The 72,089-nt window shown below is 45.1% G+C and overlaps 1 protein-coding gene across 2 annotated transcripts; it reads right to left on the bottom strand.

The window, feature by feature from the left end:
* Positions 1-32,840: 32,840 nt before the first annotated feature.
* On the bottom strand, positions 32,841-50,417 carry UBL7 (ubiquitin like 7). 2 transcript variants are annotated; one of them, XM_077472776.1, is made up of 11 exons: positions 50,261-50,417; positions 47,828-48,032; positions 46,009-46,128; positions 45,817-45,899; positions 42,925-43,009; positions 42,234-42,291; positions 34,975-35,105; positions 34,754-34,803; positions 34,487-34,654; positions 34,187-34,309; positions 32,841-33,144 (listed from the first exon to the last, which is right to left on the bottom strand). In XM_077472776.1, exons 2-11 carry the CDS (start codon positions 48,006-48,008, stop codon positions 33,007-33,009), a joined length of 1,137 nt encoding a protein of 378 aa, XP_077328902.1. In that variant the 5' UTR covers positions 48,009-48,032; positions 50,261-50,417; the 3' UTR covers positions 32,841-33,006. The 2 variants fall into 2 exon arrangements, with proteins under 2 accessions (XP_077328902.1, XP_077328903.1); XM_077472777.1 differs by lacking the exon at positions 50,261-50,417 and adding an exon at positions 48,277-48,472.
* Between the last annotated feature and the right edge of the window lie 21,672 nt (positions 50,418-72,089).

The raw sequence follows: 72,089 nt of genomic DNA, 5'->3' as shown, positions 1-72,089 counted from the left end.
TTGTCAGGAGTCCAGAAACTCATTGACCTTTTATGCACACACACTAATTACAAGCAAACAGATCACAGATGAGGATGGTTACCTTTAATAGCCATTAAAACCCCTTTGTGTCAACTTGTGTGCATGTTATCAGGCCAAAATCACCAGGGTATGTAAACTTTTGATAATAAATGGCTTCAGCCAAACACTTACCATGAGTGAAAGAAAAGTTTTTGTGTTATCATTCATATTCTCTGAAAAATAGCCAAGAAATCATAAATATTGCCAGGGTGTGTAAACTTATGAGCACAACTATATATATAAAGATACCAATAAGGTATATTGATAAACCCTAGTGGTGGGGGAGGGGGGAAGCAGTATAAACCACAGTGGCCAGCAGGGAGCAGCTGTTCAAACTATGTGACTAGTCGAAATGCTTGCAACTGTTAGTAAGTGGAAAATCAACAACTTTTCAATATGCTGGCTACCATAAAGATAGGTTTATCTACCCTTTTTTAACACATGAGCTAATGGATAAAAGTGGCCCTGTGTGACAGAGTCATTTTAACCACTTGACCACTGGGCACTTAAACCCCCTTTCTAACCAGACCAATTTTCAGCTTTCGGTGCTCTCACACTTTGAATGATAATTACTCAGTCATGCAACAAATAGAGCTTTCTTTTGATGGTATTTAATCACTGCTGGGTTTTTTATTTTTTGCGCTATTAATCAAAAAAGACTGAAAATTCGGTAAAAAAAAAAATCTTTGTTTCTTTTAATTGTTATTGCAGAGTATTGGCAGATTATTGCAGTGTTGCAGAGTATTGTACAGTGTTGCAGAGTATTGCACAATGTTGCAGAGTATTGCACAGTGTTGCAGAGTATTGGCAGAGTATTGCACAATATGGGCAGAGTACTGAAGATTATTGGCACTGAGCAGCGCTGTGGGCACTACACAACCAGCCCACAGTGCGGCTGCCATCTCTCCCCCTCTCACTGTACCGATCGGTACAGAGAGGGGAGGGAGGAACCGGCATCATGACGTGACACCGGTTTGTTTACAAAGTGATCGCTCCTTCATTTGATGGAGCGATCACGTGGTAAACGGCCAATATCAGCGGTCATGGGTGTGCTCGGGAGAGCAACATTCTGGGAGGACGGGACGTCCACCCAGAATAAGCCGTCTTTTGGCTATGGCCCGGTCGGCATGTGGCTTAAACACTGCCAAGTCTTTCTGTGATTAAAAAGTGAGGTAAAATAAAATGTAATGTGGGCGAAACTACATTACCGTACGGCGGGCACACGGCCCCCTAGGTGGCCGCAACAATTGGATTTGTTTCAGAACCGATCAGTCTCCAGGCCCAGGCCAATGATTTCTGGCCTGGACCTGCTGATCAGTTCTGACTAATTAAATACTTCCCTCTCTGGAATTCTTTTCCATTCCAGGGAGAGGAGAGAGGACATCCAAACATGAGTTACACCAACACTACACTGACACAGTACATGTAGGCAGACATTTCACCCCCTGATCACCCCCCCCCCCCCCAAGTTAACCCCTCCACTCCCTGTCACTGTGTCACCCAGCGCAGTGTTCATAATTTTCTTTGATCACTATACTGGTGTCATTTGTGACACTAATCAGGGTTAGTGTACTTAGTAGTAGGCCCAGATAGGTCTAGGCACCCCCCTAATAAAGGTTTAACCCCTTGATCACCTCCTGTGACCAGTGATCACCGTATTAGTGTCACGGTTGACGCTGGTTAGTTAGTTATTTTTTATAGCATCAGGGCACCCGACGTACATTACCTAATAAAAGTATTAACCCTCTGATCACCCGGCGGGTGATATCAGTTAGGGTCTGCGTCACCTCAGGCAGCGTCAGATTAGTGCCAGTAGCGCTATCACCCACGCACGCACCATACACCTCCCTTAGTAGTACAGTGTCTGAACGGATCGAAATCTTTGATCTGACCAGAACTATATATTAGTGTCTCCGGTACTTTAGGTTTCCGAAAAATGCAGCGTTAGTGGGATCAGCCCAAATACCTGCTAGCACCTGCATTTAGCCCCTCCGCCCAAGTGCAGTATCAACCGATCACTGTCACTTACAAAACACTAAACACATACCTGCAGCATTCGCAGTCAGGCCTGATCCCTGCGAACACTAACATTTTTTTTTGTAGTGTTTGAAGAAATTGCTGACAGTCAGGTGCTCTTTTTTCCTCTGAGTCTCAATAGTTGTACTAGTAATTTTAGAGGCCAAAATGTCCAATCAAAGGTACACTAGTGAAGAGGCCTACACGTTTCTGAGCATGACAGATGAGAGTGAAGAGGAACTCACCCATCTGTCAGATTCAGGCTCAGAATATGAACCTGTAGACAGCAGCTTTGACGAGTATTGGTCCCTGACAAGGCCAGGCGTACCTGACCCCATTCTTCTGCTGGTGTTGAGGTGCAGAGAGCCAGTACATCCTTCTGGTGAACTGGTGAGATGGCTAGCACAACTAGTATCCTGCAGAAACCAAGAAGACAAAGACAGGCCAATCGAGCCCATAGTGCCCTTCCTGCTGCATTTGCCAATCTGAATTGGGAGCCCACCATTTCTGCAGCACCCGTACTTCCCCGATTCACTGGCCAACCCGAAAGTCAGGTGGAAACAGTTGATTTTATGTCACTTGATTTTTATTTGCTGTTTTTCACGGGAGATCTCTATTGATCTCTTGTGCACCAAAGCAATTTGTATGCTGGTCAATTCATTGCCGCTAATCCCCAGTTGACCCTTGCCACAGATTGGAGACCTATTACGGTCTCCGAATTTAAGACCTTCCTGGGCCTATCCCTCCTCATGGGCATAATTTAAAAAAGTGAGTTGCGGTCATATTGTTTCACTGACCCAATTCATCGTATGCCCATTTTCTCAGTCTCCATGACCAGGACACGATACGAGCAGATCTTGCGGTTCATGCACTTCAACAACAATGAACTCTGTCGTCCTCGAGGAGACCCTGGATACGGTCGGCTCTAAATTCGGCCCCTCGTAAACCACTTCAACCAACGTTTGCAGACTTGTTTACTTCAAGTTGTCTGCATTGATGAGTTCCTGATTACATTTTCTGGCCGCTTGTCATTCAAACAGTACCTTCCCAGCAAGCGTGCCAGATACGGGATCAAGATATATAAGCTCTGTGACAGGGCCACAGACTCTATAAATGTAGTTTTATGGTTTACAAGGAAAGAGATAGTCACGTAGAGCCGACAAACTGCCCTGACTACATAGGGAGCGCTGGAAAGATTGTGTGGGACTTGGTGTCACCCTTATTCGGAAAGGGGTAAAACTTGTACATGGACAATTATTAAACAAGCGTGCCACTTTTTAGTCACTTTTTTGATCAACAGATTTGAGCATGTGGCACCGTGTGATCTAATCGCCAGGGCTTTCCCCAGCAGCTTGTAGATTCCTGTCTTAGGCTGGGGGAGAGAGCCTGCTTCAAGTGTAATAATTTGCTCGCTATGAAGTGGAGGGATAATAAGAATGTTTTCCTTCTTACCTCCCTTCATGCAGACACGACGTTCCAAATTACAATGGAGATTGGTGTTGTGGAGAAACCCCTCTGTATCCACGAATATAACCTTAATATGGTAACCTCAACGACCAGTTGTTGGCACCGTACCTAATTGCCTGTAAGGCCAGACGCTGGTACAAAAAAGTGTCTGTTTATTTATTTCAATTGGCTTTGCTGAACGCACATGTGCTATACAGAGCTTCAGGACAGACTGGATCCTACCTTCCTAATTCCAGGAGGAGATCGTCAGAGCCCTTCTGTTTCCAGACGATGCTCCACCTCACCTTCCCAATCCAAATGCAGTAAGCCGGCTGCATGAGAGGCATTTTCCTTATGTCCTCCCGAGTACCCCTACCCATCGACCCCCCAAAAGAAAATGTTGTGTCTGTAGAAAGCACGCTGTCCTGACAATCCTGGTCTTTGCATTGGTGAATGTTTTGAGCGCTACCATACACTAGTTGAGTTTTAGCATGGGGTAGAGCATTGCACAGACTAGGCACACTTTCACAGGGCCTCCCGAGATGCCATCGCATTTTGAGAGACCCAAACCTGGAACCGTTACAACTGTTACAGTTACAAAAAAAAGTAAAAAAAATAAAAGTAAAAAAAAAAAATACACAAAAAAATTAAATAAAAATAACAAAAATAGTTGTTGTTTTATTGTTCTCTCTCTCTCTCTCTCTCTCCTCTCTATTGTTCTGCTCTTTTTTACTGTATTCTATTCTGCAATGTTTTATTGTTATTATATTTTATCATGTTTGCTTTTCAGGTATGTCATTTTCTTTAAACTTTACTGTTTACTGTGTTTTACTGTTTACCATTTCTTTGTTTTCTGGTAGGCCATTCAGCTACAGCACAGATTTATTTATCTTGCGAGCAAAAGCGCTTGCTCCCCGATAGATAAAGCCATGACTCCAGCGCTATAGGAGGTGATTTCCCCACCACAGTTAAAAAAAAGAGCATATATGCTAAAGCATGGGGGCAGTAGGGGTGGAGGAGCGATTTGCTCCTACCTTTTGGGGCGGATGCCCCCATGCTTCGGCATATATAAATGGTGCATGTATGGCCATCATTAGAAGTTGGTGGATGAAGGGAGGTATTGTAATGGTGGGCATACCCACCGATCAATCTCTTTTTTTCGTTCAACCCACAGGCTGCATGAAAAAAAAGATTACAATATATGCCCAACAAGGACCAGCAATGTACTAATATGTTGCTGGACTTTGAGGGGTTATACCAGAATCATGCCTGCAGGTTTAGGTATCATTCTTTTCAGCCAGCGGTCAGCTTTCATGTAAAAGCAATCCTAGTGGCTAATTAGCTTCTAGACTGCTTTTACAAGCAGTGGGATGGAATGCCCCCCCCCCCCCCAACCGTCTTCCATGGTTTTCTCTGGCTCTCCTGTCCCAACAGGGAACCTGAGAATGCAGCTGGCGGTTCTGCCAGCTGACCATAGAGCTGATCGGAGACCAGAATGGCTCCAATCATCTCTATGGCCTAAGAAACTGGAAGCTAGGAGCATTTCATGACTTAGATTTCGCCGGATGTAAACAGCACCATTGGGAAATTGAGAAAGCATTTTATCACACCGATCTTGGTGTGGTCAGATGCTTTGAGGGCAGAGGAGAGATGTAGGGTCTAATAGACCCCAATTTTTTCAAAAAAGAGTACCTGTCACTACCTATTGCTATCATAGGGGATATTTACATTCCCTGAGATAACAATAAAAATTATAAAAAAAATAAAAATGAAAGGAACTGTTTAAAAATAAGATAAAATTTTGATGCCAGACCATGACAAACTTTTTTTTTTGCACAAAGTTGTCACTAAATGCGATTTTGCTCAAATATGCCATGGGCATATGTGAAATGACACCCAAAATACATTCTGTTGCTCCTCCTGAGTATGGGGATATCGCATGTGTGAGACTTTTTGGGAGCCTGGTCGCGTACGGGACCCCGAAAACCTTAGGCTTTCTAAGGGTGTAAAATTTTGATTTCACTCCTCACTGCCTATCACAGTTTTGGAGGCCATGGAATGCCAAAATGACCCCATTTTAGAAAGTACACACCCCAAGATATTTGCTGAGAGGTATAGTGAGTATTTAGCAGCTTTTTGTCACAAAGTTTAGAAAATTGAAAAAAGAGAAAAAAAACATTTTCTTTTCTTTCTTCATGTTGAAAAGCAAATAAGAGCTGGAAAATACTCACCATGCCTCTCAGCAAATAGCTTGGGGTGTCTACCTTCCAAAATTGGGTCATGGGGGGGGGGGGTGTTGCCATCTTGGCATTTTATGGCCTTCGAAACTGTGATAGGTAGCGAGGAGGGAAATCAGAAAGTTACGCCCTTGGAAATCCTGAAGGTGGTGCTTGGTTTTTGGGGCCCCGTACGTGGCTAGGCTCCAAAAAAGTCCCACAAATGTGCTTGTACTCAGAAGAAGCAGCAACATGTATTTTGGGGTGAAATTCCACATATAACCATGGCATGTGTGAGCAATTCCTTTAGTGACAACTGCGTGAATTCCAGAAAGTGTACCCTAGTTTGTAGACACTATAACTTTTGTGCAAACCAATAAATTGCCTTTTTTTTTTTACCAAAGACATGTGGCTGAATACATTTTGGCCTAAATGTATGACTACAATTGAGTTTATTGGATTTTTCTTATAATAAAAAGTAGAAAATATTTATTTTTTTTCAAAATTTTTGGTCTTTTTCCGTTTATATCGCAAAAAAAAATAAAAAATCACAGAGGCAATCAAATACCATCAAAAGAAAGTTCTGTTTGTGGGGAAAAAAAGGACGCAAATTTTGTTTGGGTACAACATTGCATGACCGCGCAATTACCAGTTAAAGCAGTGTAGTGCCAAATTGTAAAAAGTCCTCTGGTCTTTAACCAGCCAAATGGTCCGGGGCTGAAGTGGTTAACAAAGTAGGGTTGGACCTCAATGACCAGTTGTTGGCACCGTACCTAATTGCTGGTAAGGCCAGACGCTGGTATAAAAAAGTGTCTGTATATTTATTCCAACTTCCTAATCCAAATGCAGTGAGCCGGCCGCATGAAAAAGCCTTTTCCATATGTGGAATATAAGGCGGACATAGGCGTGACACCCACTTTTATTGTCCCTCCTGTCCTGACCAACCTGGTGAATGTTTTGAATGCTACCACACACTAGTGGAGTATTAGCGTAGAGTACAGCATTGCACAGTCCTGGGGCACACTTCCACAGGGTCTCCAAAGATGAGATGGCCATCATATTTTGAGAGACCCTAATCTGGAACGTTTACAGTTTATATAAAAGTGCAAATAAAAAAATAAAAAACACAAAAAATATAAAAAAGCCAAAAATAGTTTTGGTTTTATTTTTCTTCTCTCTAATGTTTGCTCTCTATTGTCCATTGTTCTATATCTATTGTTCTCTCTCTATTATTGTATTTTAGAACTGTAATGTTTTATTTTTACTGTATTTGCTTTGCAGGTATGGTTAGTCTCACTGTTATACCGTAATGTTACTTTGTTTTATTGTTAACCATCATTTGCTTAGCAGGTACGCCATTAAGCTGCAGCACGGGTTTATTTATTCTGACAGCAAAAGCGTTGGCACCCACAATACGTAAAGCCGTGACACCAGCACTGTAGGAGGTGATTTCACCACCACAGTTAAAAAAAGAGCATATATGCCAAAGCATGGGGGCAGGGGTGGAGGAGCGATTTGCTTCTAACATTAGGGGTAGATTGCCCCCATGCTTCGGCATATATTTTTTTAGGCACAGATTGTGTTAAAAAATCAAGTTGTTTTATTGAGTTAATGTATTATCGTTACCATTGTTTGCTTTTCAAGTACGGCATTCAGCTGCAGCACTGATTTATTTATCTTGACAGCAACATTGTTTGCTCTCACGATATGAAAATCAGTGACTCCACCTCTGTAGGAGGTGATTTCACCAAAACAGTTAAAAAAAAATGGTGCATGTATGCCCATCATTAGAAGTGGGTGGATGAAGGGCGGTATTCTAATGCTGGGCATACCTACCGATCAATCTCTTTTTTTTGTTCAGCCCACAGGCTTCATGAAAAAAAGAACATTACAATATATGCCCAACAAGGTACTGGTATGTTGCTGGACTTTGAGTGGTTATACCATGATGCCTGCAGGTTTAGGTATCGTCTTGGTATTGTTCTTTTCAGCCAGCGGTCAGCTTTCATGTAAAAGCAATCCTAGTGGCTAATTAGCCTCTAGACTGCTTTTACAAGCAGTGCGAGGGAACACCCCCCCACCATCCTCCATGGTTTTCTTGGGCTCTCCTAACAGGGAACCCGAGAATGCAGCTGGTGGTTCTGCCAGCTGACCATAGAGCTGAACGGAGACCAGAACAGCTCCAATCATCTCTATGGCCTAGGAAACTGGAAGCTACAAGCATTTCATGACTTGAAATTGTGATTTTACTCCTCACTACCTATCACAGTTACAGAGGCACTGAAATGTCCAGATAGCATAAAAAAAAACCAAATTACCCAATTTTGGAAAGAATACACCCCAAGGTATTTGCCAGGAGGCATGGTGAGTATTTTTCAGCTCTCATTTGTTTTTGAAAGTGAAGAAAGAAAAGTTTTGACAAAAAGCGAGATCTGCAAAATACTGAACATGCCTATCAGCAAATAACTGTGCTATCTGGGCATTTCATTGCCTCTGAAACTGTGATAGGCAGTGAGGAGTGAAATCAAAAAAACTTGTGGCAAAATATACAATATTCCATGGACTCAATATGCCACTCAGCAAATAGCTTGAAGTGTCTTCTTTCCAAAATGCAGTCATTGGGGGGGTTATGCTATCTTGACATTTCATGGCCTCCGAAACAGTGGACTTTAGAGCAGTGGAAAAAAAACAGGATTTTTAAAACAGCTTGCCTGTAAAATCATTTTCTTTGATGTACATCAGGGGACACAGAGCCATAGTAGTTACTATGTGGGTTATAGGGCCACTGATAGGTGATGGACACTGGCACAACCTAAGGCAATAAGTGTACTCCCTATATAACCCCTCCCACTACTGGGAGTCCTCAGTTTTGTAACCAAGCAATACAAGTGTATACCAAGAAGGGAGGGACCTCTGTATCCCCTGATGTATATCAAAGAAAAGGATTTTACAGGCAAGCTGTTTTAAAAATCCTGTTTTCTTCTCTTATATCAGGGGACACAAAGCCATAGTAGTTACTATGTGGGATGTACCATAGCAATGGCAACTGAAGGGAGGGAGACACAACAAAAAACAAGAGGCCAGAGGACTCATACTGCAGCCTGCAGTATACTGAGTCCAAAGGTAATATCCTCATGACCTTTAATATTTGATAAAATCTGATAATTGTATGAACCGAAGACCAAGTCATGGCCTTACAGATCTGAGTCATAGAGGCCTGATGATGCAACACCCAAGAAGCACTAATCACCCTGGATGAGTGTGCTCTAACATAAGAAGGAGGGAAGAATTTTCTTCTTTAAGCTGAAGCTTAAACAATCACTTGACAAATCCATTTGGAAAATAGTGGATTTTGACACTGCCTGTCCACATTTTGGACCTTCTGGCAATACAAACAAAACATGTGTTTTGCGAACCTGAGCGGTCGCCTTTAAATTAACTCTGATCGCTCTTACTACAACAAGGGAATGTAGTGCCTTCTCTTCCCTAGATTGAGGCTTTGGGAGAAAGAAGGAAGAATAATATTTTGGTTTAAATGAAAACCTGTTACCACTTTTGATACGAATTCAGGATGAGGACATAAAACCACCTCATCCTTATGCATGATCAAATATGGCTCTTTACAAGACTGAGCCGCTAGTTCTGATACTCTTCTAGCAGAAGAAATGGCAACCAGAAAGATTATCTTTCTTGTCAAAAAGAACTAAGGGAATTTCTCGTAAAGGCTCAAATGGCTGATTCTGCAAAGCCGATAAGACCAATTTTAAATATAAGGATTTAGAGGTGCCTTGATAGGGGGATTAATCTGTGTTACTCCCTCAATAAGCTACCCACCAAGAGTGAGGCCATTGAAAAAGAAAAACACTGACAAGGCTGGGATCTGGCTTTTGATAGAAGTCAAGGCCAGCTTTATTTCAGATCCCATATGCAGGAAATCAGGGATCCTGCCTATGACATACTTCCTGGGGTGCCAACCCCTGAATCCACACCAAAAAACATATGCCTTCCAGACTCTATAGTAAATGATTCTGGAAGCCGGATTCCTGGCATTAATCAAAGTAGACACTACCGAAGGAGATTACCCATGATCTTTTATAAAGTGGGATTCAAACCTGTTAAATTTTTCGTCTGTAAGGTATGATGAAATAACGGACCTTGTGCAAGAAGGTCTAGCTATAATGGCAGAGTCTGAAGTACTCCTACTGCCATCTTTATGATCTCGGTAGATCTTGATCTTCTGGGACCCACTGGGGCCACCAGAATCACCTCCTTTCATTCCTGCTTAATCCTGCGGAGAAGGCGCGGAAGTAGCAGAACTGGAGGAAATGCATAGATCAATGAAAACTGATCCCGTGGGAAGACTAATGCGTCTGTTCCGCCTGTTAGCAGATTCCTTGTGCTTGACACAAAGTTCTCGACTTTGTTGTTGAATCTGGACACGAATAGGTCCATGACCGGAATACTCCATCTCTGACATATCACTAGGAAGGTGTCGGGGTGAAGAGACCATTCTCCTGGAAATAATTGTTGGCGACTCAAGTAGTCTGCCTGCCAATTCTCTATTTCTTCAATAGGCAAGGAATGTTGTGTTCTGTCCAAGCTGGAACATTATTCACCTCTTTTTGGCCTGTACGACTTCTCATGCCTCCCTGGTGATTGATGTAAGCCCCTGCCATGGTCTTGTCGAACTGAAACCTGACAGGACAGTCCCGTAGTCTGACCGTCCCAGATTCTAGGGCCAGACGTACTGCCCGAATCTTCCAAAATGTTGATAGGCAAGGTCCTCTAACCTGGACCATCTCCCCTGGAAAGAGTCTTCTTCCGGGGCTGCTCCCCAGCCTAGAAGGCTGGCATCTGTTGTTAACACTTTCCAGGATACAGGTAGAAAAGATTTTCCCTTTTGCTGGATAACAACCACCAATTTAGGCTCTGACTTATGTCGGGAACCAAGCGTATTGGAAAAAAACAAGGCCTGAATCTTTTTATTCCAGACTGACAGGATGGTGTGTTGAAGCAGTTTTTGAGTAAAAACTGTGCGTAAGGGACGGCCTCGAAGAAGGCCGCCATTTCCCCAATCTCATGCACAGCCGAATTAAGGATTTTTCTTTGTTTTGATAAGTTAAATTAGTCCTACAATGGAACTGATTCTTGTCTGGGGTAAGAATACCTTCTTCTGTACAGTATCTATAACCAGCCCCAAGTACTTCCTAGGTTGAGTATCCAACCCAGAGATTCCAGGTAGTTACAGCTGTGATCAGACTCTGATTTAGACCTGAGACTGAATGATCTATTAAAAGTAGATCTTCTAAATAGGCTAAGACCGTTATGCCTTGAGCCCTTAATCTGGCTAAAGAAGGTGCCAGAATCTTTCAGAACACCCGTGGTGCTGTGGCTAAACCGAATGGCAGGGCCACAACTGAAATGATGATTTTATATTTTAAAGCGCAGACATTTCTGGTGAGCTGAGAAAATTTGGCACATGGAGATAAGCATTATTGATATCGATTAAAGCCAAAAACTCCCCTCCTTGCAGGATGGACACAACCAATCGGATTGTGCGAAAGGATTGGACGTTTAAGTGCCGATTCAGATCTTTGAGATCTAGAATGGGTCTTACCTCTCCGTTTGGTTCTGGAACCGTAAAAGGTTTGAACCAAACCCTGTGCCCTGATCCACTAAGGGAACCTCTGATATCACCAACTGGCATAATAGATGATCCAGAGGCCAGAAAGAGAAACGACCTTTTCTCTGGATACTTGGGAACATTTTTCCTTAGAAAAAACAAGGAGATGGAAACTCTCGGAACTCTAATCATAACCTAGAGAAAAAAAAACTGCAGAAGCCACCCATCTGTTTTGACATTGTTCCTGCCAGATCTTGAGAATTGCAGGAGCCTTCCCCCCACCTGAACGAGCGGGGGCTCTCCTTCACGAGGAGGCTTTAGCATTCTGCTTTGTGGGCTTTTGGAAATGGATTTAGTTTATAGTGAAAACCATAGACCCCTTTAGAGAAGTTCCTGGTTCCATTACCACTCATAACCTGAAGCATAAAGCAGAGGCACTACCAGCAAAAGAATGTACACTGCCAGGCTATAGTTCAGCGCCATTAGCTGCTATTAATCCTACAAAGTAAAGTATAATGTGTCAAAGGGAAATGCCCGTGTCACTAACCTGAACAAGCCATCCTCCTGCTCTGTCCCTCCAGCACTTAAATCAACTTCCTGCACATGTGGCCGGTGTCTGACGCCGTTAGCCACACCCCCCCACGTGAATTACGGCGCCCCCCCCTTTCCTTTCAAAGGAAAGTGCTTTCCGCGCGAGCGGCGTCCTGTGGAACATGCAGACATGGCGGGGGGGGGGGGGTAAATCCTCCGCTGAGTGGCTGCGGTCTGTCTCTTTTTTATATTTTGGTATCCTATACCTGAAGGGGAAAAAAACAATATTGGGGACACAGGAGGAGAACCAGACCCCCCTCCTTACCGGAGGATCTGTTGTGGCTGGAGGAGAGGAGAGATGAAGGCTTCTGTGCTGTTTCCAGCATCAGGTGGTGAGTGCTCAATACAGCCCCCATACACATAGGTATGACAACATTATACATAGAAGGAGAAATTCCTGAGAAAATCTCCCTTACCATTTCCTTGCAGCAAGGTTTATCTGAGATAAAAACCCAATCTTCATCCTTCAGGGTGGGCTCTGAGACCTTTTAGGAAACCCTCAGGAACAGGGGAACCTCAGGTTACCCACAATCCTGGACCTGCGGCAGCACCCTGCCAATAAAAACTTTATGGCCTTACTACCAAAAAGTACTAGATTCCAGGGTCCAGCTCTCTAAAGAGAAGCGTTCACAAGAAAAACCTTGTTTCTTCAGACAGGAGGCCTGGGTACCATCCATTTAGCCCATGAAAGGAAATGTGAACGGATCCGATCAGCATGGCTAGCCCCAGCAAGGAAGCTACCAGTGGAGCTCACCACAGAACATCTCTACTTGTGACTAACACCTTAGACACTGGAGAAAAAACTGAGGACTCCCAGTAGTGGGAGAGGTTATATAGGGAGTACACTTCTTGCCTTAAGGTGTGCCAGTGTCCATCATCTATCAGTGGCCCTATAACCCACATAGTAACTAATATGGCTTTGTGTCCCCTGATGCAAGAAAAGAAACAGGATTTTTTAAAACAGCTTACCTGTAAAATCATTTTCTTTGAAGTACATCAGGGGACACAGAGCCACAGTAGTTACTATGTGGGTTATAGGTCATCTTCAGGTGATGGACACTGGCATGCCCTAAGACAAAAAGTGCATTCCCTATATAATCCCTCCCACTACTGGGAGTACCTCAGTTTTGTAGCCAAGCAATATATGTGTATATGTGTATACCAAAGAAGGGAGCAACCTTCTGATGTACTTTAAAGAAAAGGATTTTACAGGTAAGCTGTTTTTAAAAATCCTGTTTTCTTTATAAACACCAGGGGACACAGATCCATAGTAGTTACTATGTGGAATGTCCCATAACAATGGCAACTGAAGGGAGGGAGACACAATAAAAAAAGGTAGGGCATTAAGAGACTAGAGGACTTATACTGCAGCCTGCAGTACACTGAGCTCAAAGGCAATATCCTCATGACCTTTTACATCGATTTGACAGAATCTGGTAAATGTTTTGGACTGAAGACCGAGTTGCGGCCTTGCAGATCTGAGCCATGGAGGCTTGATGATGCACCGCCCAAGAGGCACTAACAGCCCTGGTGGAGTGTGCTTTAACATGAAAAGGAGGAATTTTCTTCTTTAGACCATAAGCTTGAACAATCACCTGATGAATCCATTTGGAAATAGTAGATTTTGATGGTGCCTGTCCTCTTTTATGACCTTCTGGCAGTACAAGCAAAGCATTTGTTTTGCAACTCTGAGCAGTCTCCTTTAAGTAGACCTTTACTGCTCTCTCTACATCAAGGGAATGTAGTGACAACTCTTCCCTAGATCGAGGCTCTGGGAAAAAGGAAGGCAGAACAATATCCTGGTTTAAATGAAAACCTGTCACTACCTTTGATAGGAATTCAGGATGAGGCTGCAATACCACCTTATCCTTATGCATGATCAAATATGGCTCTTTACAAGACAGAGCCGCCAATTCCGCTACCCTTCCGGCAAAGGATATGGCAACCAAAAAGATTATTTTTCTCGTCAAAAGAACCAAGGGAGTATCCCGTATAGGCTCAAAAGCCTGTTTCTGTAACGCTGACAAGACTAAATTCAAATCCCAAGGATTCAGGGGTGCCCTGACAGGAGGATTAATCCGTGTTACTCCCTGAATAAAGCTACGCACCAGAGAGTGAGAAGCAAGAGGCCTTTTAAAGAATACTGATAAAGCCGAGACCTGGTGCTTGATAGTACTCAAGGCCAGCTTCATTTGCAATCCCATTTGCAGGAATTCAAGCATCCTACCTATGACATACTTCCTGGGGTGCCAACCCCTGGATCCACACTAGGAGACATGTGCCTTCCAGACTCTATAGTTTATGACTCTGGAGGCTGGCTTTCTAGCATTAACCAAAGTAGACACTACTGAAGGAGATAACCCACGGTCCTTTAGAATGTGAGTTTCAATAGCCAAACCATTACATTTAATGTTTGTAAGGTAGGATGGAATACTGGACCTTGTGCGAGAAGATCTGGCCACAACGGCAGGGTCCAAGGGTCCCCTTCTGCCATCTTTATGATCTTGGCAAACCAAGATCTTCCGGGCCATGCTGGAGCCATCAGAATCACCTCTTTCCCCTCCTGCTCGATATTGCGAAGAAAGCAGAACCGGAGGAAACACATAGATCAGTGAAAACTGATCCCATGGAAAGACCAAGGCATCTGTTGCGCATGCCAGTGGATCTCTCGTCCTTGTCACAAAGTTGTTGACCTTGTTGTTGAATCTGGATGCGAACAGATCCACACCCGGAACACCCCATCTTTGACATAATGACAGAAAAATGTCGGGGTGAAGGGACCACTCTACGGGAAACAATTGGTGACTCAAATAGTCCGCCTGCTGATTTTCTATCCTTGGAATGAAAATCGCAGATAGGCAACCAATGTTGCTTTCTGCTCAAGATAGAACATGATTCACCTCTTTTGGGGCTGCACGACTTCTCGTGCCCCCTTGGTGATCGATGTAGGCCACAGTGGTGGCATTGTCGGATTGAATCCTGACAGGACAATTCCGTAGTCTGAGCGTCCAGGCCTCTAGGGTCAAACGTACTGCCTGAATTTCTAGAATATTGATGGACAAGGTCCTTTCTGACTTGTATGTCTCCCACTGGACAGAGGCTTCTTCCAGGAATGCTCCCCAGTCTAGAAGGCTGGTATCCATTGTTATCACTTTCCAGGATACTGGTAGAAAGGATTTCCCCTGTTGAAGGTTGCTGGATATCAACCACCAATTGAGGTTTTGATGCACCTCGGGGGATAAGCGTATTGGAAATTCCAAAGCCTGGACTTTCTTGTTCCAGGTCAACAGAATGGTGTTTTCCAGCAGTCTTGAATGAAACTGCGCAGCCGAATGGAAGGATTTCTCTTTGTTTTGACAAGTCTAATCAGTTCCTTTATGGAGCTGATTCTTGACTGGGGTGAGAATACTTTCTTTTGAACGGTATCTATGATCAGCCCCAAGTACTGTAATCTCTTTGATGGCTTTAAGGAGAATTTTTCTAGGTTGAGAATCCAGCCTAGGAATTCTAGGTAGCTTACGGCTAAGATTAAACTTTGGTTTAGACACGTGACTAAAAGCAGATCATCTAGGTAGGCTAGAATTGTTATACCCTGCGCCCTTAACCTGGCTAAAGGAGGCACCAGGATCTTTGTGAACACTCACGGTGCTGTGGCTAGACTGAAACGGCAGAGCCACAAACTGACAATGACGATTTTCTACCTCGAAGCGTAGAAACTTCTGATGAGCGGGAAATATTGGCATGTAGAGACAGGCATCTTTGATATTGATTGATGCCAAAAATTCCCTTCTTGTAGAATGGAGACAACCGATCGCATTGACTCCATGCGAAAGGAACGGATATTCAAGCGCCGGTTCAGATCCTTGAGATCTAGAATGGGTCTTACCTCCCGTTTGGTTTTGGTACCATGAAGAGGTTTGAATAAAACCTTGAACCCTGCTCTTCTGTGGGAACCTCTGATATCACCTTCTGGGGCAAGAGATGATCCAGAGCTAGAAAGAAAGACTTCCTTTTCCCTGGATCTCTGGTTTGATTTTAAAAAACGGGGAGGGAATTCTCGGAACTCTAGTTTGTAACCTAGAGAAATTGAGGAAGCCACCCATCTGTCTTGACAATGTTCCTGTCAGATCTTTGGAAATTGTAGAAGCCTACCCCCCACCCGAGCGAGGGCGCCCCTTCATAAGGAGGCTTTAGTATTTTGCAAGTCCTCTTTTGGCCCTGGGACTGCCCCTGAGGTCTTACTATTGAGCTCGACGGTGGAGGCTGTTGAGACTGCCTGGAGGCAGATGCTCCTGGCACCGGAGAAGACGCACGTTTAAAGGAAAAATGTTGAAGATTCTTCTTTACTGGTAAAAGAGAACTTTTCCCATTAGAAATCCTTTGGATATACTTATCTAAATCGTCTCCAATCAACCGTTCACCGTGAAATGGGAAACTGGCCAAGAGCTTTTTACACAGCGCTTTGGCTGACCAATTTTTCAACCATAGGACTCTGCGCGTATGTACCAGCCCTAGCATAAGCCATGAAACTTGAATAATAGAGTCTTTCATAGCATCCACCTTAAAACATAGTGCTTGTGATATGTCGGCCCACTGCTGGGCCTACTGATCAGGGATAACCTTGAGTATCTCCACAAACCGGTACTTTATGGACTGAGATACTCTAATCGCCACAAGAGCCAGCTGCACCACTGAACTTGCAAGAGCAATGATGTAATTAAAAAAAAATTCCAACTTTTTATCTGTTGGATCCTTCAACATTTGTGCATTTTCTAGAGGACAAGTGAGGTTTTTATTTACCAAGGAAATCGCAGCATCAATTGCTGGAACCCTCCATTTCTTATAGAATTCCTCCTCCATAGGATAAAATATAGAAAACTTTTTTGGAGGAAAAAAATACTTATCTGGGTGTTCCTATTCAGAATACATCAGCTTTTTTAGCCATGAATGGATAGGAAAGGCATTCCCAGATTGGGGAGGCTTTAGTGATCCCAAACCAGAGGTGGGCTCATAAATAGACTGCTCTACAGGCAGCAAAAAAGTTGAGCGAACCAATTTAGTAAGAGAGTGTATCAACAGTCTTTCTTGAGAGACTGCTCCCTCCATATTAGGATCCTCAGAAGAAGAGACATCAGCGTCTTCCTGATCCTTTGAAGGAACTTCATGATCCCCTGCCCCTTGCTCCTCAGCATGAGAGTCCTGAGCACTGGATGGGGATCTACTATGCTTGGACCCACTATGGAGAGCGACCATAGCATCAATCTTCTGTTCCAAACTTGAAATGGTAGAAGAAAAAACCTCCTAAGTGATATATATATATATATATATATATATATATATATATAGGGGCTAAAGTGTCCAGCGCTGCTGCAACACCAGTCCCCCCTGATGGCTCACTCTGACTGGCCGCATCACTCTCAGAGGAGGATGACATTTTCTTGGACATGGATTTAGGTTGTCGTAAAACAATCGATCCTCTAGAACCCTTTGAGGTGTTCCTTGTCCCCCTTCCACTCATAGCCTGATGCACAAAGCAGAGGCACTACCAGAAGGAATGCATATACTGCTAGGGCTATAGCCCAGCAAAATTTCTGCTATTAATGCCCAGCCTAAGCAGCAGTAACAATGTGTCAAGGGAAGTGCCTGTGTCACAAAACCAGATAATGCCGCCTCTTTGCTCTTATGTCCCTACACAGCCTGCAGTAGCACACAGTGCTTTTAAAAACTTGTCTCCACGTGCACTTGGCCTCGGAGAATGTCAACACCATTAAGCTCCACCCCCTATTTCAAAAAGAAGGGTTTTCTTGAGCGAGCGGCGGACTACAGGTCCTCCCAGACCTAGAGAGAGCATGGTGGTGGGAGATTACAAGCCACCGAGCGGCCGCTGATCGCATTTCCCTTTTTTTTCTAAACAAAAAAGAATCCTGAGCGTTTTTACCCCACGAGGGGGGGAAAATATCAGCCTAGTTGGGCAATAGGCGGGGAGACAAACCCCCCCTTTAGGCTTACCGGAGGATCTGTTGCTCAGCTGGAGGAGGAGGGGGAAGTATTCGGCGCCTGACACATCGCTGCTTCCAGCATGAGGCAGTGAGTGCTCAATACAACCCCCAGTGGTGACACATAGGCATGACAACATTATTATGTTTAAAGGAGACATTCATAAGAAAATTCAAAAGATTTCTTAGAAAACTACACTTACCTTTCCCACCGTAGGGTTTTCTGTGGTAAACTAACAGACCCAATCTTCACCCTTTACGATGGGTTCCATTAAACCTTCAGGAGCAGGGGATACTTGAGGAAACCCACAATCCTGGGCCTGTAACAGCACCCGGCCATAAAGTAAAAACTTTATGGCCTTACTACCAAAAGCACTGGATCCCTGGGTCCAGCTCTCTAAAAAGAGAAGCATTCACAGGCAAAACCTCCTTTCTTCGCATACGAGGTCCAGGTACCATTCAATCTGGGCAAAAAGAAGACACTTTGAATGGACCCGGTCAGCATGGTTAGCCCCAGCACGGATTGCTCCAGTGGAGCTCAGCACAGCACATCTTTACTCATGACCAACACCTTAGACACTGGTGAAAAAACTGAGGTACTCCCAGTAGTGGGAGGGGTTATATAGGGAGTGCACTTTGTGCCTTAGGGCATGCCAGTGTCCATCATCTGAAGGTGGCCTATAACCCACATAGTAACTACTATTTCTCTGTTTCCCCTGATGTATGAAAAGAAAAAGTAATATTGTTAGACGAAACACAGTTTTATATTCATGGATGCAGGTCAAACTTCGTTCGGTGCTTGCCTGGAGAACCTCTTTGAACTGACCATCATCCATGCATGTCAGTATGTGCCTGAGAACTTGTGAATGAGACATGAGGAGCAATGCCTCATGGTGCATGTTGTCCTGGACAGGAAGTGAGTGGTTCTAAAGTCAGAAGTTTTTTTTACCTTTCTATGGGGCGCTCTATACTATACTTTGCAGCATGCTTATGGGGCACTCTGAAGGCAGGAGGAGCCAGAAGCATCGGTGGGAGACCCCAGAAGAGGAGAATTAGGGCTGCTCTGTGCAAAACCATTACACAGAGCAGGTAAGTTTAAAATATTTGATGTTTAACCACTTGGCGCCCATACTACATCTATTGACGTCATTGGGCTTTCAGTGGTTATATCTAAATGATGCCTGAGGCCACAGACATCATTCAGATATTGCCATTTTCAGCCGGCGATTCCCTGCACCATAAGAACAATCATAGCGGCTGTTCCACCGCTTGATCGTTCTTACGGGCGGCGGGAGGGGACCCCCCCTCCCGCCGCCCTCCGGTGCTTGTACCGCCTCACCGTTTCCATCGGTGAGTCGGTCACAGGATCTGCCGGCCCCAGCAAGTTACCATAGAGATTTCCGGCGGACCAGATCGTCCCCAGAGTCTCTATGGTCATTCGGAGGCCGGGCGCGATGTTATGACGTCACGCCCGGCCTCTGTATTCAAATTAAGGGCGCCTATCTGCTAAGGAAGCCATGATCGTTTTTTTGGTTTTGTTTTTTATTCTTCCCAGCCTAGAGGTGAGATATGGGGTCTTATTGACCCCATATCTCACTGTAAATATGTCCGATCGTGCCATATTCCTATTACAAGGGATGTTTACATTCCTTGTAATAGGAATAAGAGTCATCAATTTTTTTTAAAAAATTTTTTAAGTGTAAAACTAAAAAAATGAAAATAAAATTAACAATAACATTTTTTTTTTAAAGCGCCCCTGTCCCCGTGAGCTCGCACACAGAAGCGAACGCATACGTAAGTCCCGCCCACATATGAAAACGGTGTTCAAACCACACATGTGAGGTATCGCCGCGAACGTTAGAGCGAGAGCAATAATTCTAGCCCTAGACCTCCTCTGTAACCCAAAATATGTAACCAGTAAAAAAAATTCAAGCGTCACCTATGGGGATTTTTAAATACCAAAGTTTGGCGCCATTCCACGAGCGCGTGCAATTTTGAAGCGTGACATGTTGGGTATCTATTAACTCGGCGTATTCTCCTCTTTCACATTATGCAAAAAAATTGGGCTAACTTTACTGTTTTTTTTTTAAGCATGAAACAGTTTTTTTTCGGAAAAAAACGTGTTAGAAAAATTGCTGCGCAAATACCGTGCGAGATAAAAAGTTGCAATAAGCGCCATTGTATTCTCTAGGGTCTTTGCTAAAAAAACATATATAATGTTTGGGGGTTCTATGTAATTTTCTAGCAAAAAAAAATAGGAATTTTACATGTAGAAGAGAAATGTCAGAATTGGCCTGGATGCGAAGTGGTTAAATAAAAAAAATACTTTAACCACTTAAGGACTGAGCTTCTTTTTTATACTTGTTGGTTACAAGTTAAAATCAGTAGTTTTTTGCTAGAAAATTATATAATATATATAATATTTGGGAGTTCTAACACCCTAGAGCAGGGATAGGCAATTAGCAGACATCCAGATGTCCCATCATGCCTCTGGGTGTCATGCTTGTGGCTGTCAGAGTCTTGCTATGCCTTATGGGACTTGTAGTTCTGCAACAGCTTAAGGTCCACTTATATCCCAGCCCTAGAGAATAAAATTGCGGTCATTGCAATACTTTGTCACACCGTACTTGTGCAGCGGTCTTACAAGCGCACTTTCTTTGGAAAAAATACACTTTTTTAAATGAAAAAATTAGACAACAGTAAAGTTAGCCCAATTTTTTTTATATTGTGAAAGATAATGTTATGCCGAGTAAATTGATACCCAACATGTCATGCTTCAAAATTGTGCCTGCTCGTGGAACGGCGACAAACTTTTAACCTTAAAAATCTCCATAGGGCTAGTATTATTGCTCTCATTCTAACGATTGCGGCAATACCTCCCATGAGTGGTTTGAACACCGTTTTCATATGCGGACGCTTTTCACGTATGCATGCGCTGCAGCTCGCAAGCTTGGCGGGACAGGGTGCATTTAAAAAAAAATTTTTTCTTATTTATTTTACCTTTTAAATTTTTACACTGTTCTTTAAAAAAAAAAAAAAAAAAAGTCCCTTTTATTCCTATTACAAGGAATGTAAACATCCCTTGTAATAGAAATAAAGCATGACAGAACCTCTTAAATATGAGATCTGAGGTTAAAAAGATCTCAGATGTCATTTACACACAAAAAAAAAAAAATCCCTTTAAGAGCTATGGGCAGAGGTTACGTTTTGATGTCCCTTTCGTCCTGCAATGATATGGAGACGGGTGGGGGCCTTTTTCCCCTCACTCGTCTCCATGCCAGGCTAAGGAGAGGATCTGATCGCCTCCGCCGATGGCTCCGGTGGAAGGTACTGGAGAGCGGCGGGGAGGGGCCCCTCTGCCGCCACCGATAAACGTGATCTTGCGGCGAATCCACCACAGAGACTACTTTTATCTTGAAGCAGACCGCTCGCTGAAGAAGAAGATACTGGGGTTATGGTAGCTAGCTGTTACCATAACAACGGTATTCCTCTTCAAAGTAGCGATGTAAAATGACAGCGGGCAGTCCGTAAGTGGTTAAGAGCTTCGGGTGGAAGTGATGATTGACATCACTTTCAACCTCCCATGCCATGGAGCCGAGCAGGGGCCATCTTCCCCTCAGTCGGCAACCAGGCATCCACGGGAGAGGACACGATTGTCTTGGCCGCTACCGGCGGCGACGACCAAGGGGCGCGAGGGGAGGGGGGTCACCTCTCCAGTCGCCGATAAAAGTGATCTTGCGGCGAATCTGACACGGAGACCAATTTTATGTTCAAGATAAGATAAACGCACGCCATTCCTGGAAATACCTGGGCTACGACAGCTAGCTGCTGCCATAATACCAGTATTTAGTGTCAAAGTACCGACATATGGGTACATCAATTTGTGTCAAGTGGTTAAAGACTCTGGGCAGGGAAGATCAACATCTGAACCCAGAGAAGGTCGAGCTTGATAGACTGGAGGTAATATGAGGCATTACAAATGACATTTAACCTCCCTGGCGGTATGATTATTTCAGATTTTAGGTGCTGAAAGCGGTACCATTATTTTGCATGCAAATTTGGCGTTTTACATTGTAGTCCTGTAATTCTTAGGAATAACTCACTTAAATCTGTCCAAACAAGAGTCTAGTAGACATCCTGGGTATGATGAAGTTTGAAACACGAAATCATAAATTATAATATAATAAATAACTATAAATAATATAATAATAATAAAAATTATTCAATAATGTAATCAAATAAAAAACACTGATATTTGCTCAGTTGCAGAATTGTCACTGTCATTACTTTCAGTGTTTGATGTTGAAATTCCCCAGGAATCACTATCGCTCAATTCTGCAAGTGATTCTAATTTATTATCGATGTTTTCTAGCTGGTCTAAAACCACTTTTGACGTAAACGGACATTTTTTTTTCTGCAATGAGAATTTTTATTGGTTGCTATGGATACTGCATTCTGCCCTTGAATTATGCCCGCAGCGTGTGCTTGGAGCCGATGCAAGTGCCCAGCGGTCGCCATGACCGACAGGCTCCTGTGATTGCCCGTGACAGAGAGAGAACTGGGATCTCTGTGTGTAAACAGACAGGGGGGTACTATGTATGAACACCGATCTCTCTCTCCTCCTAGACAGTCCCACCCCCTTACAGTTAGAACACAGTGAGGTAACACAGTCAACCTCTTGATCGCCCCCTAGTGTTAACCCCTTCCCTGCCAGTGATATTTATACAGTATTCAGTGCATTTTTATAGTAATGATCACTGTATAATTGTCAATGGTCCCAAAAATGTGTCATAAGTGTCCGATATGTTCGCCGCAATATCACAGTCCCGATAAAAATCGTAGAAAAATAATAATAAAAATGCCATAAATCTATCCCCTATTTTGTAGACAGTAGAACTTTTGCACAAACCAATCAATATTTGGGTATTGCGCTTACTGCGATTTTTTTTTACCAAAAATATGTAGAAGAATACATATCAGCCTAAACCGAGAAAAAAAATATTTTTTCGATTAAAAAAAGTGGGATATTTATTATAGCAAAAAGTTAAAGATATTTTTTTTTTTTCAAAATTGTTGCTCTTCTTATGTTTATAGTACAAAAAATAAAAATGACAGAGGCGATCAAATACCACCAAAAGAAAGCTCTATTTGTGGGGAAAAAAAGGACATCAATTTTTGTGTCGCACGACTGCGCAACTGTCAGTTAAAGCGACCCAGTGCTGTATCGCAAAAAATGGCCTGGTCATTGAGCAACCAAATCTTCTGGGACTGAAGTGGTTAAAGCACATTAAAGTGGACATTTCAGTAACTTTACAAGTCAATATAAATAAATTCCTGATATATCTCCATATACAACAACAGTATAATTGAAAAACATAAATTTTTTTTAATTAAAAAGCAGTCCTTCAGCTTCAGCCCATTTGCTTTGCCTAGTCAGAGATGATATCGTCAGTCTGCTATAGGTAGAAGAAAACCTTTCCTCGGTCTAAAATTCCAGAGTGATCACACTGCAGCTTTGTTTATTGTTAAATAATTCCTAAAAAAAGAAAGAAAAAGAAAGTGGAAGAAGAAGAAGAAGAAAAAAAAAAAAAACACTGATGGGGAGGGGGAGTCAGAGTTGGAGGGAAAATGTACAGAGGAAAAGGCGAGTCTACTATACCATCCTCCAGGGAAGTGAGGGCACCCCCAAGGCCCCCACTCCTCTCTTTTTCAAATACTCTCAGAAGCAAAGAGGGAACTCCCTTCCTCTGAGAACTTAAATGTATTCCATTGGCCCTAAGTTTCTAAACATTTCTCCTTTTGATCTTGAGCCGATAATAACAAATCCTCCATCCTAGTAACCTCTTCAATTCGTGTGACCCATGTAAAAATTGTAGGAGGGTTTGTATCTCTCCACTGCCGTACGATACATAATCTAGCAGCGTTAATAAGATGGCGCAAAATTTATTTACTATTTGTTTTCCCCGGTATGTTTGGGATGTGTAACAAAAATAGGGATGGATCTTCTGGGAAGATATACGCAGTAAATTTCTGTGCTATGCGCTGTATCTCCCTCCAGAAGTACTCCAGTTTAGGGCCAGGACCAAAGAACGTGGAGTAGACCCTCTTTCCTCCTGACACCTCCAACATTTGTTCCGGGATCTCCGGAAAGAATTTATTAAGTAATGAGGGTGTACAGTACCATCTTGTCATTATTTTAAAATGAGTTTCTTGGATTCTTGTGGATATTAAAGATTTCAATGCAAGATTTACTATCTGCCTATATTGTGCCTGGGTGAACGTCCTGTCAAATGTAATTTCCCACTTCCTTATATATGGAGGGACATAATCCTCTTGGGGGGCAACCAGTAGTTCATACATTTGCGAGGCCCCGCCCCCTCACAAAGTTGTTCTAGGGGTGTCAAGGTTTGTTGAAATTTGTCCAGAGGTTGGAGTGTTAAGGAAATGTCGCAACTGAGCTCCACTCCAGAAATCAACACAGAAACGATCGTTGGATCAAGTTAGTTCAGGTAATGAGGGCCATGTCCCTGTCACTATTTGTATAAAATGCAAGGCCTGAAAACACTGAGTCTGAAAGTTTCCTGAAGGGTCCCTCCCTTAGTCCCGGAGGGAAACGAGGATTCCCTACAATAGGGTATAGGGGGGAGTTGACAGATGATAATAAAGTGGTGGAATATATTCGAGAGCAAATACGCAGGGTAGGGCCCAAGGTTGGGTGCTTTTTGAGAGCTGAACTCAGGTCTCCAAAGCACCAAACCGCACAACGCAATGGGACTTCACACTGTTATTGCTCGATCTTTGGCCATATTGGAAAGCTTGCATGTCTACACCAGTCTACTAGTCATGCCATATGAACCGCCTGATAATATTTCTGCATATCTGGTACCGCTACCCCCCCATATTGTTTAGGCATTGTCATTAAACGGCGTTGAATTCTGGGCCTTTTATGGGCCCAAATGAATTCAGTTATCATCTTAGTTTGTTTAAAGAATTTTGGGGGTATATGAATGGGTAGAGTTTGAAAGAGATAGGAAAATTTAGGCAATACTGACATTTTTATTATGTTACATCTACCGAACTGTAAGGCGCGCCCCTCTTGATTAGCTCGAGCTGGACTTTAGTGATCACTGGAAAGCCCTCTCAATCGATTGGGTAAAATCAGACAATCACAAGATTTGAAGATTATCATGACTACGTTCTTTTACCTACTGTATACTACTTTTATGTGCTTCAAACATTGCATTGTCAGCCAATCAGGATTAGACAAGACATTCAACCAATATTGAAACATTGACATTTAGAGCGTCATACATTAAGTAGAATTTTTAGGGGAATTTTTGAGAAAAGATCTCCAGACACAAATTTATAAAAATATATTTCATGTCCTTAAAATAAAACCACATAACTTAATTTCACCTTATGAATATTTCCTACTTCCTATAAATTCTAACAGCTAGCTCTAACCACAAATGCATCCTGTTTCTTGCAGACTTCAGAAGTAACTTGAAAAGCATGGTGTTTCACTAAACTTCAGTAAATATCTGTTCAAGCAGAGTCTAAATGTAATAAGAAGAGTATAAACTTAAAGGGTGACTCTCCCTACCCTTACACGAACCAAGAGAAAAGGCCCTGATGCCATTTAGAAAGTACCGTATATACTCGAGTATAGGCCGACCCGAATATAAGCCGAGGCCCCCAATTTACCCCCAAAAAACTGGAAAACTTATTGACTCGTGTATAAGCCGAGGGTGAGACATGGCTGTCCATCCCTGTGTGTGTGTCCGTCCATCCCTGTGTGTCCATCCATCCCTGTGTGTGTGTCCGTCCATCCATCCCTGTGTGTGTATCCATCCATCCATCCCTGTGTGTGTGTGTGTGTGTGTGTGTATTCATCCATCCATCCATCCCTGTGTGTGTGTGTGTGTGTGTGTATCCATCCATCCATCCATCCCTGTGTGTGTGTGTGTGTGTGTGTATCCATCCATCCATCCATCCCTGTGTGTGTGTGTGTGTATCCATCCATCCATCCATCCCTGTGTGTGTGTGTGTGTGTGTGTGTGTGTGTCCGTGCAGCCTTGTGTGTGTGTGTGTGTGTGTCCGTGCAGCCTTGTGTGTGTGTGTGTGTGTGTGTGTGTGTGTCCGTGCAGCCTTGTGTGTGTGTCCAGCCTACCTGTGTCCCAAGCCTCCGTCCCGAGCCGCCGTCGTCCCGAGCCTCCTCCGACCCGTGCCGTGCCTCCTCCGTCCCGTGCCTCCTCCGTCCCGTGCCGTGCCTCCTCCTTCCCGTGCCTCCTCCGTCCCGTGCCGTGCCTCCTCCGTCCCGTGCCTCCTCCGTCCCTTGCCGTGCCGATGGATCGCCGCTCTTCTCGGCGGCCATTCTACAATTCAAAATTCCGCCTCCGCCTGTGATAGGCGGAACACTCAATTTCCCAGCAGCCTGTGTTCCGCCTATCACGGACATCCTCTCATACTCGTCCGTAGTATGAGAATGAGCGGATGTCCGTGATAGGTGGAACACTGACTGCTGGGAAATTCAGTGTTCCGCCTATCACAGGCGGAGGCGGAGAAGGAGGCGCGGCTTTTAAATTTTAATGTCCGCCGTCTGTCTGCTCGATACGCTGATCGAGCAGTCAGACAGCGGTGACTCGAGTATAAGCCGAGGGGGCACTTTCAGCCTCAAAAAAGAGGCTGAAAATCTCGGCTTATACTCGAGTATATACGGTAAGACTTTCACTCAGTAGAGATGGAAAATTCAACTCAAAGGTTTGGTCCAATTTAGGTGGAATCAACGTGCCCAGGTATTTAATGCCCTTATAGGTCCATCTAAACTTAAAATTATTTTTTAAAGTGTCAATTTGAGTCGTAGTCATAGATACACCCATTACCTCTGACTTGGACACTTTCATTTTTAAATTGGACAGTGCACCATATTCATCCAATTCTCTTAGTAGGTTTGGCATAGATATACCAGGTCTAGTAAGGCAGAATAAAAGATCATCCGCATATGCGGATACATTATGATGTAAATCTCCAGTTATTAACTCCCTAATATCTGGGTTTTGCCTGACCTTACAAAGAAATGGCTTTAAGGTGATAGCAAAAAGGAGTGGTGATAAAGGACACCCTTGGCGGGTGCCATTATGAATAGATTTCTCTATTTCTAAACAGACATTTTTTGGTTGCTATGGACAATCTCCAGTTTCCTGGCAGAAAGAATAGTATTTATAATATAAAACTGCATGCAGGACAATGGACAGACCACTAGGGACAAAAGGGATGTGTAATTATTTGATATAGTACTGTATCTTTCATTATATATATTTTTTTTTCTTCAAAAGAGAGGCAACTGTCTTGGCATGCCCACCCAAAGGGGAATAAAGCCAATCTGGGGGCACAGGAAGAGACCAGACCACCCTTTTCTTAACAGAGGGTCTGTTGTGGTCGGAGGAGAGGAGAGTGAAGGCTTCTGCTGTTTCCAGTGTCAGGACAGTGAGTGCTCAATACAGCCCCCAGTGGTGACACATAGGCATGACAACATTATACATAGAAGGAGAAAATCACCCTTACCTTATCCTCGCAGCAGGGTTTTATCAGAGATAAAAACCCAATTTTCAACCTTCACTGTAGGCTCCATGACCTTATAGGAAACCTGCAGGAACTGGGGAACTCTCATGTTATCCCACAATCCTGGACCTGCGACAGCGCCCTGCCAGTAAAAACTTTATGGCCTTACTACCAAAAAGTACTGGATCCCAGGGCCCAGCTCTCAAAGAGAAGCGTTCGCAAGCATAACCTTGTTTCTTCGGATACGAAGCCTGGGTACCATTCATTTAGCCCATGAAAAGGACATCAGAATGGATCCGGTCAGCATGGCTGGCTCTCATCAAGGATTACTACCCGTGGAGCTCAGCACAGCACATCTTTACTTGTGACCAACACCTTAGACACATTGGGGAAAAAACTGGGGACTCCCAGTGATGGGAGGGGTTATATAGGGGAGTACAGGCCTTTAGGGGAGTAACAGTGTCCAGCACCTGTCGGTCCGATATAACCCACATAGTAATTACTATGGCTCTGTGTCCCCTGATGTAAAAAAGAAAATGTTGTTTAAAAATTTCACTTGCTTTTAACATTCAGTTTTAAAATGAATGTAATTTCTGAATGAAAACCCCATACACTGTCTGAAAATGTATTCGGCCAAGAAGTTTTTTCTATTCTGCTCCTTCTAATTTTCTTGTCACTGGTCGAAAATAAATGTCGATTTGACCTCACTAACGACTAGAAAAAATGTTTGTTCTTAAATGTTCTTAAAATGAAATTTTTTTTGAAGGAAGACATTGTTTTTGTATGGCCAGCATAAGTGACAGCAGGCACAAGTAGCTTTTATCAAGCCACCTGCCTATGACAAGGGAGTCTGTCATACATGATATATTACAGTTATTTCTGAAAATCGACTTACTTTAACCACCTCGCGCCCGCCCTATAGCCGAATGATGGCCGTAGAGTGGGCGCTTTCGTCCGGGAGGCCGTCCTGTCGTTTACTTCCGCAATGCACGCCGCCGCGGGCGGGCATCAGGGAAGTTCTGTGTTTGCCGTGTCCCACCGGAGACAGGCAAACACAGATCGCTGTAAACGGCCAATCACAGCGGCCGTTTACAGCGCGATCGGCGTGTCCAATGTGAGATGATCTCATATGTAAACATGAGATCATCTCTCAGCGCCGCTCTCCCTCCTCACACAGACAGCGTGCGAGAGGGGAGAGATGAACGGCTGCAGCGGCCGTAAGTGTTAAAAAAAAAATATGTTAAAAAAAGTGCCATCCTGCCCCAGTGCCACCTGTTAGTGCCATTTGTCCCCAGTGCCATCTGTCATCAGTGCCAAGTATAAGTGCCACCTGTCATCAGTACCACGTGTCATCAGTGCCACATAGTGCCATCTGTCATCAGTGCCACGTATAAGTGCCATCTGTCATCAGTACCACGTGTCATCAGTGCCACATAGTGCCATCTGTCATCAGTGCCACATATTAGTGCCATCTGTCATCAGTGCCACCTGTCAGTGTCACGTGCCATCTGTTGTCAGTGTCACGTGTCATCAATGCCACTTATCAGTGCCATCTGTCATCAGTGTCACACGTCATCGGTGCCATGTATTAGTGCCATCTGTCATCAGTGCCACGTATTAGTGCCACATGTCATCAGTGCCACGTATAAGTGCCACGTATAAGTGCCATCTGTCATCAGTGCCACGTATAAGTGTCATCAGTGCCATCTGTCATCAGTGTCACGTGTCATTGTCCTGGTGCTCCAGGGCCTTCAAAAGTGTAATAGGTAATCAACAAGTTAGATGGGTAATTTATGCTCCTAGAACACGTGACGGCGCTCCCTGCATGTTGGGCCTCTCTATGTGGCCAGGCTGTGAAAAAGTTCCACACATGTGGTATCGTAATACTCAGGAGGAGTAGCAGAATTTTTTGGGGGGTGTCATTTGTGGTATACACGTGCCATGTGAGAGAAATAACCTATTACAATGACAATTTTGTGGAAAAAAATAAAAAAAATGAAAAATCTTAATTTTGCAAAGAATTGTGGGAAAAAAATGACAACATCAAAAAGCTCAACATGCCTCTTACTAAATACCTTGGAATGTCTACTTTCCAAAAAGGGGTCATTTGGGGGGTATTTGTACTTTCCTGACTTGTTCGGGTCACAAGAAATGAGATCGGCCACCAGTACATCAGATGTGATCAATTTTGTGAGATTCGCTTGTATATTCTCTAACTTTCACAAAGACCAAATATCCACTAATTTGGGTTATTTTTACCAAAGATATGTAGCAGTATAAATTGTGGCCAAAATTTATGGAGAAAAATTAATAATTTGCATAATTCTGTTACAGAAACAATGAAATATGCGTTTTTTTTTCAAAATTTTCGGTCTTTTTTCATTTATAGCGCAAAAAATAAAAACCCCAGAGGTGATCAAATACCACCAAAAGAAAGCTCTATTTGTGGACAAAAAATTCATTTGGGTACAGTGTTGCATGACTGAGTAATTGTCATTCAAAGTGTGAGAGCACCGAAAGCTGAAAATTGGTCTGGGCAGGAAGGGTGTTTAAGTGCCCAGTAAGCAAGTGGCTAAATAAAAAATTTGATCTCTGAGTCTGATGATATTTACAAGATCCAACCTCTAATGCTGCGTACACACAACCGGACTTTCTGAGAGACTAGGTCCATCGGAATCAGTCCGGACAATCCGATCGTGTGTGGGCTAATCCGTCGGAACTCCACTGAAAGTCTGTCGGGAAGACCGTTGGAACAAGTCTGCCAGAAAGTCCGGTCATGTGTATGCGGCATAATGGTATATCTCTTCTGTCCGTTATTCTCAGAGTGGATTCGAGATTTTGCTCCCTAACCATATAGTTGGGTTATTTATATATACCACTGCATATGGATATTGAAAGCGGAGTTCCACCCAGTCCAGGGCGTCATTTTCCTCCTTCACCCTGCTGCCTTCTGGGACCTGTGTGTGTCCCAGAGGACGACAGGCCATTTAGAAAGTGCCTTGCAACTCACGAATGTGCAGTAGGAAACCGGTGGTGAAGCCTAAAGGCTCCACTGCCGGTTTCCCTTAGTTACAATGGCGGCGCCTGCACCCAAGCCGATGGACGCATGAGCCTCGGGGGGTGGGGGCGACAGTGCAGGCTCCCTGAACAGGTAAGTGTCCTTATTAAAAGTCAGCAGCTAGTGTTTGTAGCTACTGACTTAAAAAAAAAAAAAAAGGGTGGCTGGAACACCGCTTTAAGAATAAATTGCCTTTTTTTAAACTTTACATATTAACTAAATTATACACCACACCTTTTTTTTAAGGTTATTATCCGATTATTCAAAACAATCTCCCAACTAATCGATTATGAATATAATCATTAGTTGCAGCCCTACTTCCTTTGGTTGCAGTCATTATGTTTGTTGCGCTTCAATCTATTTCCTTTATATTCTTCCAGACTTGCCCAACCAAAGGGCAAAATGCGTCAGTAAGTCTAGCTGATTCCGATGTTACTGTCTTACAAGCGCTGTTTTTAACTTTGGAAATGTGAGTGTAACCTTCATATTTTCTGATGAATTACGCTATGTGCCCTCCTTTTTTGTTCCATATCTAATGGTTGGGCTGTCTGCCCTATATATTGTCCGATCTGCTGATATCCACTGGTCTGAACACCCCCTGGAGATTGAGCTTTTACTGTGAGCCTGAACCATCTCTGGTACCTCACAAAAGCCTGATTGACTTATTAGGTGTACACCTATTTGAGTTCAATCGGTAAGCGATTGGTGACTTTGGTGGTGGATCTTCTATCAATTTTTCACTAATTATGTCACACACAGTCTGATATATTATTGTTTTGATACACCTGGATTGTTTTTTTCATTCCACTGGACTACTTAGTTTATCACTTTTAGGACCTACATTGGTCCCCATATTTTCACTTATGGACATTTATGTTTGCAGGTTATTCAAAAGAATTGTACTCATATTTTAGCACTGCACTTTACTTTAACATTTATATCTTTGCATTTTGAATCACTGCTGTGCTGGCTGCTATCCTTTTGGACAGCTTGGTATACATTTGTATATTTCACTTTGTTAAGAGTTTTGAGGGACAATGGACCAACTGAAGTGTGCACCACAGCCCTGGACCTGTAACGCATTCTGCGGCTATCACTCACATTACATCAATTGTACCAAAGGGTGGTCACCTAACGCTGTGTCCGGTGCACAAGGGCATTTACAGGTTGGCCCTGATTAGTCATCACAATAAGATCAATGATTAGCCAGTTGAGAATGCAGGGGATTAGCCTATCTGGAAAGCTGCAAATAGAAGAAACTTGCTAGATGAAAAATAATCTTGATAAAAAAAAAAAAAAGTATTTTTTATCACAGCGCAGAGAAAAAGTGTCCACCTCCTAAGGATACTAGCAAAGAACTGAGGCTTGCTGGTAGTTGGTGGAGTTATGCAGGGCTGTCCTAACAACTTTCCCAATCTCCTGAAGCTGACAGCATAACCTTATGTTCCTGAATAAGTTCCTCTGTTCTGTAATGAACTATAAAGAAAATTTGTTTTCGATATACGAGTCATGACCTCTCTTTAGAGATGAAGAACCCCAGTGTCCCAAGGATTCTGGTTTTCCTTATTGGTCCAGAAAATCATATATTTGTCTTATGCACAATACTATATAGTGGATGAAGTGAAGAGTCACACTTGTAGGGAACAAAGGATGCCAGGTTTAATCTATTTTTGTACATCTTGTGCTACCTGCCATGATACCTTCTATGATGTGCGAGGGGAAGCCACAGAGACATGCTGCATGTTTGAATTCTTCCGCAACTCAAGGTCTGTGAAGCCTAGTACACACAATCAGATTATAAGATGAATTTTCGTCCGTTTTTTGTTCCATGCTAGTCTCATATCGAAATTGAAGCAGTTACTCAACATACAAAAATTCTCATACAACTGAATTCAACTTCAGAAGTGATGTCATGTGTTAAAATTGTTTTGTATGTGTTCTTTTGTTTCTGAGCATGCATAGTCTTACTCTTAAGATTTGTTTTAAGGCGAAAACTGTACTAATTAAATGAAAATCAGACATTGTGTTCACATCCAACAAAAATTCTATGGCCTGCACATCCATTTTTTTTGTCCAAAAATTCGGAATCGGCTGCTCGAAAGCACCGTACTAACGATCTGAAAATCAGCAGATCGTTCATCAGATGAAAATTTACTTCCGACTTTTTTTTTTTTTCACGGAGGCGTGTTGTTGCTCCTCTAAATCTGCAGTGGGATTTTATGTGGACAGTTTACATACACACGCCGCTTTCATAACATGTATACATGCAAAAATTTACTTCTACAGCATAACACTTTATTTAGCACCCAAGTTATATAATAAATACATCAAGTCCATATTTACAACCCTTTATCAATATCCCCACAACGGAACAATAGGATTCAGTGGAGCTTTACGGAAAAGAACGATTTCCATTAGCTTCCTTCAAAACAGGTCTCACTACAGTGCACCCCCAGCAAAGATAAGTTCCAGTGCAGCCTGGATATCTCCTCCAGTAGCCTGTAAAGCCCGCAGACTAAGCTCCTCATCCCGGATACCCATATCCCGTAGCTGTTGGAGCTGAGGTTGCCATTGGCTCTGAAAGAGAGAATAAAAGCACACTGCATAAGTAAAAGAATGATAAAGCCTCTATATTTATATGATTTCACCTGCATCTCCTCCTAGTCTGTCAGGTGCAGCCACCCCTCACACTTCCTCCCAAACTACTGACTGCAGCTCAAAAGACCCAACAAGAATTGTAGGCCAATAAAATTTTTTTTTATTTAAATCCTTTATTTGACTGACTGTTTTTTCAACATAGCAGGGTTAAGCCTAGTATATGTGGGCCAAATTTGGCCCGTGTGTACTGCAGTTGGATGGACAGAAGTCGGCTGGCCTTTGTCGAAGGGGCATGACCGAAAAAGGTCTGCCGATCAGCACTCTTGACCAATGGTCATCGTCCTCTTGAGCTGTGTGTACTAGGCTTTACAGAGAACAGGTTGTAGTACAAAGTGTCATTGTACTGTACAATCAGACAGTTAATTAGTAAACAGGTTTACACAGAAGGTATTTGTAACCATATACATTCATGTTGTGCAGTAAAGATTTTTAAATGTGTGTTTCATTGCAGCCTAGGACAGGGTTTTATCATTTGCCAGGAAAAAAAAAAATAGTCCCCAAGAGGCATACACTTTAGTGGATTACTGATGCATACCATTACAAACATTACAAATAAAAAAACACAAATTCATGAAGCATACAAGCTCTAGGTCGACTAGGCACTATTCATGGGTATGTTTGCCTCATTTTTTTTTTTTTAATTTGCAAAGAGAAAGAAGAAAAAAAAATGCATTCCCCCACCCCATACAAGAGGGCTGTGGTGAATGATGCTGTTTTTTTTCTCAAAGGCTAAGTTCACCCATCTGAACATGCTACACCCATATTTAGAGTGTTCAGCATGCACCCCCTCTCGTAGTTCATTGATCATTGAATAAAACTGGTCTTTTTGATGAGGAATTTCAAGTAACGCATTCATCGGGTATACCTTGGACTCCCATAGGTCATCCAACAAGTAAAGTATATAATATTGGATACATCTGTCTTTCCATTCAAAGTGTAAGCACTATGTCACTCAGCTTACCTGCTGGGATGTCTGGCTAGAGGCTTGCAGAGCATGCTGGAGTGCTTGGCTGAACAAGTCATTCGTAATGGGTGTTCCTGACTGCACACTTGATGACATTGGTGATGTCCCTGAAGAGTGACCCTATAAAATAAACAAATATTCACCAGGGTGTAATCTTCTTTGCATCAAAATGTAAAAAAGTTTGACATACGGTACTTTAATTGGCAATACAAGCAGTACAGTCCAAGGCACATTTTAATAACAGTGTATACTCAATCCTAGTATTAGAAACATGTGTAGTTATGACAAGATACTAACCTGTGTTCCTGGAGTGGGTGTGTGGGAACTGCTTTCTGGGGTACTTGCAAGGGCCAATGCCGTTGCCAGTTCACTTTGAGTGATGGGCCGGGGTCCTGAAGCTCCTGTATACCCAAGTGAAGCAGGACGGGGTCCAGCGGTATTACTAGATGATCCAGAGCGAGAGGCCTGATGGAAAGATGTATAAAAAACACACATTTATACAGAACTCTCAATGTAGACGGCTACATCCAAATCCATAGCTTTGGCAACTAGTGATCCTCTTACCTGTGGAAATTCATCTTCTTCATCTGACAGACCATCAAACAAGAACCCACCTAACAAAATAATGAAACATGACAACAGCAAACAAACAAAATCACAGGGAGTGTATGATACAAGCAAGTCTAAACAGAAGACAGTTCACAGTAAAGAGAAGAAGAGGGAAAGAAGAAACAAATGCACTGAAACACATTTACAAGGCCCCGGGCTTTGCTGGCAGTTCATACCTGGCATGTGCAGGGTTGCAGGGGGCACAGTGTGGGCAGATCCATCTGGCGTAGGTAGTGATGAAGCTCCACTTACTGAATGCAGAATTAGTATTATGGCATTTACAAGTGCAGGATGTGAGGCCACCAGCCTAAGAAAAATATTTAAAATTACATTAAAATATTTGGGAATGTTTTTTAATGAGTCTGGGGACACAAAAAAAACAAAAATAAACAAAAACACTTTATCCAAATTAAACTAAAATTTTGTATTCTGTATGCCTTTTTTTTTTATTTGACATTAAAAGATCCAGAAATACCTGGTTATCCCTACCAGTCTTCTCCCTGATAAAGCTTCCTTCTGCATTCTCTCAAAGCTATCTACGTGTTTAGGCACATATTTGTTTGACAGACACGTGTAATTTTGGTTTGAAAAGGGAAGAGGGCAGGCTTCCATGTAAACCTTCAGTTCACCTGTCAGCCTGTCGTTACAGGCTGAAATGTGCGTAGCTCTGCCCTTTGCAAAGTGAGTGACAGCAATTCCCATGCAAAGAATTGCTGTACAGTACATCATTAAAGACACCTTGGGCAGCAGAGAGGAGCAGACCCCCCCCCCCCCCTTAACTAAATGCATAAAAAAAGTCTTAAAAAGTAGATGCTCAAACGGAGTATCATGTGCAAGAGGCCTTAGCATGTTTAGAATTCACAGGCACTTTAAAGTGTTTTTAAACCCTTACATATACCCTGTAGTAACTGGCCTCAGGTGATACACAGAGACAGAACAAATCCTCCCACAGAAGTTGTATATGCTTATCTCTCTTCTACAGCCTTCTAAAACAGACAGATTAAAGGCTTTTTCTCAGTTTCATAAGGCAGGGGGCAGGAATCTGACATATCACAGAGCATATAGCTGAGTATAATCTGAGACCTGAATGGAAGGAATGTACACAGACCCCCTCTAAACAGTCTCAGGGAAACATGCAAGGCCAAGACTGTTAATCACCTTATGTATGCAGAAGGATTGTTGTCTGGAAAACTGTCAGACGTGATTCAAGCAGATAGGCAAAAAATAAACGACTGTATGGTTACACTGTGTGGATTGGATCTGGGCAAGTACACACTATAGAGGGATATGTTTTGTTTTTTCATTTCAGAGGCTTACAACCACTTTAAAATCCATTGTTTATATTATTTGTGGAGAAAATCATCTTCTCCTCCAAGTTCAACTTCGACCAAAAAAATTAAATAATAATTTTAGCTCTGGACAAAGTGGGGACAGGAAACAATCTGTCTGCTTTCTATTTGCATGTCCCTTTTGAGAAAATTCCCCCTCACTTTCTGTCAGAAGGAAAGGTGAGATCTTTTCGATGTGGTAGGAGACAGCAATAAAAACATGACATAGATATTTACCCTACCCAACTGAAAAAAAATGGCTCCACTTAAGAGTTCTGGTTCACACCAGCGTGAAGTGGGAACCAGCGCGATTCCAGTGCCGTTTCCCGCATCGCATAGAACTCACAGGCAGGTCACACTGCCCTATGCCAACCGCTTCAGGATTCAATAAAAAGTTAATGACATCCCCAGATCAGTTCGCATATCAATTCGGACAGGAATTGGATCGCATGGGTGTGAACACCCATGCGATCTGATTCTGGTGCAGACAAAAAAAGGGTTCTGATTTTGGTCCGAATGTGATGTGAATTCAGCAATACGATCTGTATGGCTGAATTTGGTTGTTGGGCTGCCTACCTAACAGAATTTTTAGGCCCTACTTCTCCTGTGACCCTTTTTCAGCCGACAGCAATGTCACTCTGCTGGTCCAGCTGGGAAAAGATCCAGACTGTAAAGCCTGGACCAGCAGCTGGCTCAGCCTGTCAGCAAGCCAATGGGAGACTAAGCCAGCCACACCGCTCCCCTCCACAGCGCTCCAGTGACAGTCACCAGCTCTCTACTCACTGAAGACAGAGCGAAGGGATCAGCGGTCATTGATAACTCTGTTCCCAGTCTTAGAAGTAGCAGGGGACAGATGAAGCACGGGACCAAAGCTGTAAATAAATATATGAATATTTATTTACACACACTGTATATATATTTTTAAAGAAGTCATACTTCTCTTTTAATGGGAAATTGAATGAACACACATACACACCAGGCTGACAACATTTCTGATAATTGCAAGACAGCAGCTTAGTTTTGTCAGCCTGCAAAAGTGTTGCTACTGGCAGATTCAATTTAAGAAAATTGTTAAAAGTGACACATTCCTATATATTACTATATAGTTAATAAGAAAAAAGACTAAATGCCGTGAACACACGACTGGGCTTTCCGGCAGACTAGGTCCGACGGTCTTCCCGACGGACTTTCAGCGGAGTTCCGAATGATCGGACTTGGCCACACACAATCACACCAAAGTCTGAAGAATTTGAACGTGATGACATACGACCGGACTAGAATAAGGAAGTTCATAGCCAGTAGCCAATAGCTGCCTTAGCGTCGGTTTTCGAAACATGTTTCTAAAGTCCGTCAGATTTTTGCACAGCAAAGGTCCGATGGAGCCACACACGATCGACCTTTGCTGTTGAAAAGTCCGGTCATGTGTACGTGGCATTAGACTTAACGGTGACGGCATTTCTAAGATTCTTTCAGGACAACCTTGGAGAGCGCAGCTCTGCCCATTTTCCAGGAAACACATGCAGCCTTTAAATCCCTCCTCTTCCACCATGACTTCAGTTATTCTGTGGTCTCCGACATACTGGAAAACAAAGCACAGAAAACCAAACAACCATGACAGATACTTAAAACCACTTCTAAAGATAAAAGGGAGGGAAGTAACGGTTGTCCTGAACGGCTCTTAGAAATACCATCACCGGTAAGTCTAACTAAGTCTTTCTCAAATCGCCTTTCAGGACAACCTTGGAAAGGATAACCGAGAAATGTACCCTAGGGTGGGACCACCGCCTGCAGCAGCTTCCTGCCAAAGGCTTGATCTGCGGAGGACAGCAGGTCCAACCTTTTGTGTCGAAAAAATGGCAAAAAGTTGGACCGTGTGGCAGCCTTGCATATTTGTTCAGGCGTAGCACAAGCCTTTTCGGCCCAAGAAACTGCCGTTCATCTCGTAGAGTTAGAAGCAATACCTGAGGGGGTTATTTCTCCCTTAGCTTTGTAGGCCTCCATGATTGCCCATTTAAGCCACCTACCCAGAGTGCTTTTGGAAGCTTTTTCCCCTTTACATATTCCTGAGAATATCACAAAGAGAGCATTTGATTTTCTAAACTCTTTGGTGACTGTTAGAAAATGTAGATGGCATCTCCTTATATCCAGTGTGTGGAAAGCTTCTTCTCCTGGATTGGCAGGAGCTGAGGAGAGAGTGGGTAAAACTATTTCCTGTGAATGGTGAAAAGTTGTAGAAACCTTAGATAGACATTCTGGATCCGTTTGAAGGATTACCCGATCCGAAAAAACTTTTAGAAAGGGCTCTGTGACCGCCAGTGCCTGAAGCTCACCAGAAAAATTGTTTTAAGAACTAAATCTTTCAAGGATGCTTCCTGTAAGGATTCAAACTGAGCTCCTGTGAGACCATGTAAAACAACTGGCAAATCCCAACTGGCAACTGACACTATACTTTTAACCTGGAGGCCTTTAGAAGAGCACCAGGAATTTAACTTTTTCCAAACTTTCAGGTATATGGCCCTAGTTACCTCCTTCCTACTGGAGAGTAGGGTCTTCACTAGTTTTTCTGATAGACCATTGGCTTTTAGGAGGTCTTCTTCAGAAATAAAGTAGTTAGTTGCAACTGGTCTGCTTCTGGATGGTTCAGGGACCCCCTCCTTTCTGGACGGTAGCTTCGATGGAAGTTTTGCGGCCAGATTTAGTAATGTTGTGAACCAGGGCCTTTTTGGCCAGAAGGGAGTGACCATGATCAGACATGTATATTCTTCCCTGAATTTCCTGAGGACCAGCGGTATTAGTGGGAAGGGGGGGAAAGCGTAGCACAGCAGGCAATGCCACAGATGGGCAAAAGCATCTATGCCTACAGCCCAATCCTCTTGGTGGAGTGAAAAAAAAGTATGTACTTTCGAGTTCTGCTGGCTCGCAAACAAATCTATTTGATGTTGCCCCAGATTGGGGTTTTCTATCTTTTCTTGTGGCATAAAAACTTTCTGAAGCGCCGGGTTTATTGTATAGCCCAGGAACTTAATCTCCTTTGCTGGTTCTAAATGAGATTTTTCTAAATTCATGAGCCAACTCAGGTTCTTGAGGTGAGCCTGAGTCACCTGAAGATTTGTCGAGGCCTGCTCTTTGAAATATGCAAAGAACAAAAAGGTCTTCCAGATACAGGATGACCGAAATTCCTCTTAGCGTCAGAGGCTTCAGCCATTACTTTTGTAAAGATCCAGGGGAAGGATGAAAGTCCGAACGGCAGGGCTCGGAATTGGAGATGCCAAATTGAACTCCCCAGGTTGAGAGCCAGACGGAGAAACCGTTGGGATGCCTGTGCTATTAGGACGTGCAATTAAGCATCCCTTAGATTCAAGGATGCCATTAAAGCAATCTGGGGTCAGTAACTTCGTTATTGAATAAATCGTGTCCATCATAAAGTGTTTATAATGGATCGATTTGTTCAGAATTTTTAAGTTCAGTATCAACCGATCCCCCCCCCCCCGATGTTGAGAAGATGTTGTTGAGAATAGAAGCACAGACCTTCCTGATGTTTTGGGACTAGGATAATCACTTCCTGTTGGATCAGATCCTTAAGCAGGTTCATCATTGCGGAAGCTTTTTCCTTGTCCTTTGGAAGACCTGTGACATAAAATCTGCTTGGGGGGCCTCTTGAGAACTCCAGACTGTACCCCTGGGAGATAACGCTTCTTACGAACAGGCTTGTAGTTTTTTCCCACTGTAGGTGAAAAGCAGACAGACAATCTTCCCCCCACCGGGGTGAGATTTTCACTTATTCTTCGGGGGTTGGTTTGGGGGGGGGGGGGGGGGTCGGAAGAGAACTCCCCTCTTCCCTTGACTCTTTGGGAGACCCAGCGGTTCTTCTGGTTCTGGTCCCTTTTTTTATGGGGCTGTTGAGCAGCATGAAAATTCTTCTTGATTGGTTGTTTCTATTTGGAAGGAAACACCTTTTTCTTATCAGCTGACCTGTCCAAGTTGGTTTCAAGATCTGGACCAAAAAGGTGGTCACCTACAAAAGGTAGGCCACATAATAATTTTATCTTGGATGCTGTACCACCAGTCCAAGTTTTCAGCCAGATGGCACGCCTGGCTGAGTTCACCAGTGCTGAAGATATCGCTGACATCTTTACTGATTCAGCTGATGCACCAGCCGTGTATTTTACTGCCTTCAGTATCAGTGGAAAGGACTCCAGTAATTCTTTCCTTGATGTACTTGCCTCTACATGGCTCTTCAGCTTTTCTGCCCATAATTCTAGGTTCCTTGATACTACCGTGGAAGCCATAGTGGGTTTGAGACAGGCAGATGTGGAATCCCATGCTTTTTTCAAGAGGGAGTCCGCTCTCTTATCCATTGCGTCCTTTAGTACCCACATGTATTAGAAAGCTACGGCCGTGCGACGGGATACTTGTGAGAACGCGGCATCTACTTGGAGTTTCTTATTCCAAACCTCTGTTTCCTTATCTTCGAAGGGGAACCTTCTCTTGAAGGTTTTGGAAAAGAAAGGGCCTCTCTACGGGTCCTTTCATTTTTTCTTAACTGCGTCCGAGAGGATTCTGTGGACTGGAAACACCCTGTGTTTTGTGTCATCTACTCCTTGGTACATTTTATCATGAACCAATAGTTGCACCTTTTCCTCCTGGATCTCAAGAGTATTGTACAAGGTTCTCAAAAAGATCATCTACCTCCTCCAGTGATAGCTTGTACCTAAATGGTCGGCTATCATCATCCTCCTCTTCCTCGTCTGAATCCCTGAGGGAGGGAAGAGTACTTGTTCTCTCATCCCGAGTCAACAACCTCTGCTGTTTTAGAGGTGGATGCCAGGGCTCAACCTGGTCTGCCAGGCTCTTGGCCAGCGTAGATTTGACCATGCTCAAATAGTTTGTAAGCTCTCGTAGTAAAGAAAACAGATCCCTGTATTTTTGGAACGTTTCCTCTTCAACCAGCTCCGTAATACAGATCCTGCACATTGTTTTTTGCCATGAATCTCTGAGGGGATTCTTGCAAGACGGGCATTTCCTCTGAGCTGGTGGATTTGAAAGCTTGGTTTTTGCCCTGCAAATAAAATAAACAGGACTCACCTAAGCGTCCCTGCTTACATTCCTACCCTTAGTGAAAACAGGCCTCCACCAAAGGAATAGACCCCCGTGCAGTGCCACCTCCAGTCAAAAGAAACCATGTCCAGGCTGCAGGGTCCGAGCGAAGTTACCTCTGACCTTGCAGCTGCAGACTATCTGCAGGGAGAAATACAGAAAAATACCCAGCATAAGCCCATATGGAGAAGAATAGAAGGTACCACTGTGCCCCTCTTACCTGGGCCTGGCAGGTGCCTGAGGCACCTGATTCTGTCGTAGCTGTTGATCTCGCTTCTATTTCAGCTGAGAGCGCAGCGGGGTACATAGAATAGCCATCTGGTTTTAAAATACCTTGTCCCGGCATCATCGAGGGCTGGAACTGGAAACACCGGTTGACACTTGGCTTCTGCGTTCCAGGCGACTGGAAACACTTGTCGCCCCGCCCCTACAGGAAGCCGTGTCACCGGACGTGACCAGCCAGCCGGGACCTGGAACCAACATGCGGGAAACACTGCTGACCAGCAGCGGCATTCTGCCTGGCCACCTGGACCATTCCTTGTGGACCCTGGGCAAATGGACGCCGATGCCTCCTGCGGACCATTGCTTCCCCTGAGCTGGGAACTCTGGAACACCCCCGCCTGTGCCGGGATGGTCACTGCACACCAGGCAGACAACCTCCTCTTAAGTAAAGCCTTCTCCTTCCACCCCGTTTCCAGCATCGCTTCCACCATGGCGGAGGAAACACAATAACTGAAGCCATGGTGGAAGAGGAGGGATTTAAAGGCTGTACGTGTTTCCTGGAAAATAGGCAGAGCTGCGTTCTCTCTCCAAGGTTGTCCTGAAAGGCGATTTGAGAAGAAGTAAAAACTACATTACTTAAAGACTGCTTTCTTTAGCTCAGTTAATTTACTGTACATCGATAGCTTCTTGTTATCAATGTTTATTTCTTAGTAAATAAGTAGTACATTTTGTAAATAAAAATAACCCACTCCAAACAAAAAAAAAAAAAACTGGAGATGTATACTTACGTGTCCAGCATGCTGGGGTCAGTAAAAACAGTGAACAAATCTTTATCCTGCAGAACTCCTGTAAATTGAGAAAAGATTTCTCATTTAATCTCCTCACCTAGCAATGCTATCTACTACGCACAGCAATGGTACTAAAGTGAGAACACTCACTCAATTTACCCTAGTCTGCATTCTGTTTATTCCCCTGTAGAATAAGTACCGATACATAAGTACACACAGCTCCTTGGCAAAAGTGACCCCTAGTGGCCGATTATTAAATAATATAATTTTAAAGGGGTTGTAAAGGTAAATGTTTTTTCACCTTAATGCATTCTATGCATTAAGGTGAAAAAAACATCTGACAGTGCCTGCGCCCCCAGCCCCCCTGTTTTACTTACCTCACCCCTCGAAAGTCCCGCGCTTGTCCCCCGACGTCCTTTCCACCGTTCACCATGCGAGGGAGCTCGCATGAATGTGAGAAGCACCTGTGGGAGGAAGCTGAGACAGCCCGTGAGGGACCCCAGAAGAGCAGGTTCGGGGCCACTCTGTGCAAAACGAGCTGCGCACAGTGGAGGTAAGTATAACATGTTTGTTATTTTAAAAAATAAATAAATTCACTTTACAATCCCTTTAACTTTGACATCATCATGTGACTAATTCTCTGGATGAAGGTCTACCTCCACCATTTATTTAATTTTACTTCAAAACTTACCCATGGCCACAGGATCAGAGCTCAGGCCAGGTGTAGCCACAACTATCTGCTCCAAGGACTCGCGGCTGCCAAGTAACTTAAAAACCTGCACAACAAAACAAGACAGTTCAATGGTGGCAGATGAATGAATGTAATGAAATGAAGCAAAGCCAAGTTATGTGTTCTGCCTTAAAAGCTTAAAAAGAACCATGGATGTACAACAAGGCAGGACATGGGGGTTGCTAACTGGAAGGTGTCCAAATGGCCTACAGTTATGACAATACAAATTAGTGAACATTTTACAGAGCTAGACAGTTTTTTTTTTTATATGTACTGAGGCTCCTTAAGTGCATAAGCTATTTCTGGAAAAGATGAACTTTAAGTTTCTTTTTTTTTTTTAAACAAAAGTGAACTTTATTTGAACAAAGAAGAACATACAGGTCAGCTCAAGGCATACATTCCGTCAATAAAATATCCATGTACATACATCAAACAGGACACTTATCACTAGATAAAGGATATACCTCAGATCTGTGCATAGAATTAATCAATCATTCTTCTACACCAAAGTGAGCGGCGTTTGGTAGGGGGAAAAGGGGGGAGAAAAAGGATGCGTCAGGTCCCGGAGGCGTAGGGGGGGCAGTAGTGGGAAAAAGGAAATGCGGGGGGGGCCAGGAAAGCAGGGGAGGGCCAGGTTGAGCCGCGGGCCCATCCAATGAAAAAGAGGGGGAGAGGGGGGGGGGGAGATGAAAGGGGGGGGGGGGGGAGAGACAGGATCAGGAAAGGGCCATCCGGGGAACGGGTAACAGTCACCAAACGCACGTCCCACGCTCCCTGCCAGTGGATCCTCACTCCCCCTCTGGGTCAGGGGGAGAAACCACCAACGACAGAGAGTCCCACGAGTCTATCCAAGAGGACCAGACCTTGTCAAATTTGTGCGGACAATTTCTATTGATATATGTAATTTTGTACAGCGGCAAAACAGCATTCAAGGTATTTCTCCAGGCGGTGACGGTGGGCGGGAGCTCAGACCTCCATTTCAGTAACACTTCCCTTCTAGCGTAATAAGCGGCAAAAGCCACAAATAGTCTTCCATACTTCCCCACAGTCTGGTCATCCACCACATTCAAAAGCATAAGTTCTGGTTTCAACTGTAGAGAGCCCTCAACAGCCTGATTAATATCAGTCAAAATCTGAACCCAATATGTTTGTAGCTCCGGGCAAGACCACACCATATGCATAAATGTGGCCTCCTCACTACCGCATCTAGCACACGCGGGGGATCTATCTCTATATATAACCGCCAATCTCTGAGGCGTATAATAAGCCCGATGTAAAAACTTTAACTGAATAAAACGGTCTCTAGCCGATATCAAGGTTGATACATAGGAAGAGACACAAGACTCCCAATCATCTTCCCTCAGGGACGGAATGTCCCTCTTCCATTTAGTGTAAAGCCGGGGCAGACTAGGCTTCCTAGAGGCAGTCAGGTGAAAATAGATTGTGGATAGGGGGGCCATTAGAAGTTTAGCAGTCAACAACGCCTCCACCGGGTCTTTCCCAAGAGTCACCCCGTCCGGGAACTGGTGCTGAAAGGCATGTCTCAGCTGCAGAAACCGGAAAAACATCCAGTTCGGTAGAGCAAATTTAGCTTTGAGTTTGGGGAACGTACCCAACCTACCCCCTATCACTACATGCTTTAAAGTGACTATCCCCCTCTTAGCCCACACCTGCGGGTCTGGGATACTCCGAAAATTAGACAGATTCGGATTACCCCACAGGGGCAGGTGGGGGGAGACTACCCCAGGAATCCGATGGGCCATCCCCACCCGGCTCCACACCCGAACAGTCGTACGCATCAGGGAGGTAATGTTAGGATGCGCTCCGACTCCTCGATAAGGTAGGTTGCTTAGAGCTGCGTAAGACCACAGAATCGCAGCCTCCAGAGTCACCGCTGGGTTGTCCCTCGGCTGCGAAAACCACCACCGGGCAGTAACTAACACCGCTGCCCAGTAGTAGCGCTGGAAGTCAGGAAGGGCGAGCCCGCCCTGCCCAACTGCCAGTTGCGGGGTGGACAGTGCCAAACGCGGCACCTTGCCCAGCCACACAAAGGAGGTAATAATAGATCTTATCTTGTTAAAATAAGTCACCGGGATCTCGATCGGGCTGTTTCTAAAGAGGTAGAGAAACTTCGGCAGGTAGACCATCTTAATGAGGTTCACTCTTCCCACCGGGGTCAGGGGCAGCGCCTTCCAGTCCGAGCATCGCTTAGAGAATTGGGCCAACAGCGGGTTCAGGTTAAGCTCCATATACCTAGCCGGTGGGCCACCCATCCATATCCCTAAGTATTTTAAACTTTCCACCCAGACTAGCGAGTTCTGCAGAGTGGGCCTAGGCCCGGACGGGCTCAAAGGGTAGATTAAGGACTTCTCCCAGTTGACTTTAACACCCGAGTATGTCCCAAAGTCGTCAACTAACCGCAAAGCCGCAGGGAGTGAAGAGGAGACCTCCGTTAGATACAGAATAGTGTCATCCTCATATAAGGATATCTTCTCCTCTATCACTCCCACCCGAATGCCCCGCACCGCGGTCGCATCCCGGATTTTAGTGGCCAACGGCTCCGAACTTTAAGTTTTAATCTGAAACTACTCTTAGGTTGGTTTTCCACTCTGCAGATGTTGAAATATACAAATGATTTATGTATATCAGAGCAGCTTGCTTTGCTTTAGAACACCGACATTGAAACCAGACACAAACACTGTATAACTTCATACCCAAGACCCAAATATATGCTGAGAGAAGCATTCCCACAAAAAGTAGTAGCAAAATAAACTGTCCTTTTTAAATCTATATATACCCAGAAGATGGCACCTAGCTTAGAGTACAGAAACCTGAGACGTAGCCAGTACTCACAGCATCACGGTAGGTAGAGCTGGTATGTAAAGCTGTGTGCAGAGCCCTGAATTCGCGGCTAGCAGCTATCTTATCTACAGGCTCTGCAAGAAGAAAAGGGAGAAGTACAATGGGTTGATGAGTGTATGCTTAAATGTGGAATAACTAAACCAGAGCAACATGCAGTATTCAATCTAACATATAGTTACTCACCAGGACGAGGAGCTGGTTCAGGCCATGCTCTGCGTAGAATGTGGACAGTGCTTCCTGACTGAACACCATAGAACTCCAAGGTCTGATCATCTCTAAGACGCCTCCCACAATGGACCAGATCTGAATAGAAACAAACAGCATGTCAATGAACAAAGGTTTATTTGATTCAAAAGACAAAAAAAATATGCATTGGTAAAAGTGGAAGAAAAACATAAATAACTATTCTTAAAAAAAAAGATATGTGTACTTAAAGTAGAACTTCACAGGGAATATTGGAGGTGTATTTTTTTTGTATCCATGCACAAATAGGCATTTAAAAGGTGCTTAGAGGCAGAAAAAAAAACACTTCCAGGGTTTTGGCCAAAAAAAAAAAAAAAACACTCAATGCACCTAAAGGCATGTAAACGCGGCTAAGTACTAGACGCATTTAACGCTTGAGCATTAATGTATTTCAATGGCCAGAATAAATTATTATTCTGGCCAATAAAATAAACACCTAAGCACTTGATACGCCTAAACACATTATACAGGTTTGCCAGCATCAAGCATTTTTTTTGGGCCAAAACTCTGCGGCCAGGGAGAAAGGAGTCTAGGAAAGACATTCAGTGTGCATGAGGCCTTAAAGTGGAGTTCAGCCTGGAAAAAAAAATTAAAAGTCAGCTGCTACAAATACTGCAGCTGCTGACTTCTAATATAAGGACACTTACCTGTCCAGGGAGCCTGCAATGTCCTCACCTGAAGCCGACCCATCCCTTGGGTCCGGGTGCAAGTGCCAACATCCTTACTAAGGGAACACAGAAAGTGAAGCCTTGCGGCTTCACTGCCTGTTTCCTACTGTGCATGCACAAGTCGCCCTGCTGTCTTCTGGGACGTGTGTGTCTCCCAGGGAAGGAGGAGGGGCCGGACATTGGTTATGCCTGGAAGTGGGAGTAGATACCTGGATTTGACAGAGAAATACGATCAGCGGAAGTTCCATTTCTGGGTGGAACTCAGCTTTAAGGTTGATACCTACCATATGGAAAATAGTGTGAAATACATCCAGTATTTAAAGAGGAAGTAAACTCTCCCACTCTGATGCTTCTTTTCATTTAGTCCATTATAATAAGTAATTATCAAACTATAGTCACTGTAATCCAGCCCAAATCAAAAATTACTTACTGTTTAAAGAAACTTTAAAAAAAACTTGTTTCCAGGGGTTAGGCAGTGCCAGCTTAAGTATTGTTTTCTGAATCCACCGTGGAGTGTATTTCCACCCTTACATTGAGCACTTCCTGTACTGTTAACCAAGCCTCCTTTTCAATCCAACGTTTCTATGGCAACCCTGCTTCCCTGCTCATAGCTGCCTTGTTTTATTTCATAGTATTCACTTGTGCCGATTATCAAGCATTTGCCTATGTCAGTCTTATCAGTTTCAGCTGATAAAACTGCAGTAATGCTGTCCGATGCCTTTTTTCCACTCCATGTGATGTCACATGGGGAGTAGTAGGAAGCTAGTAGTAGGAATGGGATTTCAGTGTTGTGCTGCAGGAAGTCCTGATAATAAATAGACAAGCACACAGAGTGTGCCATAAATCATTTGAGATATGGGCATGCTCAGTGATGTCATTCTAAAGAACAAAAAGAATTACAGCAATACTATGCAAGTAAGGCGATATCTACAAGCAGCGTTCATTCAGGTTTTTTATGCTGCTTCACATGGGACAAAGTTATGGGGGAGAGTTTACAACCACTTTAACATGCACATATTTGAACAAAAAGACATAATACATTCTTTAGAAAACACTAAGTGTGCACTCTAAATATGACATATATTCCTCACCAATCAGCTCTGGATCAGGTAGTGACTCTGGTAGGGTGGCAGTGATCAGCTGTTTCACAACTGACACTCGATGGCCACATGTAGCGTTCCCGTTGCTCGCAGACTCGACCGGAAGGTGGACAATGGATTTTGGAGAGAGGGGCTGGTCAGCCAGCTGGACACATATATGGAGCTCCGACATGATAAGATTGTAAATGTGTTCTAGCTGTTCAGGGGAAATAGCACACTTGTTTTAATGTTCAGAATGTAAAAGTATACTTACTTAATAACAGAGTGCAAAAACAGCAAAGTAAAAAAAAAAAAAATCTGATATTGCCAGCCTATATATGTATACTCTAAAATCCAATTTTAAACCCTGAAGTTGGAAAAACCCCAACTATAATCAATAATAAAAATGTTCCCTTCCGCCTCCCACCTAACAAGTATACAAACAAAATCTGTATACTAACCTATTTCCAATCCGCTTCAGCCTGGTCGAATGATTCTGCAGCTGTGCATATGTGAGTGCCTGACAACAGCTTTCAATGCTATTAGCCGTGATGTCACCCACAGGCTCCCGTGCCCCAGCTATTGTTGGCAGTCCCACTTTTACCCTGCAGCAGCCGTTTACTGACACAGGAAAGCTGGAGCTGCGAGATCACAAGACTGGACCTGAGCAGATTTGAAACAGGTAACAACACACCTTTTTTATACAGGTTATGCAGGACACTGTTTTTTTTTTATAGATTAAGGAAAGGTTATAACACGTGTCACTCTTCTTTTGTTTACAGCACAAAAAATAAAAACCGCAGAGGTGATCAAATAACACCAAAAGCACTATTTGTGGGGAAAAATGATAACAATTTCATCTGGGTACAGTGTTGTATGACAGTGCAATTGTCATTCAAAGTGTGACAGCGCTGAAAGCTGAAAAATGGCTTGGGCAGGAAGGGGGTGAAAATGCCCGGTATTGAGATGGTTAAAGGCACAAGAACAGAATCACATATCAAATATAAAGGCAGATCCTTTAATGTTAAGCCCTTAACATTGAAGGATCTGCATTTATATTTGATATATGATTCTGTTCTTGTCTTTTATGCAATTATTGATGGTGTTGTATGCACCACATATTTTATATTCATACATTGCTATATTTTTTTTTCTAAAAAAAATCTGATCAGTTGCCTTTAAAGTCCCTTATTATTTCCTTGGGGGGTACTTCATATATAATATTGTTCAAATTGGGATGTTGCCAACATATGGGTCTTCTTGGTTGGATCTTTATAAACTATTCAAATGAATGGGCTGCTGTGCCTGTGCAAACGTACTCACATTAAACACAGCAATGTAAACCTAGCCCAATACACACGAGGGGAATTTATTAGCACTGGAGCAGACAGAATATGGAGGGGATGTGCATAGCTCCCAACTGTCCCTGATTTTGAGCAATGTCCCTCATTCCTCCTCATTTGTCCCTCACTTTGTTCTGAGTTAAATATAAAATGCAATTTTTATCTATCTAAATTGCTGCATTTGTAAATTTCAAAAGCCAATATAAAGGAACAGTAGTGGTAAAAAAGCACTTGTGGGTTTAACCAATCTTGTTTTTTTGTACAATTTTTCCTTAAAGTGGGGTGCCCCTAAAAAAAAAAATTAAGTCAGCAGCTACAAATAGTTCAGCTGCTGACTTTTAATAATCGGACATTTACCTGTTCCAGGGTCCAGCGTTGCGGGGGAACGAAGCCCCCCTCGTTCCCCGCTCCACTTGCGGCGCCGTCATTCGTACTGTGGGCACCCGGCTGTGACTTCACAGCCGGGCACCCACTGCGCATGCGCAAGCGCCGCAGGGCCCCGTGATACGCCGCACAGTCATCTGGGACACGTGACAGGTCCCAGGTGACTGTGCGGCTTGGGGGGGAAGTGATGTCACCAGCCCGGACAAGGAAGAATGCTGACTACAAGGGACCCCCTTGCAACAGGTATTTAGAGGTGAGTAAAAAAAATAAAAAATTCCCAATTCTTTTTTAAGAATTTTAAACACTTTTTTATTTTTTGGTGGCAACACCACTTTAAGGGGGTGTGTCTTATGCCTGCATACTTTTACTGATAGGTGTCCCTCATTCCCATTTCAAAAAGTTGGGAGGTATGGCATGTCTTCAGTGTCATGTTAAGCATTGAAAATGAAAGCAAGAAGCTGATTGGTCGCCGGGCACAGCTGTTCCAGGTTGATGAATTCCTCTCTATAGTCTATGTTGTCAGGACATGGACTGGGGAAGTATGGAGGCACTGACCACCATCTGACCCCTGGCTGGATGGGGAGATAGAACTGGGAGTATAACACAGAGCAGACTGCCAGAGCCGGGAATCTCCCCATACATTGTGGAGCGATGCTGTGTGATGGACAGAACAAGGGGCGCCCACAAAACTCCAATCCTAACCCCGGACAGAACTCACCTCCCAGCACTTCCTTTGTTTACGCTACACTCGGAAGTGACCCAGCTAAAACACGCCTCCCGTCATGCACCGGGCGGGCGCAGTCTGATGATCTCACTTCCGCCTGCTGTCCCGTTTGCTAAAACGAGGGCAGAACTCCAGAACAATTGACGCCCACTGTGGGCGGGGACTAATGGAAGCACGATCACATGACTATCATATAGCTAGAAAGAAGGCTGACAGGACCATAACGGAGCTGAAAGCGTAGCTAGGAAATAGTTGTGTGCCCTTCTTCCGGTGTGACGTATAGAGTTATATAAATAAACGCGCCATTTATCTACCTGGCGTCACCTGCATTAACGTGTTTACAAATGTTTCTCCAAAGAGGATTGGGGCGCTATGCTTTACAATGGAGACCTTTCTGGTGACACCTAGTGGTAGCTTACATAGTTGCATTGAAGTGAAAAAAACAAAACTGGAGGTTTTCGGCTTAGCTTATCTTTGCTGCCACCTCCTGGTAACATTGAGCAAAGTCACATACCAAACCAATAAAATGGACTACTGGGAAGCAAGAGCATATGATCCCTTTAACCTCATCATGACAAGAGGTAAAATATTAACCACTTCAGCCCGGAAGGATTTACCCCCTTAATGACTAGACCATTGTTTGCGATTCAGCACTGCGTTTTAACTGACAATCGTGTGATGTTGTACCCAAACAAAATTGATGTCCTTTTTTTTCCCACATATAGAGCTTTCTTTTGCTGGTATTTGATCACCTCTGCGTTTTTTTTATTTTATTTTTTTGCTCTATAAACAAACAAAAAGACCAAACATTTTGCTATAATAAATACCGCTCAAAAAATTGTCTTCATCAGTTTGGGCCTAAATGTATTCTACATTTTTTTGGTAAAAAAAATCTCAATAAGCCAATATTGATTGGTTTGTGCAAAAGTTATAGCGTCTACAAAACGGGATAGATTGGTGGCATTTTTATTATTACATTTTTTTTACTAGTAATGGCGGTTATCAGCAATTTTAAGCAGGACTGTGACATTGTGGTGGACAGATCGGACACTTTTGATACTTTTTTTGGGACCATTGACATTTATACAGCTAACAGAGCTAAAAATAACCACTGATTACTGTATAAATGTCACCGTCAGGGAAGGGGTTAACAACAGGAGTGATCAAGGGGTTAACCGTGGTCCCTAGGGAGGTGCGTCTAACTGTGGGGGGAGTGTACTGACTGGGAGTAGAGAGAGATCGCTGTTCCTGATCACTGGGAATAGCAGATCTCTCTCTACTTCTCTGCCATTGCTCTTAAAAGTGGCCGATGTACACCTACGGCGATTTGCACAGCCGTGCCAACCTGCCGCAGTATAATGACAGCGGCTGGTCAGCAAGTGGTTAAAGGTAAGGTTCACCTTTTAAAAAAATAATAATAAATGCACAACTTTTTGCAGGAAAAAAAATTAATTTATCTTTTTTTTATTTTTTATTGGGAGCTTGGAAAGCATTGCTCCCACAAACAGCAGATCGCGGTTGCTATGCAGGGCTCTTGCAGGCTCTGTGTGTAAGCTGTTTGGCCGTACAGTATACAGCCAAGCAGTCACACACTAATGCCCTGTACACACGGTCGCATTTTTGTTGTTGGAAAATCCAATTGTGTGTGGGCTCTATCGGAGGGAACATTTTGAGAGCTGGATCTAAAATTTTCCCACAACAAAATCCGATCAGACTTTTTCCGATTATTTGTAGAGAATTCTGACGGACAAAGTGCCACGCATGCTCAGATCAAATTACAAGACCAAAGCTATTGGCTACTAGCCTTTACGTAGTCTCGTACGCAACGAACGTCACCTCGTTCTGAACAATCGGATTTTCCAACCGCTTTGTCTGACCTTGTGTACGCAACACAAGTTTGGCACAAAATCCGTCAGAAAAAATCAGATGGATTTTGTTGTCGGAATGTCTGACTGTGTGTATAGAGCATAACAGGAAACATCAATGAACTACCACAGTGCTCAACAGCGCCGTGATAGTTCATCAAAAACTACAAGCCAATGCTGCCAGACCTTGTCGTTTTCTATTCACAAATCTCTGTGAATGAGTGATATGGCTGGGTGGGAGGAGCATATTTTGCAGATTCTGACAGCGGGAGAAGATTCCCCAATGCCTGTGACATCAGGCAGCCAGCGGATTTGTAACATGTTACACCCTGAATATGTAACATGTTACAAAAGGTGAGCTTATCTATTAAAGTGATACTAAAAGAATACCAATAATTTTTTTTATACTTACCTGCGCTGTGTAATGGTTATGCACAGAGCAGCCCTGATCCTTCTCTTCTGGGGTCCCCAGATGGCTCTCCAGGCTCTCCCTGTTCTCTGTGTGGCCCCACAGTAAACCACTTGCTCCCTCCCAAGCCACACACATGCTGCCTGTGTCCATAGCAATGTTGCCAATCTACCAAAATGAAATTTACTGACACAACACCCAAAATTTATCAACACAGCCATGTTTTTACTGACATTTAAAAAAATTACAGTTTTAAGTGCAAATTACTATGTTATAAGATACAAGCAGATACAATATAAAAATTAGGAAGGCGAGTTAAAGTAGATCCGAAGGCAAAAAACATATATTTTTTTTGATATAGCATGGGCAGGTAATTACAACCCATCAGTTTATTGCCACCTATGTCCAACTGGAGAGATTTCCCCTTAATTCTGTTCCATAGCCACCACAGAAAGTGAAGGGAAATCCCTGGTAGCCACAAGGATCACCAGCATCTACAGTGCCTTGAAACAGCTTTCATACCCCATAACATTTTCCACATTTTGTCAGGTTACAACCAAAACCGTAAATGTATTTTATTGGGATTTTATGTGATAGACCAACACAAAGTGGCACATAACTGTGAAGTGGAAGGAAAATGATAAATGGTTTTATCAACAGAGACTGCTCCACATTACCCACGCATGCCGCGTACACACGATCGGACTTAATCAGGCGGAAAAATCGCCGGACTTTGCAGCTGAGGTCCGCCGGACTTTCCGAACGAGCGGACCTGCCCACACACAACCAGACTTTTCTGGCGGGCTAGCTCTGGCGGACAACCCGCAGGACTACAGCGGGAGTCCGCCGGACTTTTGAAATGAACGGACATGCCCACACATGGAGAAAAATCAGTTCATTTTGACCGTGGCTCCAGGTAGCCAGGACTAGTGAAAGAAGTGAATGCTCGGATAAGGGTCTGCTATGGACTTTGGGGGGACCCCATGCCGTTTTTTCGGCATAGGGGGTTCCCCTTTAAATCCATACCAGGTGACGGGGCTAGCGAGGTGTCAATCTCACCGATGGAGGTGGCAACATTCACTTCCTTCACTAGTCCCAGCTACCTGGAACTACGTTCAAAATGAACAGACTTTTCTCCGTGTGGGCAAGTCAAAACTTCTTTCTAAGTCCGCCGGACTTTTGGAAAGAAAAAGTCCACCGGAGCTCACACACGGACGGAATGTCCCCCGGACCAAGTCCACCGGATAGTCCGATCGTGTGTATGTGGCAACAGAGACACACTGCTCCACATTACTCACAGAGAGACACTGCTCCACATTACCCACAGAGAGACACTGCTCCACATTACCCACAGAGAGACACTGCTCCACATTACCCACAGAGAGACACTGCTCCACATTACCCACAGAGACACACTGCTCCACATTACTCACAGAGAGACACTGCTCCACATTACCCACAGAGAGACACTGCTCCACATTACCCACAGTGAGACACTGCTCCACATTACCCACAGTGAGACACTGCTCCACAATACCCACACTGAGACACTGCTCCACAATACCCACACTGAGACACTGCTCCACAATACCCACACTGAGACACTGCTCCACATTACCCACAGTGAGACACTGCTCCACAATACCCACACTGAGACACTGCTCCACATTACCCACAGAGAGAGACACTGCTCCACATTACCCACAGAGAGACACTGCTCCACATTACCCACACAGAGAGACACTGTTCCACTTTACCCACATACACAGAGACACTACTCCATATTACCCACAGAGAGACACTCCTCCACGTTGCCCACACAGAGAGACACTGCTCCACATTATCCACACAGAGACACTGCTCCACATTACCCACACAGAGAGACACTGTTCCACATTACCCACACAGAAAGACACTGTTCCACATTACCCACACACAGAGAGACACTACTCCACATTGCTCACACAGAGAGACACTGCTCCACATTGCCCACACAGAGACACTGCTCCACATTGCCCACACAGAGACACTGCTCCACATTGCCCACACAGAGACACTGCTCCACATTGCCCACACAGAGACACTGCTCCACATTGCCCACACAGAGACACTGCTCCACATTGCCCACACAGAGACACTGCTCCACATTGCCCACACAGAGACACTGCTCCACATTGCCCACACTGAGACACTGCTCCATATTGCCCACACAGAGAGACACTGCTCCACATTACCCAGAGAGAGAGACACTGCTCCACATTACCCAGAGAGAGAGACATTGCTCCACATTACCCACACACAGAGAGACACTACTCCGCATTACCCACAGAGAGACACTGTTCCACATTGCCCACACAGAGAGACATTGATCCACATTACCCACACAGAGAGACACTGCTCCATATTACCCACACAGAGAGACACTGCTCCATATTACCCACACAGAGAGACACTGCTCCACATTATCCACACACAGAGAGACACTACTCCACATTACCCACAGAGAGACACTGTTCCACATTGCCCACACAGAGAGACACTGCTCCATATTACCCACACAGAGAGACACTGATCCACATTACCCACAGAGAGACACTGTTCCACATTACCCACACACAGAGAAACACGGCTCCATATTACCCACACAGAGAGACACTGCTCCACATTACCCACACAGAGAGAGAGACACTGCTCCACATTACCCACACACAGAGAGACGCTACTCGATATTACCCACAGAGAGACACTGTTCCACATTGCCCACACAGAGAGACACTGCTCCACATTACCAACACAGAGAGACACTGCTCCACATTGCCCACACAGAGACACTGCTCCACATTGCCCACACAGAGAGACACTGCTCAACATTACCCACACAGAGAGACACTGCTCAACATTACCCACACAGAGAGACACTGCTCCACATTACCCACAGAGAGAGACATTGCTCCACATTACCCACACAGAGACACTGCTCCACATTACCCACACAGAGAGACACTGCTCCACATTACCCACACAGAGAGACACTGCTCCACATTACCCACAGAGAGAGACATTGCTCCACATTACCCACACAGAGAGATACTGCTCCACATTACCCATACACACAGAGACTGCTTCGCATATGTAAAACATTACTGATGATCTTCCTAGTAAACATTAATTAGGCCATCCTCTATTGCCATTATGAGTATAAACTGGAAATGCATTTATATTCCCTCCATTATACTGATACTACTTCTGTTTTGCCTTGTATGTTTGACAACATCTCTTCTTTCTTTTCTCTTTAGTGTTCCATCACGGCATTTAGAGTATTTCATTTCTGCCACAAGTTGTCCTCAGCCTTCCTGTTTGAATGAGGACCAGCATCAGTCAGCAGCCTAGACAGCACAATGATGAGCTCACCTTTCTGTCACTATACTTGTTCCTTCTACCAGCATGCCCCTTACCTTCACTAGAATTGATTGAGTATCAGGGCTGCTTCTCACTTTCACACTCTGAGCTCTGCTGTACAGAGCCCGCAAAAGACTAATACTAAGCCCAATGTAGGTTCTTGTATTTTAAGAGTATATTTAATAATGTAGTATTAATAAACTGTGTTAATTTGTATTTACTATTAAAAGAGTTTACTTAAAGAGGAAGTGAAGGCTAAAAAAAAAAAACACACCCTGTAAGGCAAAGGCATAATGAGCTAGTATGCATAGCATACTAGCTCATTATGAATAACTTACCTGAGAACAAAGCCCCCGAAGCGCTCCTCCGTCTTCATGTCCGCCGCTGCCATGGATCCTTCCGGGTCTCACTGCTCCGGCGCTGTGATTCGCCGAAGCAGCGATGATGTCACTCCCGCGCATGCGCACGGGATTCAATGCTTGCGGCATATCGCCGCGATCTGCAGCCTGCACAGTGCACTTTCGCGCCACTGTCTACGGCGCATGCACCGTAGACAGCGGTGGCTGTCTTCGGGTAAATATTTCCTAAACCGTATAGGTTTAGGAGATATTTCTTGGACCTACAGGTAAGCCTTAATCTAGGCTTACCTGTAGGTCAAAGTTGGTTGTAAGGGTTTACAACCACTTTAAGGCCTTGTACACACATACTCCTGTGCAAGGGCCGTATTTGCCTGCACAGTGATGCCCAAGTGTTCCTAGCAGTACCATGAATGTCAATTAATGCATCCACGCAGCTATCAAACTGAGCAGTGGCTGTGCTCTTGCCACAATTCTTTTGGAAGTGAAGATGCATGCTGGAGAAACAGGAGGCACATCCTTCACTGCCTGCCTGATTGCTAATGAGGATTCCAAAAAGATTCTCTCATTTCCTTTAGGTACCATTTGGACTGGGGGTACAGTCTGGCCTTATTCTCTGGGTAAAATGCTGAAGCAAGGCAAAGCCAGGCAACTCGTATTTTTTTTTCGAAAGTCCAGCAATGGCAAACACTACATGTCTTATGATGGGTGTTATGAGAAAATATCTAGGCTGCCACTGCTGATATCCCCTTCTGAAAAAGCTATCTGTAAGGATTAAGGTATGTCTAAACAAAATGGTTGACAGTATGTCTTACTAAATACTTGTATTTCTTTATCCTTCTCAGTAAAATAAGGACTCGTCATCTTTAGTCACGTACGCATAAGGAGAGGCCGCATCAGCCCTAAAAAGCAGTCTACGCCCAGAAGATTGTCTTATCAGCTGATAACACCCGGAGAATTGCTTTTTCTTTGCAAAAATGTTGTTTTTTTACATTGCTGATGTTTGCCCTTTTCTGTCTATAAAAGAGAAGTAATAAAGAGCCAGAGTCAGAGTTAAGCACGGACTTCTGAGCAGAAATACTGAGTACCTCCGTGTCTCTTTGCTTAGATAAGAACTCTAACTAACAATTGGGAAACGGTAACATAACCTGACAAATAGGTGACTTGTTGAGGTCACACCTAACATTTCTGGCGCCGCGAACAGGGACCTGCAGAAAGAAACTACAAGAGGCGAACGAACATAAGGACGGAACGAAATGGTCGGGCACATCAAGAACCACAGACAAATCCTGCGCAGGTAAGAAAAGCTTTATTTTCTTATAAACTCTGTGCTTCTTAGATTTGTGCCCACCTGATCTGTCTGAATTGTTCTTCAGGTAAACACCAACCTCTGTAGTAAGCGGGTCTTGAACTTAATATTTTGGCTTATGTTACCGTTGTTTCTTGTCTGTCTACTTGTCATCTGTCTGTTGTGAATGAAATAAGCCCTGTTTGTATGGTGTGAATTGAAACATATATCATCCCAATGGGTAACGGAATGCGCCCTTAACTCGTAAGAGTACTTTGGGGGTCCGACACTTAAGTTTGATATACGCTTTTTGATTCATGAGCCTAAAAACGGGTTGAAAGTATAAGTCCTGACTGCCTCGATAAAGCAGGAATAAGAAACGAATGCTGAGAGATTCCATGGTAATGGGAAGGGAATAAAGGTCTCCACAAAGTCCCGGAGACCTAGTCATATGTGTTTGGCCACCAAAAGGGAATGCTTGTATATGTTGTAGCTCTCAGTCTGGTCATAATATTTGTCAGTTGGCTAGCATATAAAGTAATTCGATTTCAGAAATCTCATCTAGGAGAGGTTTTTAGTATTTTGGCACCCTAGGAGGAGAAGGCAACGAGACACTTAGTAAGTGATCCAAACGCCACCTAGGCAGGACTGTCAAAATGGGCCAGACACATGGTAAACCCCAGGAGGAATCTCAGAAATGTTATGCTGTTAAAGACATAATTACAATGTTGTATGGGAAGGATAAGGCACAGGGCACAAATAGGATTCTCAAGAAATTGGGGATGGATGGAGAAAATGGATTAAGTGTAGAAGGTTGGGAGAATATAAAGAGAGACAGACAGGGGGAGGTCCTGCAGAACAGATGGGTATCACAAATACAATGTTTAATTAAGGTTTCCAACAGGGCTGAAGAGGAGGGATGGGAGTATTGTCAGGAAAAGGGTGGATGGGATATGAAGGCCCGACACAAAAGTCTTCCTTCTGCTCCCGGCGATAGGGTAAATACGGGAGATACTCCACCTCCTTATAACACCACCACACCAGGTAATGAAAGACCAAAACTTTATCCTTCCTTAAGAGGAAGAGGATGGGTATGCCGAGTATGCGGTACCCAGAACCCAGACTGGGCACAGGAATGTGTATATTGCGGCGCTCAAAGACCAGAGCCCGTAGCTCCAGTCCATAGTCGGACTAGGGTAATACAAGTAAATAATCCAAATGCGGGTCAAGCAGGACAGCCACCTACAGTGACCCGACAAGTCGTTCTGAGGACATGGACACCTTGGTCGGCTGACACTCTTATGGCATTAATACAGAATGCTCCTGATCCCGTAGCAAAACCTGCCGCATTCTGTAGATTCGTGACACAATTACTAGACACACATGAAGCAACTTGGCAAGATGGGGAAGATTTGTGTAGACATAAAATGACACTAACGATGTTTAATCAATTTATGAATGAAATTGCTCCACATAGACCACAAGGGGATCCAGCGGCAGATCCACCAGGAATACACCCCCGTCATATAGACTCTAGACCCCTGTTTATTGCTCAGTTACGAGAATTTTGCCAAGGGAAACAGCAGGAAAGGGGTTCGACAGCGCCCATAAAACAGGCCCCAGGTCAGACTGTTACAGAATTTTACCTCAACATGGAAAGCATGATGGCTGACGAAGGTCTAGATTTAGCCTTACCCGTCACCATTAGGGCTTTCAATCGACAGTTTATGGAAGGACTAGTACCCCAAATAGGTGACAAACTGAAGGCATGTACTCCCGAATGGAGAGCCATACGGGACAGAGGAACATTGTTGCAGAAAGCACAAGGCATAGAGGCTGATTTAGCAGAAACTAAACCCAGAAGGACACCGGGAGTTAACACTGTTGCCCGGGTCAATGAAGGAGGGAATTCCTCCCGTAAACCTCTTACCTGTTATTACTGCAACAAGGTGGGACATATAAAAAGAGACTGTAGGAAAAGGATAAAAGACGAACAGGAAGGAAACACGGACAGAGACACGAGGGACTACAGACAGAGGCGTACCAATGATAGGGACGATCCGACCGCATGACTTGCCCCAGTCCTAGCTGAATCAGAGAACAAAATGCTCCACATGTTGATGAAGGTGGAAGGTAAACATATTCCTTGTTTGGTTGACACAGGAGCGTCACGCAGTCTGTTGTCTGATTCAGTAGTCCCTCCACACATGACGTCCCGTGACACCATACCCATAAGTGGTTATGACGGTCTTTTGTCCGATGCCCCACTGACTAAACCTTAAAAAGTAAAAATAGGGGGAATGGCTACCGCCTGACACTTGTGTATTGTTGCAATATGTAGATGACCTATTGTTATGTTGTCCGGATAACGATACTTGTTTAAAAGCCACTCTATCATTGTTACAATTCCTGGCTGAAAAAGGGTGCAAGGTGAATAGAACTAAGTTACAGGTATGTCAGAAAAAGGTTGTCTTTTTGGGCCACTGTATATCCCAGGGTACTCGACACCTCACTGAAGACCGAGTCCAGGCCATAAGACAAATGAATGTCCCACGCAACTTTAAGCAACTTCGTATGTTTCTGGGAATGGTGTCATATTGTAGACAATGGATACCACATGCCAGTTCTCTGATGCAGCCATTATATGATTGCTTGAAAATAGTACCCTATGTACTCACAGAAGCAGGTCATGAATCTTTTAGCACCTGTCAGGGAATTGTTAGACCAGACTGTGTGGACTGCACAGAGGAAACCCAGAACGAATGTGAATGAAAATAACAAGTGTTTATTATAAAAGAAAGTGAAAACATACAGTGCACAACCAACCACAACAGCAAGAAATATATATACAATAAATGGGAACTACCGGAGACGTCAATGAAAGCCAGGCCGAGGTCATATACCGGGGAATCAGTCAATGGGTAAGGACGGATGGATCGGCTGCAGAGCAGGGATCTAGGTAGCAGGAGGGACAACAGGTCCAGGATGGGCTCAGGATAGGAAAGGGACAGATCAGGTAGATACAGGGTACAGGGTTCAGGGTTCAGGGTTCAGGTTCCAGCGGTCAGGGCACTTGCAGAGAGAGATACCAAGGCAAAGCATATTAGCGCTTGCCGGGTATATATAAGACTGATGATTAATCTCACGTGACAGCTGATCGGAGCAGATGCTGTCTGCTCCACACTGCCGGAGTACACCCGCTGGTGAGCGCCGGTACTACAGTCCAAAAGATAAACAGCGCCACCAACGGGTGGACCTTTTCATGACAGTACCCCCCCTCAAAGGAGCGGCCTCCGGACGCTCCAACTAGGTGTAATTGTCCCAGGTTAATGGCCTCAAACCACACCATGGATGAGGGCACGTCAAGCTGGGTACCGGGCACGTCAGGGCAGACGGCGGGCACGTCAGGGCAGACAGTGGGCACGTCAGGGCAGACAGCGGGCACGTCAGGGCAGACAGCGGGCACGTCAGGGCAGACAGCGGGCACCGACTCCGCAGACTGAGTAGCGGACACCGAAACTTCAGGCTGAGACATGGGCACTTCAGACTGGAACACCAGTATCCAAGCATCAGGCTGGGAAGCTGGCACATCAGGCTGGAGATACGGCACATCAGACTGGGAGGCAGAGACATCAGGCTGGCAAGCAGAGACATCAGGCTGGCAAGCAGAGACATCAGGCTGGCAAGCTGGAACATCAGGCTGGCAAGCAAGGACAACAGATTGACAAGCAGGGGCACCAGGCTGACAAGCAGGGGCACCAGGCTGGAAAGCTGGAACGTCAGGCCGGAAAGCTGGAACGTCAGGCCGGAAAGCTGGAACGTCAGGCCGGAAAGCTGGGGCATCAATTTGGCAAGCTGGCACATCAGACTGGCAAGCTGGCACATCGGGCTGGAAGGCAGGCAGCGACACATCAGGCTGGAAGGCGGGCAGCGGCACGTCAGGCTGGAAGGCGGGCAGCGGCACGTCAGGCTGGAAGGCGGGCACTGGGATGTCAGGCTGGAAGGCAGGCACATCAGGCTGGACAGTAGGCACATCAGACTGGAAGGCAACGGACTGGTAGGCCGGGGCATCAGACTGGAAGACATCAGACTGGAAGGCCGGGGCATCAGACTGGAAGGCATCAGACTGGAAGGCCGGGGCATCAGACTGGAAGGCATCAGACTGGAAGGCCGGGGCATCAGACTGGAAGGCATCAGACTGGAAGGCCGGGTCATCAGACTGGAAGGCATCAGACTGGAAGGCCGGGTCATCAGACTGGAAGGCCGGGGCATCAGACTGGAAGGCATCAGACTGAAAGGCCGGGGCATCAGACTGGAAGGCATCAGACTGGAAGGCCGGGGCATCAGACTGGAAGGCCGGGGCATCTGACTGGAAGGCCAGGGCATCAGACTGGAAGGCATCGGACTGGAAGGCCGGGTCATCAGACTGGAAGGCATCGGACTGGAAGGCCGGGGCATCAGACTGGAAGGCCGGGTCATCAGACTGGAAGGCATCAGACTGGAAGGCCGGGTCATCAGACTGGAAGGCCGGGGCATCAGACTGGAAGGCATCAGACTGAAAGGCCGGGGCATCAGACTGGAAGGCATCAGACTGGAAGGCCGGGGCATCAGACTGGAAGGCCGGGGCATCTGACTGGAAGGCCAGGGCATCAGACTGGAAGGCATCGGACTGGAAGGCCGGGGCATCAGACTGGAAGGCATCGGACTGGAAGGCCGGGGCATCAGACTGGAAGGCATCAGACTGGAAGGCCGGGGCATCAGACTGGAAGGCATCAGACTGGAAGGCCGGGGCATCAGACTGGAAGGCATCAGACTGGAAGGCCGGGGCATCAGACTGGAAGACGTCAGACTGGAAGGCCGGGGCATCAGACTGCAAGACGTCAGACTGGAAGGCCGGGGCATCAGACTGCAAGACGTCAGACTGGAAGGCCGGGGCATCAGACTGCAAGACGTCAGACTGGAAGGCCGGGGCATCAGACTGCAAGACGTCAGACTGGAAGGCCGGGACATCAGGCTGCAAGGCGTCTGGCTGGAAGGCCGGGACATCAGGCTGCAAGGCGTCTGGCTGGAAGGCCGGGACATCAGGCTGCAAGGCGTCTGGCTGGAAGGCCGGGACATCAGGCTGCAAGGCGTCTGGCTGGAAGGCCGGGACATCAGGCTGCAAGGCGTCTGGCTGGAAGGCCGGGACATCAGGCTGCAAGGCGTCTGGCTGGAAGGCCGGGACATCAGGCTGCAAGGCGTCTGGCTGGAAGGCCGGGACATCAGGCTGCAAGGCGTCTGGCTGGAAGGCCGGGACATCAGGCTGCAAGGCGTCTGGCTGGAAGGCCGGGACATCAGGCTGCAAGGCGTCTGGCTGGAAGGCCGGGACATCAGGCTGCAAGGCGTCTGGCTGGAAGGCCGGGACATCAGGCTGCAAGGCGTCTGGCTGGAAGGCCGGGACATCAGGCTGCAAGGCGTCTGGCTGGAAGGCCGGGACATCAGGCTGCAAGGCGTCTGGCTGGAAGGCCGGGACATCAGGCTGCAAGGCGTCTGGCTGGAAGGCCGGGACATCAGGCTGCAAGGCGTCTGGCTGGAAGGCCGGGACATCAGGCTGCAAGGCGTCTGGCTGGAAGGCCGGGACATCAGGCTGCAAGGCGTCTGGCTGGAAGGCCGGGACATCAGGCTGCAAGGCGTCTGGCTGGAAGGCCGGGACATCAGGCTGCAAGGCGTCTGGCTGGAAGGCCGGGACATCAGGCTGCAAGGCGTCTGGCTGGAAGGCCGGGACATCAGGCTGCAAGGCGTCTGGCTGGAAGGCCGGGACATCAGGCTGCAAGGCGTCTGGCTGGAAGGCCGGGACATCAGGCTGCAAGGCGTCTGGCTGGAAGGCCGGGACATCAGGCTGCAAGGCGTCTGGCTGGAAGGCCGGGACATCAGGCTGCAAGGCGTCTGGCTGGAAGGCCGGGACATCAGGCTGCAAGGCGTCTGGCTGGAAGGCCGGGACATCAGGCTGCAAGGCGTCTGGCTGGAGGGCCGGGACATCAGGCTGCAAGGCGTCTGGCTGGAGGGCCGGGACATCAGGCTGGAAGGCCGGGACATCAGGCTGGAAGACCGGGACATCAGGCTGGAAGGCGTCTGGCTGGAAGGCCGGGACATCAGGCTGTAGGCGTCTGGCTGGAAGGCCGGGACATCAGGCTGGAAGGCGTCTGGCTGGAAGGCCGGGACATCAGGCTGGAAGGCGTCTGGCTGGAAGGCCGGGACATCAGGCTGGAAGGCGTCTGGCTGGAAGGCCGGGACATCAGGCTGGAAGGCGTCTGGCTGGAAGGCCGGGACATCAGGCTGGAAGGCGTCTGGCTGGAAGGCCGGGACATCAGGCTGGAAGGCGTCTGGCTGGAAGGCCGGGACATCAGGCTGGAAGGCGTCTGGCTGGAAGGCCGGGACATCAGGCTGGAAGGCGTCTGGCTGGAAGGCCGGGACATCAGGCTGGAAGGCGTCTGGCTGGAAGGCCGGGACATCAGGCTGGAAGGCGTCTGGCTGGAAGGCCGGGACATCAGGCGTCTGGCTGGAAGGCCGGGACATCAGGCTGGAAGGCGTCTGGCTGGAAGGCCGGGACATCAGGCTGGAAGGCGTCTGGCTGGAAGGCCGGGACATCAGGCTGGAAGGCGTCTGGCTGGAAGGCCGGGACATCAGGCTGGAAGGCAGGTGGCACGACATCAGACTGGAAGGCAGGTGGCACGACATCAGACTGGAAGGCAGGTGGCACGACATCAGACTGGAAGGCAGGTGGCACGACATCAGACTGGAAGGCAGGTGGCGCGACATCAGACTGGAAGGCAGGTGGCACGACATCAGACTGGAAGGCAGGTGGCACGACATCAGACTGGAAGGCAGGTGGCACGTCATCAGACTGGAAGGCAGGTGGCACGACATCAGACTGGAAGGCAGGTGGCACGACATCAGACTGGAAGGCAGGTGGCACGACATCAGACTGGAAGGCAGGTGGCACGACATCAGACTGGAAGGCAGGTGGCACGACATCAGACTGGAAGGCAGGTGGCACGACATCAGACTGGAAGGCAGGTGGCACGACATCAGACTGGAAGGCAGGTGGCACGACATCAGACTGGAAGGCAGGTGGCGCGACTTCAGACTGGAAGGCAGGTGGCGCGACATCAGACTGGAAAGCAGGTGGCGCGACATCAGACTGGAAGGCAGGTGGCACAACATCAGACTGGAAGGCAGGTGGCACAACATCAGACTGGAAGGCAGGTGGCACAACATCAGACTGGAAGGCAGGTGGCACGACATCAGACTGGAAGGCAGGCGGCACAACATCAGACTGGAAGGCTGTCACGTTGGACTGGAAGGTAGGCAGCAGGACATCAGGCTGGGTAGCAGAAACTGGGACGTCAGGCTGGGTAGCAGAGACTGGGACGTCAGGCTGGGTAGCAGAGACTGGGACGTCAGGCTGGGTGGCTGGGACTGGGTTGGTTGGTGCGGAGGCAGGTTGGGTTACTGGCAGGATTGTGCGGGTCGGAAAGAACTTTCGTTTCTTTTTTGACTTAGCCACTGCAGCTTTGTAGGTAGGTGCAGGGCTGTAAGAAAAGAAAGTATCTGGGCAAAAGGAAGACCAAGGAACAGTGGCAGGAGGAGGGTTCTGTGGGACTGTTACAGGTGGAGGAGAAGAGGCGGGTGGATTGAAGGCAGGATAGGTGCAACACTTGGTGACAGGATAATAGTATTTGGTAGGAAGTGGAGTAGACTGGGCTGTAGCTGAGGTTGCCATAGGCAATGGGGAGATAGACACTTGGGAAGGAAGGTGGTTAATGACAGGGCTGGAGTGTTGTGGCTTGGCTAAACGCAGGAGATCTGACCATGCTTGTAGTACAGTTTGAACAAACACTGATTCGCACACAGCCTGGCTAACCAGAGATTGCACTGAATGGATGCAATCAGACAACACCTGCCGTGGACAAGAGGAATAACATTCCATGAAATAGGCTGGATCATCCTCTAACAACCATACCAGAGATTCAACTTGGCCCAAATTGAAGGGGGGAGAAAAATCATCACTTCCTTCGGGATAACATGACAGGGCTGGCTTTGCACATAACTGGATCAAGGGCTGCACATCCTCAAATGACATGTAGCCCTGATCCACCAGGGAATGAGCTGATCGGATGGTTTCCATCAGCTGGTCACTAGTCCATCCTTTTAGAAGCTGGCGACAATATTCACCATCCTCTTCGGCCAGCAGAGAATAATACAAGATTTCATTGAAATCCATATTGGCCGACTTCACAGGTCGGGATGGTTCCTCAATGCAGCCACGTCTGGTCAGGGATGGCCTTGGTATACTGTCAGGGAATTGTTAGACCAGACTGTGTGGACTGCACAGAGGAAACCCAGAACGAATGTGAATGAAAATAACAAGTGTTTATTATAAAAGAAAGTGAAAACATACAGTGCACAACCAACCACAACAGCAAGAAATATATATACAATAAATGGGAACTACCGGAGACGTCAATGAAAGCCAGGCCGAGGTCATATACCGGGGAATCAGTCAATGGGTAAGGACGGATGGATCGGCTGCAGAGCAGGGATCTAGGTAGCAGGAGGGACAACAGGTCCAGGATGGGCTCAGGATAGGAAAGGGACAGATCAGGTAGATACAGGGTACAGGGTACAGGGTTCAGGGTTCAGGGTTCAGGGTTCAGGTTCCAGCGGTCAGGGCACTTGCAGAGAGAGATACCAAGGCAAAGCATATTAGCGCTTGCCGGGTATATATAAGACTGATGATTAATCTCACGTGACAGCTGATCGGAGCAGATGCTGTCTGCTCCACACTGCCGGAGTACACCCGCTGGTGAGCGCCGGTACTACAGTCCAAAAGATAAACAGCGCCACCAACGGGTGGACCTTTTCATGACAGCACCTTAAAAAGGTTACTAATTTCGGCACCTGCGATCGGGATCCCTGATTATACCAAAACATTTCATTTGTACATTGCTGAAATCACGGGACACGCAACAGGGGTGTTGACACAACAACACATCAAACAAAGGCCGGTAGCATACTTCTCGGCGGCTCTCGATCCTGTCTCTAGAGGATCACCGTCCTGTGTACGAGCAGTTGCAGCAGTGTCAATTATCATTGACAAATCCTCAGAAATTGTCTTAGACAATCCTGTAGTGGTACATACCACACATGACATACACGCCATCTTGTCACAGGTCCAGCCAAAACACATATCAATGGCAAGGCAGCTGCGTCTACAATGCACCTTGCTCCTACCCCCCAATGTTACCTTTCAGCGATGCACTTCTTTTAACTTAGCACAGCTTTTACCATTACAGACAGATTTGACAGGGGGGAGTAATGATGATAATGGTGTAGACACAGCACAAGATACTCAGGATTCTGACACACTTTCGTTTCAGGACATAACATCTGATGAACACGATTGTTTTCAACTTATGGAACAAGAAACCACGGGGTTCCCACATGTCACAGACATACCCATTGCAAATGCAGAACACACACTGTACATAGATGGTAGTAGATTTGCCGATGACAAAGGTAAATATCACACAGGTTATGCTGTGGTAACGGACACACAGGTAATTGAGGCAAAGTCACTACCAGCACACATGTCGGCACAAGAAGCGGAACTAACCGCTCTAGAGAAAGCCCTAGAACACTTAGAGGGACAAGAAGGGAACATTTACACTGATTCCGCATACGCCTACGGTGTGGCACATGATTATGGCCACATATGGAAAGCTAGAGGTTACCTTACAGCAGCAGGCACACCTGTTAAACATGGTGAAGGAATCAAAAGAGTCCTGAACAATCTTCAAAAGGTTATAAGAGTAGCCATCATGAAGATAGCGGCACACACGAGCGCAAAAACAACTGAGGCAAAAGGAAACGCATTTGCAGATTTAACTGCAAAGAAGGCAGCTCTAGGGGAAGTAAGCCCTGAGACCTTAGCCACGGTACAGGTGAGTATGCCCGAAACCACATGGCAGCAGCTAATCGAACTACAGGAACAAGCAGGGGCTATTGAGAAGGACCGTTGGGTTAAGGAGGGAGCTGCACCAGGCCTTGACAATGTATGGAGAGAAGGAGACAAAATATGTCTACCCGCTTCTCTATACCCCGCAATGGCAGCGGCTGTCCACTTACCCACTCATGTCAGCTCCAATTCTATGTATAGGATTGTAAGCCAAGGATGGCTAGCCCCTGGATTCAGTAGTACTGCAAGGAACTACTGTGCTGCATGCCAAATCTGTCTGATTAATAACCCAGGACAGAGAGTGAAAACCCCACGTAAACATCAGGTCCGGGCCCAATATCCCTTTCAGAGACTGCAGATTGACTACATACAAATGCCTAAGAGCGGCCCCTTTGAATTTGTTCTCGTGTGCATCTGCCTATTTTCAGGCTGGCCCGAAAGTTATCCTGTGAAATCAGCTACGGCAAAAGCCACCGCCAAGAAACTGATTACTGAGCTGATACCTAGGTTTGGTCTCCCAGAAACAATAGAATCAGATAGGGGGACACATTTCACGGGAGAAATAATGCAAAATGTGATGGCAATGTTAGGGGTTCAACAAAGTTTTCATACTCCTTACCACCCACAGAGTTCAGGATCAGTAGAAAGAGTAAATGGTACAATCAAGCTGAAAATACAAAAGGCCATGCAGGAGTTGAACAAACCATGGCCTGAGTGCCTACCCTTAGCTTTGTTCTCTATTAGGTACACCCCAACAGGAAAAACCGGGTTATCCCCATATGAAATACTGTTTGGAAGTGCACCTAGATTAGGTTTATATTTTCCTCAAAGTATGCAATTACAATGTGATAGTTTAACTACGTATGTAATACAGTTGCAACAGCGTCTGACTAAAATCCACAAGAGTGTGTATTCTTCTCTTCCAGACCCTAATTCTGTCACAGGTACACACGATCTACAACCAGGAGACTATGTGTATGTAAAGAAACATACCAGAAAGACACTGGAACCAAGGTTTGAAGGTCCTTTCCAGGTGCTATTGATTACAGCAACCTCAGTGAAATTGGAAGGGAAACCTACCTGGATCCACGCTTCTCACTGTAAAAAGGAGCCAGTTGGCAAATGACAACATGTATCTTTTTATTGTTTCAGTAATTCTGGCTAATAGTTTGGTTACCTCACAGAATAAAATATACAAGGATGAAGGATTTTCTAAAAAAATGTTATTACTGAAGTTTAAATATGCTTATGCCCAGAAGTCAGGATATGAGAAATGTTGGATTTGTAGCAAATTACACCCCAGCACAGCAAGTATACCACTGATGGCAGTTCCTATAAACTATACTGATCTTGCTAACAGTAGCATTAACATAATTAGAACAAATACCAATGAGACAGTAATGTTTAAGTCAAATGGCCTCGCCTTTTCCCCTGATTGGTGTTTCAACCTAGGGAAAACAACGGGAGGAAATGGAGAATGCCAAGACAGCAAATTTAACTTGTCCATTTTCATACCAAAAGCTACTCCTGGGAAAAACACGGTCTTCTACCCTAGTATAACCCACACACACCAATCGTTAGCTGAGTTCCTCGGTAATATTTCAGACAACAACACCAGGTGGTTAGTGAGTAACCTATCTCTTTATGGATACACCTCCCTTTATAGAAATAATATCGGTAATAGATCAGTAGCACTGGGAAATAATATATATATCTGTTGTGAGGATAAATGTTGTACTTGGATACATAACACCAGCATTGAGGTACCTGATTATTATGACATCATTGCACAACACCGTACGGAAGTAAAGAATTTACAAGAGAAGGCCCGAAATATTGGTCGCGACTGAGATCCGTTTGGTGGAACTTTTAGTTTCTCAGGGTTATTCTCTTGGGTTAAGAAGGCAGCAATGACGATTATAGTGGTGCTCTTATTCGTATTTTTCTTTTATGCATGCTTTAAGTTGTTTATGTGCTTTTGCAAGAAAGCCAAGGTAAATGATGCGGAAAAGATGGAACTTTTGTGAAGATAGGTGGATTTAGATCCTTGACATCACCCATCTGTCAGAAAAGCCACTCTTCCTGAATTTTAGATGTTGGTACTGTCCAGGGGGATGGGTGTATACCCCTCTGACAACTCGCGGTCAGGGAGAGTACTCTGGATATAGGCCGACTAGAACTTGTTCAGGTGGACCCAGGGCAAGAGGGAGGGGTGATGTCAAAGGGGGAAATGTAAGGATTAAGGTATGTCTAAACAAAATGGTTGACAGTATGTCTTACTAAATACTTGTATTTCTTTATCCTTCTCAGTAAAATAAGGACTCGTCATCTTTAGTCACGTACGCATAAGGAGAGGCCGCATCAGCCCTAAAAAGCAGTCTACGCCCAGAAGATTGTCTTATCAGCTGATAACACCCGGAGAATTGCTTTTTCTTTGCAAAAATGTTGTTTTTTTACATTGCTGATGTTTGCCCTTTTCTGTCTATAAAAGAGAAGTAATAAAGAGCCAGAGTCAGAGTTAAGCACGGACTTCTGAGCAGAAATACTGAGTACCTCCGTGTCTCTTTGCTTAGATAAGAACTCTAACTAACAATTGGGAAACGGTAACATAACCTGACAAATAGGTGACTTGTTGAGGTCACACCTAACATATCTGTTTGGCTGTCATAATCATTCTTTGGTCTCAATACTTTGAGTAATTGATTTAGATCAAGTATAGATATAAGGATTTCTGTCTTTTTTTTTTTTTTTACACTCGTTTGCTGCAAGCCTGTTCATGGTCAATATCTCAGAAGTATTGAAACACAGAACCACAGAAGCAATGCCAGACAAAAATGGTAAATGGTTATTGCTTATAATGTTGGCACTATTGGTGGCTGATCCGGTTATTTTTTACCCATACAGAGTGAGGCCACGTACACACGCGGGGACTGTTCGCCCAACTTTGTCCGCTGAACAGTGTTTCGGCGGACAGTCCGCTCGTGTGTGGGCTTTCAGCGGACAGTTTCAGCGAACAGTCCGCTGAACAAGGTTTTTCGGAAATTCCGAAAAACTGTCCGCTGAAACTTTGTTTCAGCGAACAGTCCCCTCGTGTGTAGGCTTGTTCGTCAAACTAAGTTCTGCGCATGCTCAGAAAGGATTTACACGCCGAAAGTTATAATGCAGTGTATAGGACGTCGTATTTTCCGTCCCGTCGTACGTGCCGTTCACGTCATCGCGCACGGTTTCAGCAAACTGTTCGTTCGTCGTGTGTGGCCATGTCCGTCCATGCTAATTTTGAGCGGACTGTTTGCTGAAACTGTTTGACGGACAAAGTTGGGCGAACAGTCCCCGCGTGTGTACGCGGCCTAATAGAGGATATATCCCTTGCATAGTTCAGAAGAGATCCTAAGCCCTGGTAAAGGGGAGTGTTTTGGTCCCTGAAGTGCGTAAACTTTTTTAGGAGTGAACTGTTAAAGCCTTTACTATTTGAGATATATAGGAGCGGGTTTTGGACTTTATATGAAACATGCAGTCAGGGAGGCAACACAACACAATGATGTCTGGTAGGTAAACGATAATAATAACCACCATATATCTTGCATAATAAAAATACCTCCAATATAATAAAATACAGAAACATTTTATTCCATATCATAATAATAAAGTCACATATTGGCATAGCAATATATTGGTTTAACAATGGTAACATCATAAAAATGCCAGACTCATTATGCTTGCCTCCACAGTACAAAACGTAATTTAAATTGAGTCCACTGGAACATATTATTTATAATATATAAAAGTATTATGGATGGCATTTAATAGCTTGACACATTGGGTAAACTGCCACTCTTCAGGAGCAGATACAGTGTAGATGTCTATAAGGGTATTAAAGGTACTTATTAAATTGGGTAAGGTATAGAAGGAATTGTACAAGAGTAAGTCCCCCACTAATACTTACAGACCAACCATGAGTCTGGGCATCAGTGGCGTAACTAGAACCTTCAGGGCCCCGGTGCAAGAAACCATGAAGGGCCCCCCTGAACCCCAGCCAGGCCCCTTCCCTCCGAGTCCGGCGGTGGAACTCCAGGGCGTGGTCACAGGTATGACCTTTGTGAGCCCTGTAGTTCCACCACTGGTATCAGTCGTTTTTTATTTTTTTTTTATTTTTTTTATTTTTAGGTGCCCCATTGGGGGACTGTCCCTAGGCAGGATGGGGCCCCCGTCCCCAGAAGAGATGAGGTCCTTTTCTCCAGGGCAGATGAAGTTACTGCCCCCAGGTGAGAAGGGGTCCCTGTCCCCAGGGGAGGTGGGTGTCCCTGCCCCCACGTGAGAAGGGGTCCCTGTCCCCAGGGGGGAGATGGATGAGGTATGTAATGGTGTGTGGGGGATGGGGTCCTCTCACTTACCATGACCAAGCTGTAGGCCGCGCACTCATCCATGTTGGCCTGGGCTCCATCCAGTGTGCTGGACGGGCGATCAGCATATCTCCCAGAAAGACCTTTCATCATCTGTGTATGATGGGGG

Source organism: Lithobates pipiens, unplaced genomic scaffold, assembly GCF_037356315.1.
Source record: "Lithobates pipiens isolate NorthernLeopardFrog02 unplaced genomic scaffold, aLitPip1_a1.2 Scaffold_8, whole genome shotgun sequence".
In the NCBI taxonomy this organism is placed as follows: Eukaryota; Metazoa; Chordata; class Amphibia; order Anura; family Ranidae; genus Lithobates; species Lithobates pipiens.
Note: the sequence above shows the minus strand (reverse complement) of the source record. Positions and strands in the feature narration are given on the sequence as shown.

What these genes read in the sequence shown, in the direction of transcription:
- UBL7 (XM_077472776.1), bottom strand. Translation starts at nt 48,008, where the DNA reads ATGTCGGAGCTCCATATATGTGTCCAGCTGGCTGACCAGCCCCTCTCT. An exon ending in ACCTGATCCAGAGCTGATTG is followed by an intron (nt 46,129 to 47,827) that starts GTGAGGAATATA and finishes GTTTCTATTCAG; the next exon opens with ATCTGGTCCATTGTGGGAGG. An exon ending in GACCCCAGCATGCTGGACAC is followed by an intron (nt 35,106 to 42,233) that starts GTAAGTATACAT and finishes TATTTTTCTTAG; the next exon opens with GCTGGTGGCCTCACATCCTG.